The sequence below is a fragment of the Lissotriton vulgaris genome, chromosome 4_1 (assembly GCF_964263255.1).
Source record: "Lissotriton vulgaris chromosome 4_1, aLisVul1.2, whole genome shotgun sequence".
Taxonomy (NCBI): Eukaryota; Metazoa; Chordata; class Amphibia; order Caudata; family Salamandridae; genus Lissotriton; species Lissotriton vulgaris.
The window spans coordinates 2065699198-2065771286 of NC_141691.1; the positions used below are offsets into that span (position 1 = coordinate 2065699198).

The window sequence follows — 72089 nt, forward strand, 5'->3', positions numbered from 1 at the left end:
GGAGTGATGATGCAAGAAAAAGGACAGTATGTGTCACCACGTATAGCCCAGTAACCAACCAAGTTACAAAATTGGTTAATAAACATTGGCGCACTTTGACAAGTGGCGGCCTAACTTTGGAGAAAACGCTTTTTGCACACAGAAGAGGTAAGAACTTGAGAGACATGCTCGTCCACACAAGACCACCCTCTCCAAAAAGGGAACAAACAAGACTGCAGGGCATACATGGTCACTATCCGTGTGGCAACTGTAACAACTGCCACCTTACCAAAAAAAGCCTGATTCTAACCTTCTCGAATGGGACACAGTGGGAGCAACGTGTGTTTACAAATTGCAACAGCAAGAATGTTGTATACCTGATCACGTGCCCGTGCAGAAAGGAATATGTGGGAATGACCACAAGACCTGTGAAAGTGAGACTAAATGAACACAAAAGTAACATCAGGTGTAAAAAACTCACAACAAAAATGTCAGCCCACTTCATTGAACACCAACACTGTGTAAATGAGCTACAGTGGACGGTAATAGAACAACTACCCTCAGAGGTGGGCCTTCTGGAAAAAGAACAACGGTGGGTGTTCCGGTTGGGAACCGACACCACTGGGCTTAATGATTCCATTCCTTGGAACCTCTTAAGATAAACTCTATCCGGTCAATGCATTTGACAGCTGACGTGTATTTGGGGCCACATTCAAAACCATGATATTGGGGTTTTATTAGGTCATATTGCTACCATTAAGTCATGCTCACCAGTTTTCTATGCAAACAGATAAGATTAATTACTTATCAATAGGGACCGTTTCTCCTGGGGTCCCCCATGATTAACAGACTCACTTACTCTCTGGCTCCCCATATTATTCCACATATGATGAGCCCTCCCATGTAATCAACTTAAGATATGTGTCTTTTAGCCTTTACACGCGATAGATTTATTAATCACAATGCGCTATACCTAAGCACACGCGATTGATTTATTAATCACAATGCGCCATACCTAGGCACGTAAAATCCAGCCTCCTGTTCTTCCCCGGTTTTCCATCTCCGGTAAAAAGTATAGCGCTCCTGCTTCACGCATGCGCGGTCGCTCCAGGTGCCGCACATGCGCATTAGACTAGCTATTATGCGCATGCGCGTTAGGTAGTGGAAGCCGGGAGCGCAACACCGGATCCTCAGAGATTACGATCTCCGTATTTGGGCATCCCCCGGACCTCATTAATCAATTTACTATCACTAATTACTCCCAGGGAGAGTATATATAAGGGCTTTGCTGCGATCCATGCTCACTTCATCTGATCCGCGTTGAGGGAAGGCAGGCGATTAGCCATTGCAGTAACCGTGAGTTTTGGTCATAGAGAGGAGCAGTTGTTTCATCGCTTTGGTGCATTTAGTACCGTGTTTCCAACTGAACCCCATATATTAATGTTTTATAGGTCATTTCTGAGCAGAAAGGAAGGATCCCCCAATATACGCATAGGCTCATGAGGTCTTATAGTTGAGAACTTTAAGTAAGACTTATCTTTCCTATTGTTTGTTTGCTCTCTTTCCATCTGAGCAGAGAGTAATTTTGTGTTTTGTATATATGTCTGTAAGTACTGTGTTATGTCCATTTGTGTTTTATTTTTTCACAGGGTTCCATTATTTTTGGTTTGACCTTGTTGTATTCAGAGAAGCTTTTTTCTTCTCCACTGGTCTGTACATTATAGATCTATGTGTTTATCTGTGCATTTCTCTCCACAGGTTCTATCGCCAATTGGGCGCAACTGCATTCACTAACATAAAAACATAGTTAGGAATATTACACATTGTGGTAATTATTTTTAAATACACTTTTACATTCTACATGTGAGTAAGGGGAGGGTAAGTGCATAACCCTTGTCCTGAAGAAGGGGGCTTTGACCTCCGAAACATGTTGACACTCTAAACAGTGGTTTTGATACCCTAACACGTATCTATCTAACCACGCCCTGCACTTCTTTTAACAATACCAGCCGGGGATTAAATTTAAAAAAAAATTCCTCCCACGTGCCAGGTATTTTTTAACTATTCACTCTTTTTTTCACCTCACCTCACTCACACTTTGGTAAAACACACACCCCCACACATAGTTCACTTCCAAGTGCTCCTGCGTATCCGCGAGTCGCAGCACGCCGCATCCCGTAGAGGGGTGTGAAGGCCCCGATGATGAAGCATGACACCAAGGGGCCTGTTGGTGTGTGAGGGGCATTTAAACAACACTGTGTGTTCCCCATCACTTTAGGGATCACTATCACTTTGAGTGGATTCTACTTTGTTTATTCATATAACTAGGGAGACTGAATCCACTGACTCTCTCTCTCCCCCCTCCTGTTAAAATCTATCTATGGGTCCGAATAGACTCCCCATTGAGCTCTACAAGCTTCGCCCGGATAAAATAGCACCGTATCTCCGATCAATGATTTTAGAGTCATTAGACGCAGGCTCCCTTCCATCTGACCAACGACTCGCATTGATTGCCATGATCCATAAGGAGGGGAAGCCGCGAGATCGCTGTGCATCATACAGACTCATTTCGCTTTTAAACGCTGAGCTCAAGATCCTCGCAAAAGTGCTCGCACACTGCTTGATAACTGTCATTGGCGACCTGATCCATCCAGGTCAATCCGGTTTCATTCCGCACCGTATCACTGCATTGAACCTTCAGCGCCTGCATTGCGCCCTCGCGAGGGCGGCGACGCTACGTGAGCCGGCTATGTTGGCCTCTTTGGACGCCACAATGGCGTTCGATACGCGGGAGTGGCCGTATCTTTGGGCAGCCCTTGCCAAGTTTGGTTTTGGCCCCGTTTTTATCGGCTGGGTGAAGTTACTGTATGATGAACCATTGGCTCAGGTGGTTGTGAATGGTCGAGTCTCCGGCTCGTTTACCCTTGGGAGGGGCACGCTCCAGGGATGCCTGTTGTCTCCGCTTCTTTTCACACTCGCTTTGGAACCCTTAGCAGCCTGGCTGAGGTGGAAGCCATCGATGAAGGGTATACGATGGACCCCGGAATTTAAAGACCGAGTGTCACTCTATGCGAATGACATCCTGCTGTATCTTACGTCGCCTCCGAAGTCGCTGGTGGTGCTATTTGACGTGTTGAATTCTTTTGGGAAAAATTCCAGACTTGTGATTAACTGGTCCAAGTCCTGTGTATATGTTCTTTCGGTGAGTCTCCTCTCTTGCCACGTGGATGCCCCATACAGGTCGTGCAGACGGGGTTTAAATACTTGGGGGTTTATATTGCCTTAGACCCTGCGGTCCGTTATGAGCGCAACTTGCTGCCCCCGCTTCAACGCCTAAGGTCCGACGTTGAGGCATGGCACAAGCTTCCGTTGTCCCCTCTCGGACGAGCGGCTCTATTTAAGATGATGTCGCTACCCCGGTTTCTATACGCGCTACAGAATACATTCGACACTATCCCAGCGAGCTACTTCCGAGAGGTGGAAAGTCTACAGAGACAACTGATATTGGTTGGGCTCTCTCGTATTGCCCTTGCCAAATTGACACTCCCATGGTACGACGATGGAATTGCACTCCCAGATATTAGGCGTTACTACTCGGCCTCCCAGCTGGGGGCGATTAATCATGGCACATACGGTCCTGCATTGAATACCGCATTCGAAATGGACAAGTGGCTATTACCTGGTGGGGACTACAACAGGGCGCTTTACACAAAATCGGCCGGGAAGATGCTCATGGGCCCAACCAAGATAGCGGTGCAAGTATGGCATCGTGCGAACGCTGCCATGGGTTGGAAGGATAGACTGAAACGCGCGACTCCACTTTACGCATCCGAGAGACTGGGCTCCCTGTGGAAGACGAAGGCTTCGACAGGTGGGACGTGATTGGTATATGCAGGGTGAATTATGCATGGATCAAAGATAGGGTCAAGACTATTGAGGAGTTGAAGATGGAATATGATATGTGTGATAGAGCATTTTTCCGTTATGCACAGGTTCGGCACGCACTGCTCTCGGTATTTCCGTCGGGTGCTACAGTCCCGGAGGTATCCCCACTTGAAGATCGGATACTGGACGGGTACGTCCCCGACAGTACGATCTCGCTCATTTATAAAAAACTAATAAACAATAGGGTTGACCTCCTACAACGTCTGAGAGAGGCCTGGACCAGCGATGGTCTGGAGCTTGACGATGAGGACTGGCAGTCGGCGGTATCCTCGCCGAAGGAAGTCGCAATCCAGGCCCGTCTTGGGTTTGTGCAGCTGAAAATCCTTCACCGGATTTATGTTACTGGTCCTCGCTTGGGGAGCATGGGGTATTCCTTGGACGGGATGTGCAGGCGTGGGTGCGCCTCCTTGGGCACCTTCCTCCACATACTCTGGGAGTGCCCGGTGATTGTGGGTTTCTGGAATAGTGTGCATGAAGTTATAGAAAAGAGGTCACTAATGTTGCGTTGTTGCCTGAAGCTAGGAGATGCTTGTTGAATGTGTGGGAGCCGACTGACTATGATGTGGCGCAGACGCAGTGGGCGACACTTGGGAATATGATTGCCAAAAGGGACATAGCGCAGTTATGGGGATCCCAGAGGCCGCCCACTGTTCTGGCATGGAAGGAAAATATGGACTGGTGTATGTTCAGAGAGAAGACGGTACACGTAGCGCGTGGCAAGCCTCGCAAATGGGGGGAATTATGGGGCCAGTGGAACTCCTATCGAGGAGAAATATGTTCACCTCCCTGCACACATGTAGAAACTGCCTTGCCTTCCCCCTGACCCAACGTTCCAGCTATTATTTCAACTACAATGTCTCCTGATTGGAATTCCCCTTGCTTCCCTATCCTCTACTGTCGTTGATTGTATCAAAACTGTATGCTTTCCTCCCTCATAGAACGCCTCACTGTTTCAAAGATTGTATTGCCTTGATTCTTTATTGTTTATGTTTTAAACTTTAATAAAAAGAAATACAAAAAAAAACCAATGTCTGTGATAGTGATTGAATAGTGAACATTATTTGGCATACATGGAAAGTAGAGACATCGGGGGGTTATGGAGCAGTAACCTACGCCTTAAGGCAAGCAATAGAAATAGGTCACCATGCACTGGTTGGATAGCAAAAGACTTTATTCGGTACAATGGGCTGTAGCTATTGTACTCATGGTCCACAGTGCCACTCCAACAGCTGCCCTCTGCATACCACGCTACGACCTCACACTATAATAAGCAAGGCAGCAACACAATGTAAAACAAGCAAGAGACAAATCATCAACTCAATGTATTATAGACAAGAGAAAATGTGACGTAAAAAGTTGAAAATACGCATGTTTAAGAAATCAAGGTGGATGATTTTTGAAGATACATCATCTGTCATGGGGATTCTGCCCGTCACGCTCAACCCTAAAAAAGGTGTAACAGTTATTATAGACAACGGGTGGGGGGAAAAATCAAAGGAGAGCAAAATCTGTCGCATGTTAAAGAAATGCCAAGAGAAATACCAAAACACAAAATTATTTGCCAAACTCACCGTGGACACAAAGCAGCATGAAATGTGGTTATGTAAAATTTGAAAAGACTTCATCTGCTTAGCGTGGCTTCTGCCTACCAAACTCAAACTTCACAAAGCAGAACCCTCAGTGTTTAATGGGAGGAGGGAAAACCTGATGTCCAAAGGTAAATATAATAGACGTTTCAACCGCATGTTTTAGTAAACATTAACGCTTAAATACATGTTTAAAGCTCAATGCAGCATCCTTCAATGTGAAACCTCAGGACTGGACTGAGGCCAACTCTAAGGCTGCTGGAAATTATGGCCTCCGAAATATCAAGTGGCAAATGGGGCTATGGAAAAAGATCTGAAGTCTTTGTGGGCCCAACATCAAGGGGACATCTCAAACTAAACTGATATTTTGGAAGAGACTGCAAAACTTCTGCAGTGGTTCTTACTGAACTGCGATAGAGTCAGTGGCAGAACCTTCTTCTCTTCCCTATACAGACCTGACAGTGAGCAATGCGTTGCTTCTGGGTTGGGTGTGCCCATCTGTGAGAGGTGGGGATAAGTGGCCTCTGGCCGAGTTCCAGCCCCACATCAACCTAAAGGAGTGAAGGGCCAATAAATCAATCAGAGCTGGTAAAGCGCAACTACTCACCGCATGGCTATCAAGGCGATTTGGTGTGGGGGGGTGGGGGGGGGGGAATGGGCAGCTCCTGGATGTTCGCTCTGATTCGAAGAGCCAGGTCATGAGGTCGTTCAGGAACCATGGAGAGTGTTGGTGTCTGACGGAGGTGGAGGAAGGATGTCCCATGCCATGGCCGCGAGGAAGGAGAAGGAAACGTCTCCTGTTCTGGTCTTCTTGATGCGTGGCACTGTAGCAAGGGAAAGCCGAGCAACCTTTGGGGTGCGTGGAACGAGAGTCAGTGGTTCAGGTAGGTAGGCCCGGAGTTGTGGAGGCTTATGTGGGCATGGGTGAGAAGCATGAAGGAGATTCTCTTCTCAACAGGGAGACAGTGTAGTGTCCGCAGGTGATGGGTGATGTGGCAGTGACGAGGTAGGTTTGGGACTAGTCTGGTGGAGGTGTTGTGAACGTTCAAGTTTGTGGGTGAGGTTTTTGTTGATCCAGTCGTAGAGTGCATTGCTGTAGTCCTGTCTGCTGTTGGTGAGGGCATGGGTGATGGTTTCCTGTGCTAGAGAGCAATCCAGTTGAAAGTCTTTCGTAGAAGACGGCGGTGTGGGAACAGTAGGAGACGACATTCATTTGGCAGTTCATTTTGAGTTCAAAGTCCAGGATGATTCTGAGATTGCGTACGTGGTCAGTGGGGGCGGGGGGTTGTTTCCCCGAGGGCAGGAGGCCACCAGGTGTCATTCCAGGTGTATGGGTGTGGGCCCATGATGAGTACTTCAGTTTTGTCCATTGAGTTGTAGGCAGCTGTTCATCAACCTGGCGACAGCAGCCATACATTCTTGGAAGTTGTGTTTGGGGATATTGGGTTCGTTGGATAGTGAGAGGATGAGTTGGGTGTCGTCTGCATAGGATACAATGTTGAGTTTGTGGGATCTGACAAACGGTGCAAGCAGGCCATGCAGAGGTTGAACAGGGCGGGGTTGATGGAGGATCCTTGGGGAACTCCGCAGGTAGTCAGTATGGGATCCAAGAGGAATCGTGGGAGTGTGAACTGCTGCGTTCTGCAGGATAGGAACGAGCTGATCCAGTCGAGGACCTTGTTCCGAATTCCTGCGTCTTGTAGTCTGTGGGCCAGGGTGCGGTGAGATACAGTGTCAAAGGCTGCGGAGAGGTCCAAGAGGATGAGGGCCACAGTCTCTCCTCTGTCAAGGAGGGAGCGAATCTTATCTGTCACGGCAAGAAGGGTGGTTTCAGTGTTGTGGTTTTTGAAGAAACCGAATTGGGAGGAGTTGAAGATATTTTCTTCTGTGAAGGAGACAAGCTGCCCATTTACGCTTTTTGATGGCTTTCGCCGGGTTAGGGAGTAAGGAGATCGGTCTGACATTTTTGAGGTTGGTGGTGCTCTGCCAAGGGTTGTTTCAGGAGAGGGTTGATCTTGGCGTATTTCCAGTCATTGGGGAAGGAGGCAGTCTTGAAGGATATGTTGATGATTCAATGAAGCTCTGGGCGATGATGTTGGCAGCTTTGTGGTAGATGTAGTAAGGGCAAGGGTCTGTGGGAGCCCCGAGAGGGCTGACTTCATAGCCTTCAGGGTGTCATTGATGGAGAAGGCACTACAGCTGTTGATTGAAGGCTGCGTAGTGTAGGGAATGGCGAGTATAGGTTCCTTGTGTAGATGGTCCTGATCTTGTGGTGGAAAAAGGCGCCGGGTCGGCTGCAGAGGTACTGGTGGGGGGGTGGGAAGGAATATTTTGGTTGTCTCTCTGTTGGGTTGGGCCAACTCTGATGATGCCGGACAGTTCCCTGCTGTTGTGTGCGTGGGTGGAGATTCTGTCCTGGAGTGCTTTCTTCTTTGTGTATCTGAGGAACTTGTGGTGAATGTCAGTGGCTGCTTTGAAGTTGTCAAATTCTGCTGTGGTTTTGGAGTTCCTCCATATCTTTTCGAGGCGTCTGCAAGTTTGTCTCAATTCTGAGAGTTCGACGGAGAACCACCTAGCTCTCTTGGCTTGTGGGTTGATAGTTTTCTTGAGGGGTGGGGGGGTGATGATGTTGGTGCAGTCGGTGAGCTAACTGCAGGGTTCGGGCAGCGTTGGCTGGGTCATCATCTGTGTCGGTGGGAGTGGAGCTGCTGAGGGAGGCAGCGAGCTGATCATTAGGGATCGTGCTCCAATTCCTGGGTTGGATCTGGTGTGGACGTTTGCGCTGGATGTTGGTTTTGAGTGTGTGGGTTCTGGTAGGATCTGTTCGAGGCCAATGTTGAGGGGGGTGTCCAGGAGGGAGGAGGAGTTGGGGATTTGCATGTTGTTGAGGTGGGAGTGGAGTTCTCCCAGCAAGGTGTAATACGTGGAGGTGATGGCTTGCAGGATGAGGTCGGTGAACGAGTTGGAAAAAGCTGCGTGGGGTTTATAGATGAGGGTGCCTCTGGGGTGGTAGTCGGGTTGGTCTGCATGTTGAAGTGAAGGTGTTACATCAGGTCTGTGGGCATATCTGTGTGGGTGCTCCGTCGGATGTTGGATTTGTGAGCGATGGTGATGCCTCCTCCGGGGCGGTCCTTCCGAGTGATGTTGTAGCCTTTAGGGATGGCGACTGCAACACCAATTCCAGGAGTCGTTTATCTAGGTTTCTGTGAGGAAGGCGACATCGGAGGAGGTGCGGTCGAGGAGGTCCCAGATTTCCTCCATGTGTATGTGGAGGGAATGGACACTGAGGAGGATGCATTGCAGGGTTTGGGGTGTAGTGGAATTGTGGCAGTGAGTTGAGGTGGGTCCTGGGTCTCTGAAAAGGCGTGGCGACAGTGACAGCAGGTAAAAGGTCCGAGGGTGTGAATAGATGAAGAACCCTTGCAGTTGTACTTAGTTATTACTGACTTTCTAGGACGCATTTTTAAAATAAAAAGGAGGGGGTGAAAGAGTGATATGTCCATTTGAAGGACATGGGAAGTTTAGGATTAGCACTGTCGTGTCGTGGGTGTGATGGTTGGTTGACTGTACTAAGGAGCACTAGGGAGGAGAGCAGTTTGACCTGTTTGCACCAGGCCGCGTTATGGCCATTTATTGCAGTATTATACCTCTACTTGTACTTTGTACGCTTTTGTAACCTGCACACATATCACTTTTTCCTCCTGTAATGCACCGTTTGCTACCTGTTGTATTTTGTTTGCTCACAATTGTCACTTTTGATTCATGTAACTTAACGTTTGCTTTTGTAATTTGTTCACTTGTAATTTTCTCCCCATATATCATTACTGTTCCTATTGTGAAGCGCTCTGACACCTTCGGGTAAAGTCAGCGCTATATAAAATCGCATGAATAAATAAATAAATGCCTTTTGGTAGACTATAACGAACAGGCCCCGGGCCAGGGGTTAGCTTAGGCCCAACCACAGTCAGCAATAAGGGCTATTGCCCAGTTCAGGGGCCGCTCTGCCTGTTACCCTTATTTCAGGCCGCTATCATAGTAACTCGGCACGCTTCAGGGTTAATTGGAGCCAACGGGGCCAACCACAGCTTCTCCCCCAGGGAGGGGCGGCCACGGGGCTCCCGCTTTGGTCCTTGAGTCCCCGCTCTTCCTCCTGGCCTCCCGCCCGCCTCCCCGGGGAGTTACCTTGTTTTCAGCTCCAACGGGAGCCCTTGCGGGGATTCCCTTGCTGGGGAGGGCTCTTGGTCCCCTCAGAGCCCTCCGACAGCGTTGTTTACTGCTCCTTGGCCTTCGGTGACGTCTGCGGTCCCGAAACCAATCAGCAGACGGGCGCGAAGGGGCCCGGCCACAACGGCCAATCGCAAGGCAGGCCAGGTGGGCGCGTCACCCTGAGCCAATGGCTGCGCGGCAGTGGACGGGGGAGCGGCCAACGACGCGGCCGGGCACCCCGTCACGTGAGGCGAGTGTTCCTGCCTCCCGGGGCCTAGTGCGGCCTATTATGTGATGCGGAGGCCCTCTCCCAGCTCCGAGGGCTATGTTGAGTGCCTATAGGGCAGAGGAGCTGTTGCACTGGTGGGTCGGAGGTCCAGGGTCCCTGGTGTGGCCGCAGTTGGGTCAAGCATATATGGCACAAAGTATTATTGAGTAGAGGGTTAGTAGGGAGAGGGCGGGACCATGCTGGAGGAGCTGCAAAAACATGGGGAAGAGGCGAGAAATATGAAAGGAACAGATAAAAAAAAAGACAAAAAGGAACAGGAAAAGGGAAGGAAATGGGAAGCAAAAAACGAAAACTTAAAAAGGCAAGTATATGGAGGAAAGAATTAGGCACAGAAGCGCAAATGAGCAGGAGGAGGCACAGAAGCCTCGAACACCAACCTTGCAGCGATGGGGACAGGAACTTAATGGTGGAGCTGCCTGAAGGGAAGAGCAGTATTCTGACCAGAAGGTCAGAGTCTAGGTGGATTAATTCAGAAGTCAGGGCCTAGGGGGATCAAGATCGGCAATAACACATGGAGCCAGGGCAGGTTCTTTTCCACAAATGGGGATAACCTTCGCTCGGTTTGCCACTGTTAAGTACAAGCAATGTCAGCACTTCTGCAGACTGGTGTTGCAAAGGCATCTCTCACTCAGACATGCGTTCCCCCTTAGGTGGAATGTGGGACTCCTGTATGCCTTCTTGTGGACACCACTCCTGACTCACGTTCTCACGAATATTAGGACCAACTGGGTCTAAATTATCCAAGAGGACCCAAATTGGGCAAGGAAGGTAATTCCTGGGCTTGAGAATCTGTCCTCTGATGAGGCTACGTCCACTGGAAGACCTGCTATTGCAGTAGCAAGGCTGGGTTCTCAGCCCAGGCATTCGCAAAATCCATGTCCATACATGGAGAATGAGCGGCGACAGCTGAACACGTTTGATCTTACTCCAGAGGGAATTGACATCCTCTTGGCAGCCAGGCATCCCTCTACAATAACTAATCTATATATACTGTTGTTGGGACCAATGTGTCGCCTGGTGCAGCACTTGAAGCCCAAGAGTGTGGATCCTCGCTACAGATTTGTACCAAAGACCATCAGGTGGGTGATCAGATTTTTGTGGAGTTCACTGTAGTGAATAAGCGTAGCCAATAGGTCTCGCTTTTGGGACTTTATACGTTTGTAGCCATGAAGTACATTATCCTGGAAGCTGTGCCACCAGGGATTGAAGAGCTATACCATTAATACACACTGGGTCATGCTGTCTGATTCAGGAATACATGCTTGCTTCAGGAAACAATAATAAACACATTCCAAGGCTGTTTAACCCACAGATAGAAAGACAAGTGCATTGATGCAATTCAACCGCTCAAAAAATTATGTGCAACTGAAATACTAGAGTATTGAACAGCCTATGAAAAAAAACAATGAAAAACATTCCAAAGGCGGAGAAGTCATATCCCTCCTCCCCCAGGCCTCTATTCACCAGGCGCCCTTCTCCAGAGTTTTCCATTCATAACAATGCATCCACCATCCGTTTACCAGCAGGCCACGGCCCCGAACTGTGTCCCAACCCCCTGGGTACAGGAGCCCTAAACATGGCAACAACATCCAAATATCCCATTTAGCACAGAACAAATAATAAATAAACAGGGGTGGCAATGGTTGGGAGTCCTAAACAATCAAAAGGAAAAGTGGAGAATTTAGAGCAAAGAAAAAGGTGGCTTAAAATGCTGGACAATCTACAAACATTGCAAGTACCAAGAATTTAGTAAAGCAATTAATCATATAAGAACACCACATAAATACAGGGGGGTCTATGTGATCAGCCCCACAGTGGCAGGACCAGTATCTGCAGTTTTACTGCAGCCAGTACAAACCAGAATGCTGCAGGTGAGTGTTGCCTATAAAATCTGGTTTCCTGACCTACTTTTCCCAATTTCATCACAAGCAGCAAAGCCAACTACCTCCTTGGCAGTATCCACATTCCCACCGAGTGCAAGTGATGTGAGATTAAACTAAAAAGTGTGCGGGCCACTAGAGGCTTGAGCCAGATGCCTGGCTCTGGTGCTGCACGAGGGGCCCTTGAGAAAAAATAATCCAAGCTTTCATGTGGCTCCTGGTTGTCGACAACACTGTAAACTAAAGCACCACAAATTAAACACATTAATAACATTAACCTTTGATGTAAACTATGAGAGGGCACAAGATGCTCATCCAGTGGCTGAATGAGCAATGTAAAATCAGAAAACCTAGAATTTTTTCCAAGCTTCTCCGCTTGACCAATTAGTTAAGAGTGCTTGTGTCTGAAGCGTGAAGCTTGAAAATTTAGTTTGGTGTGTGTGCAAATCCTGCATTGCCAATCCCTGGTGAGTTGCCCTGCTACTGCTGAAACAGTGACAATGGCGGTACCATTGGGTGAGGTGGACTGGCCTCAATGGTCCTGTGACCTCAGTGACAGTTACTGTTGCTCTAGGGAGTGCTGCTTCGTGGGATTACCCAGAAGACTGGAGATTAACTTCAGTATGGATTGTAGTGGACAGGCCTTCAAGGTTAACCCAAACTTCCACTGCTAGGATCCACCTTCTAGTGCTAGGAGAGCAGGGCTTCTAAGGTCCAGTGAAGCCATCTAAATTCTAGCATAGAAATGTGCTCCCTCCCGAGAATGGTCTGGTCATGAAGGCTTAACCATGATTCCTCAGTTCCAAATTCAACAGCTCTGGCCGTAGTGCCACATCCTCTCTCCTACTGAACACCATATTGCCCCACAGAGAAACTTGCAGTGCTTTCAGCTACAAACCAATTGTGCCCTGCTATAAACACCTGGATGCGACTCAATTCAAATTATGCACTAGACAAGAGTAAGTAATATGCAGCCTGAAAAAAAAGTAACAACATCCTTGAAAAAGCAAACCCTCGTAGTGAATGCAAGATTACGTAACGCGTGTCAAATATAAGCAGGAACAACATGGTAAACTTGACTCTTTAACATTATTCAGAAATCAATAAGTATTTGTGCCTGATAAGTTAAGTACATGACAGCAGTATGGTTTATAAAGACCTCATTCCTGAAAACAGATCAACGGTATACATTTTATAAACTAAAGTAAGCAAAAAAGTAGACACATATTGTATTAAAAGTTTACCACTCCACACATAAACAAAGTTTAGGAGTACCTCCAGGAATGGTGCACTTCCCCACCCGGAGGAAAACAATACTTTTCAAACAACAAGAGCAGAAAACAAAAGTAGCGCTTCACTGGCAAACTCTGTAAAGTGGTGCTAATGTGTTTGGGTGTGAATTAAACCAATGTGGCCACTTTGCGATCACTCTGGCTCGTTCCATTTAATTATTTATTTACATTTCTAACTTTTTTTTTCCTTTCTATCTCGAGGCTGAACTTTGGAATTCAAAAATGTTAGAAAGACATTTCCAGCAAAAATGTTGCTTTATTTATCCATTTCATAGGGGGAAGAATGAAGGAAGATACAGGGTAAGAGTCGGTGTTTTTATTAAGTGAGGAGCGAGACAAAGAGGGAATAAGGGGGAGTGATCAAGCAGGTAAGAAGGAAAAAACAGTCAGTCCTTGTCCTTATCTGCCTACCCGTCCTCGAACGGCCAGGGAGGGCAGAGTCTTATCTACAGGCCTTAGTTATTACTGACTTTCTAGGACGCATTTTTTAAATAAAAAGGAGGGGGTGAAAGAGAGATATGTCCATTTGAAGGACATGGGAAGTTTAGGATTAGCACTGTCGTGTCGTGGGTGTGATTGTTGGTTGACTGTACTAAGGAGCACTAGGGAGGAGAGCTGTTTGCACCAGGCCGCGTTATGGCCATTTATTATAGTATTATACCTCTACTTGTGCTATGTACGCTTTTGTAACCTGCACGCATATCACTTTTTCCTCCTGTAATGTACCGATTGCTACCTCATGTATTTTGGTTGCTCACTGTTGTCACTTTTGATTTATATAACTTAACGTTTGCTTTTGTAATTTGTTCACTTGTAATTTTCTCCCCATGTATCATTACTGTTCCTATTGTGACGCGCTCTGACACCTTCGGGTAAAGTCCACGCTGTATAAAATCGCATAAAATAAATAAATGCCTTGGGGTAGACTATAACGAACAGGCCCCAGGCCAGGGGTTAGCATAGGCCCAACCACAGTCAGCAATAAGGGTTAATGCCCTGTTCAGGGGCCGCTCTGCCTGTTACCCTTATTTCAGGCTGCTATCTTGGTAACTCGGCCCGCTTCAGGGTTAATTGGGGCCAACGGGGCCAACCACAGCTTCTCCCCCGGGGAGGGGCGGCCACTGGGCTCCCGCTTTGCTCCTCGGGGGCCCCGCTCTTCCCCCTGGCCTCCCGCCCGCCTCCCCGGGGAGTTACCTTGTTCTTCAGCTCCCACGGGAGCCCTTGCGGGGTCTTTCTTCTCCTGTGGCGGTGGGTCAAGGTGTTCCCCAAGGCTCTATACTTGCACCCACATTGTTCAATCTCTACTTAGAACCACTGGGAAACCTCCTAAGCAAATCCGGGATTCACTATCATCTCTATGCAGATGACACTCAACTCTACCTCAAGGTTGCCTCCACTCATGACCTCTCCATCCTAAGCTCCACTCTCGACTCCATTCAAAACTGGATGTCATCTCATCAATTGATTCTGAATCCCTCCAAAACTGAATTCCTCCTCTTCTCCTCCTCACTCTCTCCTCCCCCGGTTCAATCATGGATGGATCAGATGAATCTACTCAACAATAAACCCATCATTGTCGAAAGCGCAAAATCCCTTGGTGTCATTCTAGACAAAAAACTCAATCTTACTCCCCACATCAATTCTATTGCAAAATCTGCTCGCTACCAACTGCGCCTTCTTTGGGGAATCCGTTGCTTCTTCCCGGAGCAGGACCTTATAACCCTGGTGCAATCGCTGGTCCTCTCCAGACTAGACTACTGCAATTCTCTTCTTACTGGCCTCCCCAAATCTCACCTGTCCCCACTTAAGTCTGTCTTCCATTCAGCAGCTCGTTTCATTTATGGGGCCAAAAGAAGCGATCACATCACACCGATGTTATCCACCCTCCGCTGGCTTCCCTTCGAGGCTAGAGCTATCTACAAGACCGCTTGTATCACCCACAAAGCCTTGCACTCCTCCTCTCCCCGCTACCTGGCGAATAAACTGAAACTCTCTGGAGGCTCTAGACCTTCACGCAATGCGGAGAATCTACTGCTTGAACCTCCCACTTTCAAGAAGGAAAGAACAATGGCCCAATCCTTTTCAGGCAACGCAGTGAGAATCTGGAACTCGTTTCCGCCTCAGCTCCGGACCACCGCCTCCTCCCAGGCCTTCAAAAGGGACCTCAAAGTTCTCCTCCTCCAGAGATACCTCCAAAAGTAATTCACGTCCTCTTGCTATTTGGAGGAAGACTTCCCACTCCTGATATTTTCTACTTTCCATGACCATGGAAGTGCCTTCCCAGTGTTTGTCCTGTGGTTGGAGTGTCTGCCTTTTTGCAGTATTCTCCATGTACTTGTGTTCGGTGCCCTTTTGTAACATGCACACACCACTTTGCCCTTGTAACACACGGTTGCTACCTCTCACATGTTTTTACCTTTGATACTTGCACAAGTGCCACCATGCCTACGTAACGCCTGTTCTTGTGCCTAGCACTTATTGCAGTATTATACCTCAAATTATACTGTTTTCTCTTATAATTACACACTTGTCCTCTTGTGCACTTTTGACTACCGCATGTATTTTTGGTTGCTCACAATTTTTACTACCTCAAGTATTTTGTTTGCTCACAATTGTCACTTTTACCTTTACTACCTCATGTATTTTTGGTTGCTCACAATTTGTACTACCTCATGTATTTTGTTTGCTCACAATTGTCACTATTACCTTATGTAAGTAACGTATGCTTTTGTAATCTGCTCTTTTGTAATGTTTCTCATTATGTTTAATTTCTGTTCCTAATGTGAAGCGCTCTGACGCCTTCGGGTAAAGTCCGCGCTATATAAAAATGCATAAATAAATAAATAAATTCCCTTGCTGGGGCGGGCTCTCTTTCCCCTCACAGCCCTCCGACAGCGTTGTTTACTGCTCCTTGACCTTCGGTGACTTCTAAGGTCCCGACACCAATCAGCAGACTGGCGCGATGGGGCCCGGCCACAGCGGCCAATCGCGAGGCAGGCCAGGTGGGCGCGTCAGCCTGAGCCAATGGCTGCGCGGCAGGGGGCGGGGGCGCGGCCAATGACGAGGCCGGGCGCCCCGTCACGTGAGGCGAGTGTTCCTGCCTCCCGGGGCCTAGTGCGGCCTGTTGTGTGACGCGGCGGCCCTCTCCCAGCTCCGAGGGCTCCCGGGCCGAGTCGATCAGCAGTGGGGGCCTCAACAGACCAACGCCGGGCCGCGGATGCTTCCAGGCGGCGCGGGGCCGCGCCAGTAGTCCCCGGGCCGCGTGGTGAAGATCAGCAGCGCTTCAGGAGCTCCCAGAGGACCGGGGCTGCAGCGGTGAGTGGGGGAGGACAGCGCTTCAAAGGGGCGGCGCTTTCAGGACACACACAGCGCTTGATGGGTCAGCGCTCGGCCAGTATAGCGCTCAGGGACACCCTGTGCCTGGAGGCACAACAATGGTCTCTGGAGCCCCAGCAGGTCTGCAAATTACAGCGCTTCTCAGGGGGGACAGCAGGAGAGCACCTGAGGGGCAATTTAGGCAGTTCAGGACCACAGCTGCGACAGGGCAGTCCAGGGGGAACAGCGCCTAGAGGTATTGGAGCGCTTCGAAGGCAGTTCAGTTCAGGACCACACAGGGGGCACAGGCTGAGCAGGGGAGCGCGAGATAGGTAGAGCACTGGTACCTGGTTGATCCCCAGTAGTCCTTCTTAGCACAGGTAGGTGTTCTTCTCGGCGCTTGATGGTTCCTGCGCCCTTGTGAAGCAGTTTCTCAAGGGGGGGATGGGGGATGAGTTGGTGGCTCGGGCCGGGACAGTAAGTGGAGGTAGGTTTATTATTAAACCTCTGTGTTTGATCCTTTGTTTTATAAACACATTGACTACTGGAGTGTGAGCAGGCATCTTACCTGTCTAGTCTGTGGTAATTATTTCCGTGTGGTGGGAGTGGGGAGCCTTGGAGCTCTAAGCCACCAGTTATCTTTTGTGCATCAGCCCAGGACAGGATCAAGTTTCTGGTATTAAGGCCAGGGGCGGACATGATCATTTTGCTGAGACCAGACGCCGTTGGGTGGGACAATGGAGGAGCTTCCTTGCTCTTCTCAGCACTTTCTTGCTTCGGGAGAATCCGAGCCACCGTGGGGGTAGGTAATAAGCAGTGTGGACAGCCCACATGGTGCCATTAAATAGCAAATTAATTGCATAGAAAAGCAGAGTCACAAGCCCAGATTTCATGGCATCCGTGCTGTCTGTGGGGCAGAGAGCCTGTCTGAATCATCGTTGTATAACCAAAAGAAATTGACCTGTCACTTGAAAGCAGCTGTGGAAGAAATGACTTTACTGGGAGAGCATTATTTGCTTAGTTTAGCGCTACTAAGTGCTACATGTATGTGCACCAGTGTTTGATGCTTGCCGGGATGCATTTATATTACTAATATGCGCTACATTAACAAGAGATGCGTGGCACTTAGCAGGTCTGTCTTTGTCTCAGTCATCCTGCAGGTAATGTTCACCTGCTTAATGTACAACTTCTAAGCACCTGTGGGGCTCAGTGCACCTCTGATCAGTCTCTGCTGTTACCTCAGAGCCCCTGCCCTCCAGTATGCCATAAAGCCCTCTGCAGCCTCTTATCCACCTTCAGCTACAGTGCTCCTTGAGTCCCTTGCAGACTTAGTGCACCTCAAGTCAAGTCAAGTCAGAGAATTTGTATAGCGCACTACATACCCGGAGGGTCTCAAGGCGCTTAGGGAGGGGAGGAGGATTACTTGTCAAATATCCACGTTTTAAGTTGCTTTCTGAATGCTAGGTGGTTCTGGGTAAGGCGAAGGTAAGTGGGGAGTGAGTTCCATGTCTTAGCAGCCAGGTGAGAGAAGGATCTGCCTTCCATGGTGGTCTTGTTGATGCGAGGAACAGTGGCGAGGGCCTGGTTGGAGGAACGTAGTTGGCGGGAGGGGGTGTAGAAGGACAGTCGTGAGTTGAGGCATTCTGGTCCTTGTCGTAGAGTGATTTGTGTGCGTGGGTTAGCAGTCGGAAAGTGATCCTCTTATTGACGGGTAGCCAGTGGAGGTCTTTCAGGTGAGCAGAGATGTGTTCGTTGCGCGGGATGTCTAATATGATCCTGGCTGATGCGTTTTGGATTCGTTGTAGTTTCTTCTGGAGTTTAGCGGTAGTACCTGCGTAGAGGGTGTTTCCATAGTCCAGTCGACTCGTGACCAGGGCATGGGTGACAGTTTTTCTGGTTTCGGTGGGGAGCCAGCGAAATGTTTTTTTGAGCATGCGAAGAATGTTGAAACAGGATGAGGATACGGCGTTGACTTGTCTGTTCATTGAAAGTGAGGCATCCAGGATGACGCCCAGGTTCCGTGCGTGGTCTGTTGGGATGGGTGCTTTTCCAAGGGCTTCTGGCCACCAGGAGTCGTCCCAAGCGGAGGGGGAGGAACCTAAGATGAGGACTTCTGTTTTATCCGAGTTCAGTTTCAGACGGCTGTGTTTCATCCATTCGGCAACTTCTTTCATTCCTTCGTGTAGGTTAGTCTTGGCGGTGCTGGGGTCATTGGTGAGAGAAAGGATTAGTTGCGTGTCATCCGCGTAAGAGATGATGTTGAGGTTGTGTTGGCGGGCGATGGCCGCGAGGGGGCTCATGTATACGTTGAAGAGGGTGGGACTGAGTGAGGATCCTTGTGGTACGCCACAGATGACTTCAGTGGCCTCGGACTTGAATGGTGGGAGGCGGACTCTCTGGGTTCTTCCGGTGAGGAACGAGGTGATCCATTCAAGTGCTGTTCCTTGTATTCCGATGTTTCTGAGGCGTTGTAAAAGGGTGCTGTGGCAGACTGTGTCGAATGCTGCAGAGAGGTCGAGGAGGATGAGGGCGACTGTGTCTCCATTGTCCAGTAGAGTTCGAATGTCGTCTGTTGCTGCGATGAGTGCTGTGTTTTGCTCAGAAGCCAGATTGTGAGGAGTCGAGGGATTTGTTGGCTTCGAGGAAGGCGGCGAGCTGGTTGTTGACAGCTTTCTCGATTACTTTGGCCGGGAATGGAAGGAGCGAAATGGGGCGGTAATTTTTGAGTTCGGTGGGGTCCGCTGTGGGTTTTTTCAGAAGGGCGGTGAGTTCAGTGTGTTTCCAGGTTTCCGGGAAGGCGGCGGAGTAGAAAGAGCAGTTGATGACGTCTCGGAGGTGCAGTGCTATGACGGAGTCTGCTTTGTTGAAGATGTGGTGTGGACATGGGTCTGTGGGGGATCCTGAGTGGATGGAGTTCATCAGGCGGATGGTGTCCTCAGTGGAGATTGGGTTCCAGTCGTTAAGGGTGTTCAAGGGGGGAGAATGTTCAGCATATGGTCGGGTGGGTTGGTCTCCGGGTTGGTTGTCGAAGCTGTTGTGGATGTCTGCAATTTTGTTGTGGAAGAATGAGGCTAGGGAGTCGCAGAGGGCTTGAGAGGGGGTGATGTCGTTGGAGTTGGCCGAGGGATTGGTAAATTCCTTGACGATGTTGAAAAGTTCCTTGCTGTTGTGGGCGTTGTTGTCAAGTCGATCCTTGAATGCTGTTTTCTTGGCCTTTCGGATTAGTTGGTGGTGTGTGCGGGTGGCGTTTTTGAAGGCGTCCTTGGTGCTGGTGGTTGGGTCTCTTTTCCAGGCCTTTTCAAGGGAGCGGCAGAGTTTCTTGGACTTCTTAAGATCATCGTTGAACCATGAGGCTTTCTTGCTGCCAAGTTTGCTTTGACGTTTTTTCAGTGGTGCTAAGGTGTCGGCGGTGTTGGATAACCATAGGGTGAAGTTGGCGGCGGCTTGGTCTGGGTTAGAAGAGTGGGCTGGGGTGTTTAGAAGGAGCGATGAGGAGATCTGGTCGATGGTGATTTTGTTCCAGTTTCTTTGCAGAGTTGGTTGGAGGTGGTTGCTGTGTTTTGGCTTGTTGTAGGTGAAGTGAACGCAGCTGTGGTCAGTCCAGAGGAGATCCGTAGTGTGGCTGAAGGAGACATGATTGCTGGAGGTGAAGATGGGGTCGAGTGTGTGACCTGCGATGTGGGTGGGGGAAGTGACCAGTTGTTTGAGTCCGAGGTTGGCGAGGTTGTCCAAGAGGGTGGTGGTGTTGCGGTCGTTGATCTTTTCAAGGTGAAAGTTTAGGTCTCCCAGAAGGATGTAGTCTTTGGAGGGGAGCGCGTGTGGAGTGATGAAGTCCGTGATGTCTTCACTGAATTTTGCGCGGGGTTCTGGTGGTCTGTAGAGGAGGGTGCCTCTGAGTGTGGTCTTGGGGTCGATGTGGATCTGGAAGTGAAGGTGTTCAGAGTTGGCGAGATTGACGTCAGAGCTGGTTGAGATGCGGATTGATTTTTTATGGACGATAGCGATTCCTCCTCCTGTGTGGCCGGTACGGTCCTTGCGTGTGATCTTATAATCTTCGGGGATGGCAATGGTGATGTCTGGGGTGGAGGAAGTGTTCATCCATGTTTCTATTAGGAAGGCGACGTCTGGGGAGATGGTGTCTAGTAGATTCCATAGGTCAATGGCGTGCCTGTGGACCGATCGGGTGTTGAGAAGGATGCATTGTAGGTGGTTGGGGTCGTGGATCTGTGGTGTGGTCGTAGCGGAGGTGTAGTCGGTGCCGATGAATTTGCAGGAGTAGCAAGAGAAAGGTCCATGGGTGTGTCCAGGCGCGGCTTGGACGCAGTTGGGGGAACGGCCGGGGTTAAGGGCTAGGAGGGTGGCGGCATCGTAGGTAATGCGGGAGGGCTGGGCAGCACGGGGACCAGGGGGTCTGGCGCTGGGCGCGGACGGGCGTAGACAGGCTTACCTTCGGCGCGGCTGGGGCGCGGTCGCTGCGCGTGAATGCTGCGCGCGGGAGCTACTGTCATATATGGAGAGTGGAGGGGGAGGGGCGAGGGCGGCTCAGCTGGGAGGCAGGTCGGGCACACGAGGACCACAACAACAAACAAAATGGAGGCGGAGGGGGGAGCAGAGCGGAGCGCTATTGGCAAACGCGCAAACAATGTTATGTACAGCAAGCACAATGAAATAATTTGAGCGCTAATGAGGCAAATCGGTAAACAAGCAGGCGAAATAAAATGCAGCTTAATGAAGTGAATCTGAGCAAAGCTCTGAGCAAACCTCTGAGCTCTCTGCTGCCTCAGTGCTCCTCTGAGCTCCCCACAGCCTGACTGCACCTCTGAACCCCCTGCGGACTCAATGCTCTTCAGAGCCTCCTTCAGCATTCAGTGCTCCTCTGAGCTCCTGCAACCTCAGTGGTCCTTTGGACTCCTGCAGCCTCATTGCTCTTCTGAGTTCCATGGAGCCTCTGTTCTCCCATGATCCTCTGCAGCCTCGGTGCTCCTCTGAGCTCCCTGCAGCCTCACTGCTCCTCTGAGCTCCCTGCTGCCTCTGTTCTCCCATGAGCCTCTGCAGCGTCAGTGTTCCTCTGAGCCCCAGCAGTGTATGTGCTTCTCTAAGCTCCCTGCAGCCACAGTGCTCCTCTGCCCCCCAGCAGCCTCAGTGCTCCTCTGAGGTCCCTGCAGCCTCAGTTTGGATGGGTGCGTTTCGGGGAAGACGCGTTTGTTGTTGGCTACAGCCCCATTGGCATTCATAGACCGGGGGCAGGTATCTCACTTATGTCCCGGATGTTTGCTGATGGGATATCAAATGTACATGCTGGGGCTATATGCTTTGGTTCTTGAGTATGCCTGCTGGGCTCCGGTGGGGGCAGTGGGTGTCCTCCCCTGATTTAATGTACCGTTGTCTGCTTTAATTGATACAATCAATAAAATAAAGTTATTTACAAAAAACAACTCACCATCAGTTGTGTTTTTAAATTGTAAGTCCATGGACATGAAATTTGGGTTCCACATATCCGCCCCATTGGAAATTAGACTATAATAAGGCAATCCAAATGTTAAACTATTGGAGCAATAGGCCTTGCAGAAATCAAAAATGAATTTAAGTGTATTTTACTATCAGTAGATTAAAAACGTAAAAGTGCATGTCCTATTTTTTTAAATGGAATACACCCCACCCCGCTCATGGGCTGGTTATCAGTAGTAAAGTGCCATGATTCCTAAAGCCAGCAAAAACGAAGTCGGAAAAAACAGGTCAGAAGGCAAAAAGTCAGGAGAAACCACGAAAGGATATTGACTCTAACAATCTGCAAAAAGCAACGTTTCTTATGGATAAGGCTAAGCATGTGCAATCTGAACAGGGAAAGCTTTGCTGCTATGGATCGCCCTTAGGGTTTTTACAGTTATTGTTGAGAAATTGATATATGCTTTTGCCTTTAAAGTTAAGAACATGATTGTAAGTATCCATTTCCATGTCAATTTTAGTATCCACAACACATAAATTCCATTGTGACTGATAAGTGTAAAGTAGCGACACAGGCCATGAGATTGCTCAGGTCAGCGGTTGTGTGATAGCAGCACATGCTCATGAGATTGCACAGGTCAGCGGTTGCGTGATAGCGGCACAGGCCATGAGATTGCTCATGTCAGCGGTTGTGTGATAGCAGCACAGGCTCATGAGATTGCACAGGTCAGCGGTTGTGTGATAGCGGCACAGGCTCATGAGATTGCACAGGTCAGCGGTAGTGTGATAGCGGCACAGGCTCATGAGATTACACAGGTCAGCTGTTGTGTGATAGCGGCACAGGCTCATGAGATTGCTCAGGTCAGCGGTTGTATGACAGCAGCAGTTTTTGTTGCAATATCTTCATACAAATAGATATAATGCAAGCCTTGCCATACAAGTCATGCTGTAATTATTTTAACACAAGGGTCATTTCATTTCATTTCACAGCCTCAGTGCTATTTAGAGTTTGTAGGGAGCCCAGAGGAGCACTGAGGCTACAGGGAGCTCAGAGGCGCTCAAAGACTGCAAGAAGCCAAGAGGATTACTGACTGACTGTTGTCTTCTCTTGTCACTTGCTACCAGAAGACACATCCCTGATTCTCTAAAGTACTTGCTTGGCAACAAGAGGATTAGTCACTGAGATAATTGTCACAAAAGAGACCGACAGAGAGAGAGAGAGAGAATCATAGCCAAAAAAACATACAGAAGGAAAAATCTACGAGAGACTGAGACTGTCTTTTAGACTTGTCGGCGGCTTTTGATATGGTCAGCCATACCATCTTGCTGGACCGTATCGCTAAGCTGGGGATCACAGGCCAGGTGCTTAAGTGGCTGGAATCCTTCCTGTCAGGACGAACTCAGAGGGTGCAGCTGGGAGACCAGCTGTCTGGGATTAGTGATGTGACATGGAGTGGGCCCCAGGGGTCGGCACTATCCCCCCTGCTCTTTAATATTTATTTACAACCGCTGGTGAAGGAGCTTATGCGTAGGAATTGCGAAATCTTCAATTACGCAGACGATACCCAGCTATTGGTTCAGCTGGAAGTCACCAAAGAGGCCCAGGAATCAATGAGGAACCTGCTCAGTTTCACTGTCAACTGAATGACTAACAATCTGTTGAAAGTGAATGCTGATAAAACTTTAGGTGCTGGTGATCAGCAACCGAGGGAATCCCTGGGGTGACCTGTATTGGCCCCCAGAGTTAGGAACTACTCCCTCTCCTTGGATGGTGGTAAAAAGCCTGGGTCTGAGGATCGATGCAGACCTCTCGATGGCCCCTCAAGTTTCAGCTGTGGTTGGCTCTTGCACAGGTGTGTTGAGGCAATTACGAAAGCTAGTCCCCATCTTATCAGCCTCCACCCTGCAATCGATCGTATCTGCCACAGTTATCTCAAGACTCGACTATGGCAATTCCTTATATCTCGGCTTGCCACAGAAGCTGTTGAGGAAGCTGCAGGTAGTACAGAACGACGCAGCCAGGCTGATCTACCCCATGCCCAGAAATTTGCACGCAACCCCCCTGCTCCAGAAGCTGCACTGGCTACCGGTGAAATTCAGAGTTCAGTTTAAGTGTCTCTGTGTGGCCCATAAGGCACTCTTTGGGAAAGCCCCAGAGTACATTAAGCAATGTCTGAAGAGATATGTTCCTGGTAGATCTCTGCACTCAGGAAAAACTTTCAATTTGATTCAACCCAGGTTCAAGCTAAAAACCAGAGGAGGTAGGGCCCTGTCTGTGCTTCTCCCGCAATTTTGGAATGAGCTCCCGGCCACTTTGAAGAATCACAGCTACTACCCTTCAGAAAAAAACTGAAAACCCACCTATTCAGAAAGGCAATGACTTCAGCTTAATTGGGGAGACAGCAGAGGGTGTGGGGTAACAGTGTGTTATGTTCTTCTGTTAAGCGCTTAGAGACCGGCGGTGATAGGCGCTATATAAAAAATTTATAACATAACATAACTGGTAGAGTAACACATACAGAGAGTGAGGCTGTATCTCAAAACTGGGCTTTTTCTTTGGCAGTGGTGCACTGGACAAACTAGTGCACTAATTAAAATCGAGAAACTATAATTCACATTTATTCTCTGTGACTCCAGAGCTTAATCTCTCTAGGACAGCCACCATTGCCTTCCTTCTTCTGTGCCTCCCCACTCAAAATTACTCTTTCTCATCCTGCTTCATCGTTTTATAGCCACGTGGCTGAACGCAGCGATTTCCTTTCATTTGTAAAGGTATAAAAATGTGTTTCTCGTTCACAGAATCAAAAGGACCTGCAGCACTTCACCACCAGAAAAGTCCTGCGCTGCATCACAAGAAGAAGAATTGTTTCTATGTGCAGAGTCCAAGCAAAGATCCACTTGAAGCCCGGCCCTGTGTACTCATTGTGCAGTTTATTCCGAGGAGAAACACTGACCTAGTGTGAGATAAAGCTTCATACAGAGCTCATCATTATTGCTACTGTGAAGATCCGACCAAGGGATAACCGGTATCTTTACATAAAGCGAAAAGGATTTGGTAAATGTTTTCTATATGTATAATAGATGTTCAGTTCAGACGAGAAATCATATTAATGTACGTCTGAGAAAAGCTTCACTCAGAGCTCACATCTGTACTTGCATCAGATGATCCATAATGAGGCTGATCCACACAAGTGTACAAAGTGTGTAATTGTTTTCATTCTAATGTAAAATCAGTTCAAACATCAGAATATTCTCAAGAGACACCATACCAGTGTAAGACGTACAAGTAAAGCTTGACTTGCTGAACTTTCTGTTGTATTATCAGAGAATGCTTTCAGGAGAGAGCTCTACCAGTGTACAGAATATCGCAAAGTTGTACTGAAGGAACTTTGCTGGTTAGCCATCAAATAGTTAAATCTGAGGATAGGTCACACCAGTGTACAAATTGTGGGAAAGCTTCACTGAACCAAAGAAGATGTTGCGACACCAGAGTCCATACTTGTGAGAAACCCTACAGTTGTACCAAATGTGGAAAAAACTTCACAGAGAGACAATTTGTTGATTCACGAGAGAGTCCATACTGGTGAGAAGCCCTATCCTTGACTAGAATGTGGAAAAAATGAATTTGTTGATTTATCATAGAGTCCATTCTGGTGAAAAAACATATAATTATACAGAATGTGTGAAATGATTTCCTCGAAAAATAAACCTTTTGGTGCATCAGAGAGTCCATACTGGTAAAAAACCTTATCATTGTACAGAATGTGAGAAAAGCTTCTGTTCAAAAACAATTCTTATGGTACATCAGAGAGTCTATACTGGTGAGAAACTTTATCATTGTATGGACTGTGGAAAAGGCTTCAGTCGGAAGATCACGCTGTTGAGACATCAGTTAACCTATACTAATGAGAAACCCTAACACTGTACAGCAGGTGGAAAAAGCTTAACCAATATGTCCATGCTGGTGAAGCCTCAAAGAATCGATCCCAGTCAGAAACCCTATCCGTGTACAGAATGTGGAAAAAACTTCAGTTAAAAACACAGCCTAGTGGTGCATCAGAGAATCCAATCTATTGAAAAATCTTTTCAGTGTACAGAATGGGGGAAAAGTTTCAGCCTTAAGTACTGTATGTTAAAGCACCAAAGATTCCACACTGCTGAGAAACCCTACCGCTGCAGAGAATGTGGAAAAACGTCAGTGAGAAACACAACCTAGTGGTGCATCAGAGAACCCATAGTGGCGAGAAACCCTTTTGTTGTACAGAGTGTGGAAAAAACTTCAGTAAGAAACAAAAGTTAGTGGAGCATCACAGAATCCATACTGGCGAGAAATCCTTCGATTGCGGAGAATGTGGAAAAAACTTCAGTGAGAAGCATTACCTAGTGGAGCATCAGAGAATCCATACTGGCGAGAAACCTTTCCACTGTGGAGAATGTGGAAATAACTTCAGACAGAAGCGCATGCTAGTGGTGCATCAGAGAATCCACACTGGCGAGAAACCTTTCCACTGCGGAGAATGTGGAAAAAACTTCAATCAGAAGCGCACCCTAGTGGTGCATCAGAGAACACATAGTGGCGAGAAACCATTTTGTTGTACAGAGTGTGGAAAAAACTTCAGTGAGAAGCACCACCTAGTGGTGCATCAGAGAATCCATACTGGTGAGAAACCTTTCCTCTGTGGAGAATGTGGAAAAAACTTCAGTCTGAATCGTAGCCTAGTGGTGCATCAGAGAACCCATAGTGGCGAGAAACCCTTTTGTTGTACAGAGTGTGGAAAAAACTTCAGTAAGAAACAAAAGTTAGTGGAGCATCACAGAATCCATACTGGCGAGAAACCCTTCCATTGCGGAGAATGTGGAAAAAACTTCAGTCAGAAGTCCAGCCTAGTGGAGCATCAGAGAATCCATACTGGCGAGAAACCCTTCCACTGCGGAGAATGTGGAAAAAACTTCAGTTACAAGCACAAACTAGTGGAGCATCAGAGAATCCATACTGGCGAGAAACCCTTCCACTGCAGAGAATGTGGAAAAAACTTCAGTCAAAAGAAGTACCTAGTGGTGCATCAGATAACCCATAGTGGTGAAAAACCCTTTTGTTGTACAGAGTGTGGAAAACACTTCAGTGGGAAACAAATACTAGTGTTGCATCAGAGAATCCATACTGGCGAGAAACCGTTCCACTGTGGAGAATGTGGAAAAAACTTCAGTCAAAAGCGGTACCTAGTGGTGCATCAGAGAATCCATAGTGGTGAGAAACCCTTTTGATGTACAGAGTGTGGAAAACACTTCAGTGAGAAACAAATGCTAGTGGTGCATCAGAGAATCCATACTGGCGGGAAACCTTTCCACTGTGGAGAATGTGGAAAAAACTTCAGTCGCAAGCACATCCTAGTGGTGCATCAGAGAACCCATAGTGGTGAGAAACCCTTTAGTTGTACAGAGTGTGGAAAAATCTTCAGTAAGAAACAAAAGTTAGTGGTGCATCAGAGAATCCATACTGGCGACAAACCCTTCCACTGCGGAGAATGTGGAAAAAACTTCAATCACAAGCACAACCTAGTGGAGCATCAGAGAATCCATACTGGCGAGTAACCCTTTTCTTGTACAGAGTGTGGGAAAAGCTTCACTTTAAAGAGAAGACAGTCGTCACATCAGAGAATTCATACTAAACCGTATTGGTGCACAGAATGTGGAAAACGCGTCTCTCATCCAAGCACACTGTTCAGACATCAGAGAATCCACACTGGTGAGAAAACCTACCTCTGCACAGAATGCGGAAAAAGCTCCAGTGAGAAGTGCAACCTAGAGGTGCATCAGAGAATCCACACTGGTGAGAAACCCTTTCCGTGTACAGATTGTGGGAAACGCTTTACTTTCAAGATGAATCTGTTGAGCCATCACAGCATTCATACTGATTAGAAACCGTATTGGTGCACAGAAGTGAAAGAAGCTTCATTTGGAAGCTGCACCTAGAGGAGCATCAGGGAGGTCACACTGGTGAGAAACCCTACCTCTACTCAGAACGTGGAAAATACCTCTGTGAGAAGTGCTGCCTGGTGGCGCATCAGAGAACCCATACTACTGAGAAACGCTTTCAGTGTAAAACTGTTTTATAAGCTTCTCTCTAAAGTGTAACCTGTTGAGACATCAGAATACTCATACTAATGACAAACTATAGCGGCAAACAGAATATGGGAAATGCTTCTATCTGAACAGCACACTGTTAAGACCTCAAATAATCCATTCAAGGGACAAACCATAAAAATGGAAAGAATGTGGGAAAAGATTCACTCGAAGCATAGGTCTGTTCCGACATAAGAGGATTCATCCTCAATAAAGGCTGATTTAGTGTAGCAAGTGTATGTACACCCTGATATATTAAATAAAATGTTAAATAAGTAATCTATGCTGCTCCCATATAATTGCCTATATTTTCGAACTTTCAACTGTGTTTTTTGTGTGTGCTTTTCCGTGATGCACAATGCTTAAAATAGAGAATTACTGCACCACAAACTGCTAATATGCTTACTGACGTACTGGTAAGGTGAGAAACATGGCCATATCTATAAATAATGGATCATTGGCTGACCCTTCGACTGCAAACATTAAGCCAGCTATAAACACTTGTAGAAAATTTTGTATATGTTCTTTTTTTTAAAAATTATTTTTATTGCCATTTCTTTTTAATGACAACCAATCATTGTATATTTTCAATATCAAAACAAACAAAACATATCACTCCAATGCACCATAAACTGCTTATATGCTTAATGACGTACAGGTAGGGTCAGAAACATGGCCACATCTATAAATAATGGATCATTGGCTGACCCTTCGACTGCAAACATTAAGCCAGCTATATACACTTGTAGAAAATTTTGTATATGTTCTTTTCTTTTTTTTAAATTATTTTTTTTGCCATTTTTTGTTAATGACAATAATTGTATATGTTCAATATCAAAATAAACAAAACATATCACTGCAGTTGACCTTCGACTCAGATGATTATCAGGCTTACTGTTGCACCCACCTCGCCGACTTCAAGTCAGTTATACAGCGATTCCCAAGACAGGATGTCCCCTCAAGCGATACCGCCTTTTATCGCTACACCTGATCTCCCTCCCATGATCCCACTGTCCTCGTCATCCTCTGTTGGGTACAGGTAACTGCCTTCCTTGGCCTCTAATCATCCCAACCCACTAAACCTCTTTGTGACCACCTCCTACACACAATACAATTGTCCCTTCACCCCCCCTCAAATTCACCAGACAACCCATCAAAGCGAACAGGGACTCCGCAAGACATTAACAACTCGCTCTCTCCCTCGGAACATTGCACCACTGCCCCAGACCATCCAGACATTACTCGAGGCACCTCTCGTACGTGGGATCTCACCACTTAACCTCTACTCTTTTACCAACACTCAGACCTGACTACGTGTTTGGAGAGAGAACTCTCCAATTCCGCCTTCTCTCGTATGTACTTCATGAACTGAAATCCCTCTGAATTGAGCATTTACCCGGATCAGTTCTCTGACTTCCTTAGGAAAGCTGCCCATGCCCGCTAGTGCATTCCCTTGCCTTGACCAGCACGCCTCGCACCCTACCTCTAAAACCTTACCCCTCCCTAATGCCCCATCCCACCCTAGAAGAATGAAGGCCAATCTTCTAACCAGTGATATTGAGGGTCTATCTACTCCTCATACTCTAATACCCTAGACAATATCAAGTCTCCTCTGGGTCAAATTCAAGGCATTGATGCCAACCCACACCGGGAACCCTCACATAATCTCAGAGTTATAAATAGTGACATCCTCAAGAGAGTGAACATCATGCAGACCCATACCTCACACACACTTGAAATGTGTACTACTCAACTGCAGATCAGTCAGTAACCATGCCTCCGATATCTTTAACCTCATCCAAAATAAAAAGCTAGATATCATCATCCTCACGAAAACATGGCTAAATCCCGCTTCCACCCCTATCATAGACATCCTAATTCCTCCTAGTTATGATATAATCCGTCTTGATAGATCTTCTTGAACTCACTGACGTCTATAACTCTACTATGTCTAGTATCATGGATTCAATAGCACCACTACAACAGAAAAATGCCTCTTCCAAAATCTCCAAACCTTGGTTCAACAACAATCCAAACTTGGAACACTGCAACTTAGGAGCAGCAGAATGAGCCTGAAATTCCATACCTTTCTCGGATCATTTAAAAGTTCTTAGATCGGTAAGGAGTTGTATGTATTCGCCGTAACAATCGACTGTACTATTTTTAAAAACTGCCTACAATTGTCTCTGATTAACTAGTGAATTAATTCTGCCCAGGCCCCGGTCCGCCACGGCGTATGCCGTTTGTTGCGGAGGGTCACATAGGCAGCATACTCACTTCCGCTTTCCCAGACGGAAGAAATAGGTAGCGCTCTAGTAGATCTGGCCCCCTTCCCTATTTAACATCGAGGGAGGCGCGAACGCGCGCAGCGGCGCGCCAAAGCCAAGCCCGTCTGCGCCCGTCCGCGCCAGAACGCTGCCAGCTGCCACACCACTATCCTCAGCATAGTCCGGTCTTCTTACTGCACCCTCACCCTTGATAATGGCTACAACAACCTCACCTCATATCAGGTATGCACGAAATGAGCTATTAGAGTTAATCTGTCCTCTTTTTACGGTATCAGAAAGACTACTAACTGATCTCCGGAAGGCACCCTGTGCTGTTAACCCAGAGCCATTAGTGAAGACCTGCATCAAGATAGATGATGCTCAGACCAATTCCACTAGCCCCTCACAGGCAAAATATACAGCCATATACTTTGATACCAGATCCATCCCAAGACACGCTCTGGAGATATGGAGTCTTCTTGACCTTGAAAAAGCAGACCTGAGCTTTATATCTGAGACATGGCTACACGAGCATGCCATTCCTGATCTTCATATAGCCTTTCCCCAGCAGTACTCTATAGCCAGATCTGATAGAACAGGGGGAAAGGAGGAGGAGTACTGGTAGCAGCTAAGGAGAGCATGAATGTTCATATTATAGAAAGCCTTGTGGTAAATGAATCTGAAATCATAGTTTTCAGAGTGAACAGCCTGGGAAAAGAAAAAACATGGAAAGGGGCTTTGCTATACCGACCCCCTGGGAATAAAGGAGACTTTGCCAACATCCTATTGGAAACTATAGCCCCTCACGTATTGACAGCGGACTATTTCTTATTATTGGGTGATTTTAACTATCACGCTGACGACCCGTCTAATACTGACACAGAAAAATTAATCTCTTCTATGAACACCCTCAATCTGACACAAAAGATTAATGGCCCTACCCATCAAGCTGGTCATACCCTTGATCTCCTATTCACCAACTCTCCTAATGTCTTGATAGCCACCCCTATTCCACTACTGTGGACCGATCACTTTCTTGTGAAATTCTCCATAAACAGCCACAGATCAGAAATCATAATAAATAAAAACCAAAAATCTTGTCGAAATATGAAAAAGATAACTTTAGCTGCCTTCGCTGAGAATTTTGCGATAGACCAAAGAGATCCAAAGGAAAATGTCAATCTTGCAGCTATGCACCTGGAGTCCGCCGTCGGTAAGGCACTGGACAAGACAGCCCCTCTACGAATGGTGCACTGTAGGGAGAAAATTTCGCCCTGGTTCACTGACCAATTAAACAAGCATTGGAAATGCAATAGGTCTCGCATTAGGAAAGTTTGAGCGACTGGTATTGTAAATGACCCTTTTTTATTTGTGTTGGTTTTAAGAATAGCAAAATTAATAGCTTTGTCAGTTACAATGTCAATAGTTTTAACTTTCGCAAATGTGACACCTATAGCATTTGTAATGCAATGTGTGTTGTATTTACGTGAGTTAGATGTATTGATATTACAAATAACAATGGCTTTTAATTTTGTAAATAATTAATACTTAAATAAAAGTTATTGTAATTTATAATGGCAATAGCTTAAATGTTTGTAAATAACTTTTGTGAAGATTAAAGTTCAGTGTATTTTATTGTGACGAAAATCCAAGAATGTTGCATTTGCACCTACACACACAGAGAGCCACACACACACATATAGATGTGGTGATGGTGGATCTGGGGGATGTGGTGGTGGTGATGGTGGTGATGGTGGTGGATGTGGTGGTGGTGGTGGTGATTGTGGATGTGGAGGTGGTGGATGTGGAGGTGGTGGATGTGGAGGTGGTGGATGTGGAGGTGGTGGTGGTGGATGTGGAGGGGGTGGATGTGGAGGGGGTGGCTGTGGAGGTGGTGATGTGGAGGTGGTGGTGGTGGTGGATGTGGTGGTGGTGGTGGTGGTGGTGGTGGTGGATGTGGTGGTGGTGGATGTGGTGGTGGTGGATGTGGTGGTGGTGGAGGTGGTGGATGTGGAGGTGGTGGATGTGGAGGTGGTGGATGTGGAGGTGGAGGTGGTGGATGTGGAGGTGGTGGATGTGGAGGTGGTGATGTGGTGGTGGTGGATGTGGTGGTGGTGGTGGTGGATGTGGTGGTGGTGGTGGATGTGGTGGTGGATGTGGTGGTGGTGGATGTGGTAGTGGTGGATGTGGTGGTGGTGTGCGTGGTGGTGGTGGATGTGGAGGTGGTGGTTGTGGTGGTGGTGGTGGTGGTGGATGTGGTGGTGGTGGATGTGGTGGTGGATGTGGAGGTGGTGGATGTGGAGGTGGTGGATGTGGAAGTGGTGGATGTGGAGGTGGTGGATGTGGAAGTGAGGAGATGGAGGGCAGGTGATGGAGCGCACTGAGGAATGCTTGTAGGTGTGTGTGTAGGCGATGAGGGTGTGAAGCAGCAGGAAAAGACAGCACCAACCCTAACGAAAACGAGTTAAAAAAATAAATAAAACAAGACGGAGGGCATTGCTGTGGGGAGGGGGGAGGAGAAATGCGACACGGCGGGCAGGGAAGGGGGCGGAGCGGGGAGAGCGACAATGAGGGTGTGAAGCAGCAGGGGACTTTGAAGTGAAGCTAAGCTTCACTTCAAAGGTGTGGGAGGAGTGCGGCTGAGGGAACAGATGGTGATTTGATGATGTGCATGCGCATTTTAGGTCAATGCGCAAGCGCATTGACCTAAAAGCCACGGGCACAGCACCAAATCGCCCAGTTGGGTAAAGTCTGTTTAAGACGCTATAGTCTCGCTCTGCTCAATGCGCTTGCGCATTGAGAGGCGAGACCTAAAAACCTCAAAACCTTAACAAGAAATGCGGAGAAAACATGGCGGAAAAATAAAGATCCAAAACGACCGTAAAACCTATCAAACCCTACACACTAAATATATGAGGGAAATAAAAACAGCAAAAAGAACACACATAGCCGAACGAATCACCAAAGCCGAGAACTCAGCTAAGGAGCTTCACCACATCTTAAAAGAATTCACTTCCTTTAAAAGTCCACAAGCAACACCAAAAACTGACGAATGGACGGAAGTCCTTTCCAAATTTCTGGATGATAAAATCATAAATATATGCAAATCCTTCGAAATGGAGAATACATCCCACCAATATCTAGAACAGGACCCATACACGAAAGAATCTGTATACACAAAAGACTCATCCCCGAGACGGGCTACTTTCGATTTGTTGGACAACGAAAAAACTATGCTACTAGGACATAAAATTAAATCAGGCTCCCCCAGTGACCAGTTAACCTCCAAACTATTTTCCACTCTTGCCCCAGCGCTAGTAGACTCTCTTTCCGACCTCTTAAACACATCCCTGAAAGAAGCGGAATTCCCAAAAATTTGGAAGGCGGCAAGAGTTAAACCCATATTTTAAAAAAATGGCGCTGATGCAAACACTTTTTTAAACTATCGCCCCATTTCCTTGTTGCCATACTCAGGGAAAGTGTTGGAGGCATTTGTAAATGAACAACAGGTAAACTACCTGGAGAAGAATAACTTACTCGATCCCTCACAGTCAGGTTTCCGGGCTGCCCACAGCACGGAAACAGCTCTGATCGAAGTTGCCGACAACATTAGACTTGCTCTTGACAAACGTCAATCCTCTATTCTTGTGCTTTTGGATCTGTCGGCTGCCTTTGACACCATATCCAACCAGTTCTTGATTAGAAGACTGTGGGAGTGTGGTGTCAAAGGGCAGGTTTTCAAATGGTTTGTCAGTTATTTGACTAACCGAGCAACTACATTGCAAGTAGATCATACTCTGGCCAGTACGCGGCCCGTTACAAGAGATGTGCCCTAGGGCTGTATTCTGAGCCCTTCGCTTTTTAACGTTTATCTGGCCCCCCTGGCCAAAGTTATCAGGGCATACGGGTTTGACGTGTTATCATACGCGGATGATACGCAAATATTGGTCACACTAGGCCCTGACGCAAACGACACGCGACGACCCTGTGCAATTTATTTTTATTTCTCCATATATCAAGCAAATCCCAACCATTCGCCCATTGATTCAATGCTTCCGCATGTTTCCTACTTTCTGCTGCATGTCGTGGGGGATGATACCGGTCAAGTGAGATATCCAGCACTGCATTGCAGTCTCCTTCTATTATCCAGTCATGGTCTGACCATTCAGCTAGTACCCTGCTAAGTGTAGTGAGGAACGACATCTGGTTCGTGTTTGGTGCATACACACTGCCAAGTACAATAGGGGAACCATCCAACGTCCCCCTCACCATTACATATCTGCCCTCTGTGTCCACTCTTTTCTCTATCATTTTAAAGGGAACATAGTTTCCGATCCACACTGCTGCTCCTCTCGAGAATGCGGAATAAGTAGTGGCAAATAATTGGCCTTTCCATTTCTTTTGTAGTTTAGCACTTTCTGCACCATTAGGATGGGTCTCTTGGAGGTACGCTATAGTCACCTGTCTCCTGTGTAATTGCGTTAGGATTCTATGTCTCTTGTGTATTGAACCCATACCCCTTACATTCCAGGTGCATAACTTATATGTGTTAGGAGTCTCCATGGCAGGGTGTGTCCATTCCATAGCTCAAACTCAGGACAAGTGTCACGTATTGTATGTAAGTAGAATTCACAAGTGCCCTCATTGTAAAAAACTCTCTAACCTTAAGGTCTCCATCTGCGAAGATCCGGGGACCAAACATCAACGCCCAACGTGGGCAACAAATAAACAAATTTGTGTCTGCGATTGGGCGCCCTTACTCACCAAGTGGCCGCTGTTACGTACAGCAATTTACCCTGGTTCTAAAACATATCCTGCTCCTACTTGCCCACCTCCACCCTTGCACTTCCACATCATACATTACCAACTGGTGTCGATAGTAGTCACAATTAGAATTCGTTCGCCATCTGTGCAGTGATTGTCGGGAACAATTGCACGCTAGTGACAGAGCTTGACAGTTCCGTGTGCTAGTTCGAATTGCCTCCCGTATTCCATTTCGTCTCTGGCATCATGCGCTGTCAGCGCATCAGTCATAAGCAAGGTCACTGTCGAGTTCGATCTTGTCCTGTCCTGCGTCTTCCGACCTTTCGCATTAGGTTTCTCCATGCTGCTGTCCCATGCAGTGGGTCCCGCCTCTCCCCGTCGAGCTGATCCCTCCTCTCTGTCCTCCTCCATTGGATCCTGTGTGTGTTGCGGTGTAAGTGCCACTTCTATCCACTCCGAGGCCTCTTCGGGGGAGTAAAAAAAGTAAGTTTTGTTACCGTGCATACTTTTTAGGCGGGCTGGAAAAAGAAGTGCGTACTTCAGATTAAGATCACGTAGCTTGCGTTTTACACCCAAGAAAGTCGATCCGGCCTTCTGGACTGCAGGCGTGAAATCTGGATAAATAGATATTGTTTTATTTTCAAATTTCAAAGGAGCTTTTTCCCGGGCTGCTCTGAGTACCGAGTCTATATGTTTATAATGCAGCAAGCGTGCAATCAGGGGTCGCGGCGGGGCCCCCAGTTTCGGCGGTTTCGGAGGCATTCTGTGTGCCCTCTCCACACTGTATAGGGAAGTAAGGTCCGTAGGGCCCACCATTGTCTTCAGCCAATCTTATACAAACTGTGTGGGGTTTCTACCCTCGCTGCGTTCCGGTACCCCCAATATGCACACATTGTTTCGGCGCGAGCGCCCTTCTGCCTCGTCCACCCTGTCTCTCAAAGTCTTAAGCTGCTGTGCTATGTTCTCAAGTTTCGTTGAGTGTTCTGTTTGTTGCGGAATCAGATTGTCCAATTCAAGTTTGTGTTCCTGCACTTTCTCCGCTATCTTGTTTTGGTCGGCTTTCAGAAACGCCATGCCCGTTGCCATTGCATCCATCCGTGATTCCAGCGCTTCCCTGGAGGCCCGTATTTCCAACTTAGCCTCCTGTGTGTCTTTGCCCGTCGGTGGTATGATGTCGTTGTTAGAAGAGGTCAGCAGGTCCTCAGAGCCAGTAGACTGTTGTTCGGCGTCCGCCACAGGTTCCTGTTGCTTGAGCCTGTGTCTGCCCATGATTGCGTGCGGGATGTGTGTTATGGGCCAATGTTTCGAGGAAATGCTTTGTTCCCACTGTGGTGGCTCCCGTGGTAGACTGTCACTGCGCTATATCACTCACTTCTCACAGGACAATCCGGTATCCCCCGTGTCTGGTCAGGGGGAGAAGCGTGAGGGGGGGATCTCCCCTATGTTGCTCGCAGCGCCGTCACAGCTCACACTTTATATTGGTAACCTCTGCCAATACGCTGGTGTTCAGTCTCCAACTGTGCTAAGCGCAGGTTGTATGGCATATGCAACCGCTCCGCGCCGGCAGGCAACCGTCCGGGCGTCAGGCCGCCACCCAGGGACAAGTTCGCAGGGTGTACTAGTCCCATATGCCTCACGCACTTTATGGGGAGTAGCAGCGTAGCTTTCCTCTAGTGTACCAACAGGGCAACGGTGTAGCCTCTTGTCCGTAGTAAAAGCGTTCTCGCTTGTGCGCCTCACCTTTTGCCATGCAATCGCTCCCGGGCTTGGGGGGCATTCAATGGAGCATATGTGTGGTGCGAGTCGGCGCCGATCACAGCAAAATGGAGCCCGATTTGAGCTGCTCCAATGTCCGGGTATTCACTCCTTCCCAGCCCAGCGTTCCGGATGCAGACCGGTTCCCTCCACAACAATTCTCCCCTCCGACACTCCACTCGGTGACTCTTCCCCAAATGTCTCTCTAGCCGGGCCGGTATCGCATATCTTCGCACAGCGGCTCCGCCAAAGATGGGGTTCTCCACGGCGGCGTCCCCGGGGTCAGGTATACTCCGTCTCCGCTCAGCAGCTCGCACCGTAGATCTTTGAGGAGCAGATGTCTACTTCCCTCGTCTGCGTGGGTCGCGGTGTGCACAGCTCTGAAAGTCGGGTCTATGGCTTGGGTCGTGCGTCGATCGCACCCTGGTCCGCTCCTCCCCCAACTCCAGGTCGCGGTCTCCGACAGTCCACAAGGCCGCACAGTTCCCGGCGGTGTTCTTCTCTTCCAGGAACAGGGATCGCCCCAGAGCCACCGCCGCCGACCCCCAGGAGACTACAAGCAAACGGGCGAAGGTGGGTGTCGATTCGGAGCAGGGCTCCCAGGATAATCAGCAAGTGTTCAGGGCATAGGACGGAGCTGGTTTAGATCACGTCCGCCATGCTTTGCCCGAGCCATGCCCCCCTTAGGCCCTGTGCTTTTAAGCACATTCACACTATTGTGTGAATTTGTGCAAACACAAGTATGGAGGCAGCACATGGACAGAGGCAATTTAGAAAATCATGCGAGGTAAGGAGTTTAAAATTGTTTTAATCGCAGCTGAGACTTTTTGTCAATGTTTGCTTATGTCTGTGCACTTGTCGACTTGTGTGTGTGCCTGTTTTTCTTTGAGAGAAAAGAGAGAGAATCAGGACACTCAGCAGATTTTAGAGGGAGAGAGAGTGTGTGTGTGTGTGTGTGTGTGGGTGTGTGTGTGTGTGCATGCGTGTCGGTGTGTGCGCCCACGCTCGTGTGTGTTTGTACACGCTTGAGAGTATATAGTATTGTGCCAAACAACAACAAATACCAGTATGGCATTAAGAAGCAGCAAATATTACAAAACGAGGGACTGTTCACATATTCTTTTTGGGTTTCATTTTGCATAATGAGTTAACCTGTTTCGTTTACATAAACACATTTCTCATGTGTTTTTTATAGTTGCTGCAACTGATATAGAAGTCATTATGTATCAACATATGTTGCCCTAAGCCCCGCCCCTAGCCCCACCCACTTGTATCCCAGCAATACTTCCAATCTGGGTGTTGGGTAATCCACACCAGGGTATGTGCACCAGTATGGCTACCCAACATCCAGCCAAGGTACGCAGTCAGACTGGGATTGCATTCTGTTCAGACTGTCCTCCCGTTCTCACCATCTCCTGGTCTACTTCCTGGTATACATCAACTGAATTTTAGCACGGGGCTACTCACGTCAGGGTGGGGACAGCAGCAGGGTGACTCCGCATCTATGGATCGCTTTCAGACGGTGATGGACTTGCAGGCAATGGAAAAATAAAGGGCAGGCAAGTTGTGCGTATGATTTACTCTAGGGTCCCACTAGCCAAGAGCACTGGCCCTGTGTGACACACTGGCTTATGGGCTACATGTGCTAGATCCACCAGTCAGCCTGGTCGGTTGCGTTAGTCTGTCATGCCAAAATAGGTGCTGTGACTGCAAGAGTGTCAGTAAATATTGGTTTAGAGCACCAATGCTGACTATACCCAGAACAAATTTGCAGTCATATTCAGAAGGTGCAGGTAAATTTGCTCATATGTTACTCCGTGTCCTCAGATCCACAGCATTGACTAATCTTTCCTGGCGCCTTGATGCCCTTCGGCCAATTAGCGCCTTATAAGACCTATTTCATTCATTCATTCATTCATTCATTCATTCATTCATTCATTCATTCACCTTTCCGGCACTCTGGTAAACAGGGGGTAAAAGCATAAAATGGCTACAATGTATTGAGAATACTCGGCATGGCCATTATTCAGGAAAATTCTAATTTGGAAGGAGCAGGTTAAACCTCCACCACTGGTGCAATACACGGTTGTAAGGGTAAACCCCCAATGTTTGGGTATAAGCAAATATGGGGGTAAAAGAAGGGCTCAGTCTTCAGGCTGAGGTGCGTTGACGCACTAGGTATGAATGTGTGCAGTACGACTTCTGAGCAAAATAAGTACAATCTTGCAAAGCACCATGCGCCTGCGTGTGTGCAGTGTGAGTTCTGAACAAACTGGGGCAACCTTGCGTAGAACCTATAAAATTGTGTGTACGGTTGTGGACTACTACTCTGGTGTGGACACCAGCATGGCGGCAGACCACTGGTTACAAGACACCCCCCCGTGCCCCGCCCAATGACCCTCTCAAGGGGGTCCATATTTCTCTTGGTGCAGCACACGGTCATCAGTGAACCCCAAGTGTGGTCTTGCCAAGCAAGTGGGGGTATCCAAGAGCTTAGTTGACCACCATATGCAACTCCACACAATGGTACACAGTGAACAAGGGAGTATACCGCGTAGAAGCCTGGTCAAGAGGAGAGCAGTAGTTTTTCTTTCTATGGTAATATCTCTGGCCGACACTGTTCTCCCATACAACGGAAGTCAGCTGGTAGAGAGAATGGTATTGTGCCACATCAATTAATAACTGTTACAATTAAACCAATGGGCTTGGAGGAGAAATCCACCATGATTACCAGCTAAGCCTTATACCAGGTACCGGGCGGTAAAGGGTAAAAACATGACGCGGCAACACCTAACAAGAAGGCTCCTAGTGTCGCACAGGGCTCCCATAAGGATTTCTGCCTGAAAAGCGGTGGGACACTCAACGCACCAGTGATCAGTTGCTACAACCCCAGGGAGGCCATTGAATGTGCCCATGAGGGTAAATAAAGCTGTGGCTAAAACAGAGAATAGCAGTTCCCAAGTTAAGGGGAGGCCAGCGAACTTGCCTACCGAAGGGTAAATAAGCCATGCGCAACAACACCAAGCATGAGGGCTTGGCTCAACTCTAATCCAAAATCATATATAATCTGAAGGGCTCAGTGAATTAGGCATGGTCTCTTTAGTGCTACACCGCAAGATTTCCCCGATAAGGCCGGGAACCACCTGCTGAAGTAGATGTGAATTGTCCAGCCAGAAGGGCCAAAGGTAAATGGGGATTGTCCCGGACTAACTAAGCCATTGACATTTCTCACAGGAGGGTTAACAGAGCCATGGGGGTCCACTTGTCGAGACTGGGCATGGATCGGTTTCTGTTGCAAGTGTGTGATGCCCTTGAAACATCAGGGTGTATGTAAGAATGCATGCCTTGTTGGGTGGCCCTGTGTATGACAGGTTTTTTGTAAAAAACAAGGGGGACCCAAAGGGTAGCTGGGGACCAGGGGTATATACTATTTTCACAAAACAAAGGTCCAGAGCAAATTGACAAATGCAAATAAATGTAGTATAGGACACAATGGTAACCATACAATAATCCTGTCCAGCCGGACCGGGGATTTATTTTGATAAGGTAATGAAATTAAATACAAGTAGGTGGTTGAAAGTAAGGCACACTCCTGTGCCTTACTTGTGAGAGGGAGAGTAATAGAAGAAGTGAAAAAAGGGGGGTAAAGTATACAGGCAAAAGGAAAGAGCAACCTGGACACTTTTTATATCAATGTAGATAGTGTTCTCCAGCATAGACTATACATAATGATACATATTAGTTACATATATGTCTATTTACACAAGTCGACGGCGTTTCGATCCATTGCTCAATTTAAAAGGGTCATCATCAGGACTAAAACATAAAGTAATTTTTGCCTGGTTAGATTCAATGATCAGATGTGGGACACTCAACGCACCATTGGTGGAACATTTCACGGAAAAGAATCACACGGAGGATGACATTCGATGGACAATACTCAAGGTTGTTAAATTACCACCCAGATGCGGCAACCTAGCACAGCTCCTGAATCGCGAAGAACTTAAAAGTATCATTCAGTTTGACACAATACGGACTGGCCTTAACAGAAATGAGGACTGGACTAAACTACTATAAACTGTTCTGCCAAACCAAAATAACTTGAATACAGGGCACTCAAACGGACAAGTGGTATTTTAACCAAACACTACATACAATGCGGGGGACCCAAGGGCAATTTTAACGACCAGCTCTGAGTACACGCCCAACAGACATATATCACAGAAAAGTATCAGAGGGTCAAGAGTTCATCAGGCAACTATTCAGGACAGAGAGGGTGAAGGTGAAATGCTACACGCAGCCACATGACTAAAAAGATTAATGTAGTGAAAAGGCCAGGTCAAGTTGGTGTCTGGTCTCTGGCACCCATCAGTCACCGCTCGGAACCGCCCTTCATCATTTGGGGCTCCGAGGAGCGACACTGTACATGATCTTATTCTCTAACAGAAAGAAATTGGCCTTCCTGTTAGTCAGTATATGTTGGTGTTAGAGTGTTGGTGATGTGGCAAATGGGGTAAAAAACCGTGCAGTGCAAGGGAAAACCAAGTGAGTGGATAAAGAGAATAAAATTGGTTTAGGGAGCAAAAGAGAAATTTAATAGGGTATAACTCCCAGCACCAATGTTAAAAAATAGCCAAGACAGGGAAAATGTATAACTGTCTAGTAGTGGAACGTGATCTTTTAACTAAAGCCTCATGCCTATAATTGCTCCTTGTGATCACTTGCAAAAGATTTTTCATGCCTTTTATTTTAGTTGCTACTGTAAAAAATCGAGTGTTTGACCACAACCCTGTACGCTAATGATAACTGTTGTCTGTAATTTCTGATGTTTGTAATGTTTTAAAATAAGTCACTTTGGGGTTCACTTTGTACTAACTCATGCCGGGCTCATTCCCTCCCGACTCGAGCACTTTACCACTCCAAGATGGCCGCCATCTTCTGCTCGCATCCCGCGGTCACATGACAACCACCTGACACCAGTGCGTTAAGTTTGCGACGCCCTGACCCCCGTTTGTACAGAACGGCGCGAGTATCCGGACTGCCTCCAGCCACCTCGCCGTCCCTGCTGACTAATTGCAGCTAAGCGGTAAGCTTGTGAACCCCTCGAGGTTCCCGTGCTCTAATCTCAGCTAGCCAGTCATTTAACAACCCCACTCGTTTTTTTCATAGCGGATCTTCCTACCGTAAGAGCGCCTGCACAGAGGGATAATCGTATATGAATTTTTAACTACTTGGCTCGATTACGAGCGCCAAACACCGGTAAGCAACAATACCTTTGGCCACGGTCAGCCCCCAGCTAACCTATTTCTCGGCTGAAAGCCCTTTCACTCTCTCTCCCCCCAGCGTTACCGGCTGCTCCATCCTGGAATAACGAGCATTCAAGCACCGCATGTCACCTATATAATTAGTACCCTCGCAACCGAGGTAAGCTTACATTACTGCCAACTGTTGTAATCCCTCACGCATGCTAGTCACATCCCGCCCTCTTGCATGTCATTTGAAGACTTTTAGTTGCCATTCTACGATATCGTCATCTGAGGTAAGCTCACAATGCCGTGATTGCTATAATTCCTTATGCATGTTAGTCACTACTCGTCCTCGCGCACGGTATCAGAAAACTCCTAGATGCCATTATCTAACATCGTCATCCTCACCGGAAATACACTCTGACACCACTGAGCCTTGAGGTGTTTCACAATAGGCACAAGCGATATGCCTGCCCATTCACAATGCGCAATGGTCCCTCACACCCACAACTTGAGTTCACCCTCGTACTCCGTGGTTGCCTCGTTCCTATGGCACTATTCCACCAGGTGCACTGCGCATCCGAAAAATGTAAAATGTAAAACTGCTGACAGTCCTTGCAAGACCCTGTTTTTTATTTCCTGTCTCCTACTTTCTCAACAGGCATATTGAATCTAACCAGGCAAAAATTACTTTATGTTTTAGTCCTGATGATGATCCTTTTAAATTGAGCAATGGATCGAAACGCCGTCGACTTGTGTAAATAGACATACATGTAACTAACATGTATCATTATGTTTAGTCTATGCTGGAGAACACTATCTACATTGATATAAAAAGTCTCCAGGTTGCTCTTTTCTTTTGCCTGTATACATTACCCCCCTTTTTTCACTTCTTCTATTACTCTCCCTCCCACAAGTACGGCACAGGAGTGTGCCCTACTTTCAACCACCTACTTGTATTTAATTTCATTACCTTATCAAAATAAATCCCCAGTCCGGCTGGACAGGAATATTGTATGGTTACCATTGTGTCCTATTCTACATTTATTTGCATTTGTCAATTTGCTCTGGACCCTTGCCCTGTGTATGACAGGTGCCACACTCAGAGCTGTGGCAGACTTACAGGGTGATACAGAGGCTTAATGATACATAGGGGCACACTCTTCAAGTCCAAGAGAAGGGTGCAAATGCCAAATAGCCCCAGGAAGTCCTTAAGGCAGGACCCTGGAGGAATGACAGAGCTCAGTTAGTCCTTCGGGTGGTTGTAAACCTAAGCAACAAGGGGCTTGCCTTGATACGCTCCGCCCCCTCAAGGAGCGTGAGTAAATGGGTGGACTGGTGGTTCATACAATGTAAAGGGTAATGCCCAAAATGGTTAACACCAACTGGTCATACCAAGGTGCATCTTTCTTATGCAAAATAAACCTGCAGCAATGTTTTCTCCAACAACCAATGTGTCCTGTGTGTTCTTTACTATGGTATTGCTGTGTTTGCAGGTTGGGTGTGTCGCCAATATTGGCCCTATGAGGCTGCCTGCGGCCTACGCAGGGGGCTCCATTAAGAGGGCGGCCACCTTAGTGCCACATGATGGCACAAACACAGCAGGGCTAGTGTTTGGACCTCCCGGAGGTCCGAGCACTACTCTGTCATTTCCGGCATGCCAATGGGCGGGGGTCAGATATATCTACCTCCTCCGCTAAGCTGGCGATCCTTTCTGCGCCAAGGATCACGTCGTCTCCCTCCCTACCGCTTACCCGGCATGTTGGCTGGAACTTGTTCTTTTGTGTTGCAGGCGGAGTTATAAAGCAATCCAGAGGCTTAATGGTACATAGTCGTACCCTCTCGAGGACCAGAAGAAGGGTGCAAATGCCACATAGCCACAGGAAGTCCATACGGCAGGACCTTGGAGGAACAATGGCGCCCCGTTAGTCCTTTGGGCGGTTGTAAATCTGAGCAACTGGGGGCTTGTCTTGGTACGCTCCGCCCCCTCAAGGGGCATGAGTAAATGGGTGGACTAGTGGTCCAAAGGCTGTAAGGGGTAATCCCCCAAAAGGGTTAGCACCGATTGGTTATGAAATGGTGCAATTGGGCTCATCAAGTGGGCAGGCAGCATAGGGGCTGCTGGCCCTGGGATCGCTCGTAAGTTGACCTACCATGTTGGCATATTTCTTATGCAAAATAGACCTGCAGCAATGTTTCCCCCAACAACCAATGTGTCTTGTGTGTTCTTTATTATGGTATTGCTGTGTTTGGGGGTAGAGTGTGTTTCCTATATTAGCACTAAGATTTGTGGTCCATATTCTTTGTCTGAATCTGTCACCATCCGCGATATGTAATGCCTGGGAGTGTGTGTGTACTAATATTTTACATGTTTTCGAAAGTGCGTCTGGGAGAGCGGTGGGGCGAGGAGTTTTTAGGATTAGTTATTTGAGATCAGTGCCAGGATGCATAACACACAAGATGATGGACCGAATTTTGCACAATAACAAAACATTCACCCCCAGTCACAGATCTGGGTTTAATCCATTGTTATTTTGCTCACCAAGCCACCCCAGTTGAGACATGGCCATATGCAAATCAGTCTTGACATTGTGCCTCATGGGAACAGTCCAGACCGAACTGCCAAGCCATGTCTTCCCTGGACCGGAATCAAGCATCCTAGGACCGGTTTCTGGCTATCAGCCGTCTTCAGCCCGGATAGCTTGACTCCAGTGGCGTAGTGAGTATGGGACCCACGTCTGGGCATACCCTTCACAGATAGGGTGAACAACAAAACACACAAGATGATGGACAGAATGTTGCACAATGGCAAAACATTCACCCCCAGTCGCAGATCTGGGTTTAATCCATCAGTATTTTGCTCACCAAGCCACCCCAGTTCAGACATGACCATATGCAAATCAGTCTTGACCTTGTGCCTCATGGGAACAGTCCAGACAGAAACTGCCAAGCCATGTCTCCCCTGGACCGGAATCAAGCATCCTAGGACCGGTTTCTGGCTCTCATCCGTTTTCAGCCAGGATAGCTTGACTCCAGTGGCGTAGTGAGCAGGGGACCCATGACTGGGCATAGCCTTCCCACATAGGAGGAACAGCAAAACACACAAGATGATGGACGGAATGTTGCACAATGGCAAAACATTCACCCCCAGTCACAGATCTGGGTTTAATCCATCGTTATTTTGCTCACCAAGCCACCCCAGTTCAGACATGGCCATATGCAAATCAGTCTTGACCCTGTGCCTCATGGGAACAGTCCAGCCTGAACTGCCAAGCTATGTCTTCCCTGGACCGGAATCAAGCACCTAGGACTGGTTTCTGGCTATCAGCCGGCTTCAGCCAGGATATCTTGACTCCAGTAGCGTAGTGAGCATGGGACCCACGTCTGGGCATACTCTTCCCACAAAGGGTGAACAGCAAAACACACAAGATGATGGACGGAATGTTGCACAATGGCAAAACATTCACCCCCAGTCACAGATCTGGGTTTAATCCATCGTTATTTTGCTCACCAAGCCACCCCAGTTCAGACATGGCCATATGCAAATCAGTCTTGACCCTGTGCCTCATGGGAACAGTCCAGCCTGAACTGCCAAGCTATGTCTTCCCTGGACCGGAATCAAGCACCTAGGACTGGTTTCTGGCTATCAGCCGGCTTCAGCCAGGATATCTTGACTCCAGTAGCGTAGTGAGCATGGGACCCACGTCTGGGCATACTCTTCCCACAAAGGGTGAACAGCAAAACACACAAGATGATGGACGGAATGTTGCACAATGGCAAAACATTCATCCCCAGTTAAAGATCTGGGTTTAATCCATTGTTATTTTGCTCACCAAGCCACCCCAGTTCAGACATGGCCATATGCAAATCAGTCTTTACCCTGTGCCTCAAGGGAACAGTCCAGCCCGAACTGCCAAGCTATGTCTTCTCTGGACCGGAATCAAGCAACCTAGGACCGGTTTTTGGCTATCAGCCATCTTCAGCCATGATAGCTTGACTCCAGTGGCGTAGTGAGCACGGGATCCACATCTGGGCATACCCTTCATTCATAGGGTGAACAGCAAAACACACAAGATGATGGACGGAATGTTGCACAATGGCAAAACATTCACCCCCAGTCGCAGATCTGGGTTTAATCCATCAGTATTTTGCTCACCAAGCCACCCCAGTTCAGACATGACCATATGCAAATCAGTCTTGACCTTGTGCCTCATGGGAACAGTCCAGACAGAAACTGCCAAGCCATGTCTCCCCTGGACCGGAATCAAGCATCCTAGTACCGGTTTCTGGCTCTCATCCGTTTTCAGCCAGGATAGCTTGACTCCAGTGGCGTAGTGAGCAGGGGACCCATGACTGGGCATAGCCTTCCCACATAGGAGGAACAGCAAAACACACAAGATGATGGACAGAATGTTGCACAATGGAAAAACATTCACCCCCAGTCACAGATCTGGGTTTAATCCATCGTTATTTTGCTCACCAAGCCACCCCAGTTCAGACATGGCCATATGCAAATCAGTCTTGACCCTGTGCCTCATGGGAACAGTCCAGCCTGAACTGCCAAGCTATGTCTTCCCTGGACCGGAATCAAGCACCTAGGACTGGTTTCTGGCTATCAGCCGGCTTCAGCCAGGATATCTTGACTCCAGTGGCGTAGTGAGCATGGGACCCACGTCTGGGCATACTCTTCCCACATAGGGTAAACAGCAAAACACACAAGATGATGGACGGAATGTTGCACAATGGCAAAACATTCATCCCCAGTTAAAGATCTGGGTTTAATCCATTGTTATTTTGCTCACCAAGCCACCCCAGTTCAGACATGGCCATATGCAAATCAGTCTTTACCCTGTGCCTCAAGGGAACAGTCCAGCCCGAACTGCCAAGCTATGTCTTCCCTGGACCGGAATCAAGCAACCTAGGACCGGTTTTTGGCTATCAGCCATCTTCAGCCAGGATAGCTTGACTCCAGTGGCGTAGTGAGCACGGGATCCACATCTGGGCATACCCTTCATTCATAGGGTGAACAGCAAAACACACAAGATGATGGACGGAATGTTGCACAATGGCAAAACATTCACCCCCAGTCGCAGATCTAGGTTTAATCCATCAGTATTTTGCTCACCAAGCCACCCCAGTTCAGACATGACCATATGCAAATCAGTCTTGACCTTGTGCCTCATGGGAACAGTCCAGACAGAAACTGCCAAGCCATGTCTCCCCTGGACTGGAATCAAGCATCCTAGGACTGGTTTCTGGCTCTCATCCGTTTTCAGCCAGGATAGCTTGACTCCAGTGGCGTAGTGAGCAGGGGACCCATGACTGGGCATAGCCTTCCCACATAGGAGGAACAGCAAAACACACAAGATGATGGACGGAATGTTGCACAATGGCAAAACATTCACCCCCAGTCACAGATCTGGGTTTAATCTATCGTTATTTTGCTCACCAAGCCACCCCAGTTCAGACATGGCCATATGCAAATCAGTCTTTACCCTGTGTCTCAAGGGAACAGTCTAGCCCGAACTGCCAAGCTATGTCTTCCCTGGACCGGAATCAAGCAACCTAGGACCGGTTTTTGGCTATCAGCCATCTTCAGCCAGGATAGCTTGACTCCAGTGGCGTAGTGAGCACGGGATCCACATCTGGGCATACCCTTCATTCATAGGGTGAACAGCAAAACACACAAGATGATGGAAGGAATGTTGCACAATGGCAAAACATTCACCCCCAGTCACAGATCTGGGTGTAATCCATTGTTATTTTGCTCATTAAGCCACCCCAGTTCAGACATGGATATATGCAAATCAGCAAATCAGTCTTGACCCTGTGCCTCATGGGAACAGTCCAACCCGAACTGCCAAACCATGTCTTCCCTGGACCGGAATCAAGCAACCTAGGACCGGTTTCTGGCTATCAGCCGGCTTCAGCCAGGATAGCTTGACTCCAGGATGCATGGCACATAACGGTAGGTAAAGGAGCAGGTGCACTGCTGGGAGATTGAATACATATCTTCCACTTCAATCAACACTGCGAAAGCCGTGCCAAGAGATAGTAAAATTAAATGTGTAAAACAACTGTGGGTGTGGGGGTAGTACTCAGTCCTATGCAGAGAAGAGATGCTATGAAGGAAGTCCTAGGGCTGTGGGATTTCCACTGCACCACATTATTCACGACGAATGGTCCAATACACAATAGTTCGGACTGTCCTTTTCTCTCTTTTTTTATGTCCTCATTCTACAAAACATGCTCGTAGTTCAAGAATGTAGAGCGGGTCGGTCCGAAAAACTGCAGCCCAGTATGGAAAGAAAATGAAACCTGGTCTGTTCTCATTGAAGGATGGGAGTATTAGACCCCCGGGCACTTTTTTCAGCAGGGATTGTCGGTAATGACCAAGGCTCCTCCTCTTCTATGGGCCATTCACACCTAGCCTAGGCTAGTTTCCCAATGTTTCGGCCAAATGAGCAGATTCTTAATCATTGGACCACTAAGTATAATAAATATATTACTGGAAAACCAAGTGTGTCCAAAGAGAGGAGTAAGTGAGAAAAGGAAAAAGACAGAGAACATATGACCGTGAAAGATGACTCTAGTTGTGTTAAACCCAGAGTGAAGGAGATAATTTAATCCAAACTAAGTGGAGGCAAAGAGTGTGAACCAGCTATCCCATAAATCCCAGAATTTTGTTTTTTTTAACCCTTTTGCTTGCTTGATCGAGAGATGAAAAGCGTTGTACTGAGCTTATCCATTCTGATTTAGTGGGTGAAATGGGTAAGATCCATTTAATACAGATCTCCATTCGTGCCAGAAGAATCAAGACAAAAAGTAATAACTTCTGGTTTCTTGAGAAAGCCAGATTTTCTATCTCACTTGCAATTACCCCAAAGATAACTGTAGATGCTGTTAGCTCAACCTTTCTACCCAGAATTTAGAGATGATGTTCGATTTTTTTTTGTCCCCAATCTGGATCATTTGCCAGTACCATGCTGCTACTTCCTTTCATGTTGGTCTTGTACAGATTGCTTTTACCAAGTCCCCGTTCCCTACTAGTTCGTTGCCCATTGATTTTGTCCAGCTGAGGATTTGCAGGTACTTGAATCTTGATACCGAGTTATTGGTAAAAGCAGAAAGGCACTGCCATGGGATTATCTCATTTTCTACTATTAGTTCTCCCCATCTTACTATTCTGACTCTGCATAGAGGGAGAGCCATGGCGTCTTGCAGGCATGCCGGGGTACCCAGGTAAACCCAGATCGGCATTTCTTGATTATAAAAAGGTAAAGTGGAGAAGTGTGGCTCAATGCTTAGAGCGGCAGACCTTGATGCAGAACGCTGGCCAAGGACCAGGGTTCGATTCCCGCCTCGACGGGTTTCGGGCTTAAATTCCTCTGACCGGATATTCTCGCCTCAGTGCCGATTCTAAGCATGGGTCCCACGCTGCAACTCTGGGCAATAGCTTGCTTAGTCTCCACAAAGGCCCCCTGATACACAAGGGATGCCTGGTTTCACCATGGGATGCCCAGGAGTGGACACCCCACAAGGAAAAGCCAGGAGGGGTTCCCTTGTGGTAGGAGTACAAGCGCCGGGATGCCTCCGGGTCACTGTTCGCGCTATACAAATACGCCACATTTACATTCACATTTACATTACCTAGTAGTGCCCTCACTTGAACCCAGACTCTAATGGCAGCTCTAAAGATCTTCAGCCTGACCTTTTTAAAGAATTTGGGGTGACCACATTTTAAAAGAAAGTAGTCAGCTTGTGTGTTATGTGCCTTTGTTAGGGCTTTAAAGAGAGGTAGGTAAGCTTGGCTATCATTTAAGAGCTGGCGTGAGTTTTTAAGATGGAAAGCACAATATTAAAGGTATGGATCAGGAGTGGCTATACCACCATTAAGTTTTTTTCTCCTGAGAAATTCTGGAATTTTTCCTACCCCATATACATAAGGAGAATAGCCCTTGTGCTTTCTTAAGCGTGAGTTTGGAAAACTCCAAGGGGATTATGTCAAATAAAAAGGTGAACCTAGGTTAGATCAACCTATGATAGAAAGAGGGAGAAGCTCCCATGCCTGTAACTTTTGTCGTGCGCTGATCATAGTTTTATCGTAATTTAGTTGGGCTATCTTATCTATGTTCTTAGTGATTTGTACCCCGAGATATCTTATTTGTTGTTTTTCAAGCTCGCGTTTATAAGGGGAATTCCATAACATCAGCTCAGTTTTCTGCTGATTTTCAGAATATACGGATATCTTCCCAAAATTCTCCAACTGATCCCAAATCTCTGGAAGCGCTTGTTCTAGGTCCCCTGTCAGGATCATAAGCCTCAATGTAAAAATTGAAAAGAAGGGGCAAAAGGGGGCAGCCTAGTCGGGTCCCTCGAGAAATTTTAAGTTGTTTTGTTAGGTTTTCGTTAACAAGAATCCTAGCAGAGTGTTTTTTATAGAGAGCCTTTACTGGCGCTACGAATGTTTGTCCCAAATTGAAGCAATGAATTACTTCTATTAAGAAGGGCCAACTGACCCTATTAAAAGCTTTGGCAGCGTCGAATGTTAAGACTGCCAGTGGGATCTTATATAAATTTGCTAGGTCTATCGCTCCAATAAGGATTTATTCTTTCAGTTGCCTCCCCATCATAAAGCCCCTTTGATCAGAATGTATTATAGAGCCTGCAACTTTGTCTAATCTTTTAGTGAGAATTTGGGTATAGATTTTGTGATCACTATTTAAGAGCGAAATGGGTCTATATGATTCGCAACTTTGTGGGTTTTTATTTACTTCAAAAGTATTGTAATTGTGGCCTCGTTCCAAGATGCCAGTACCACCTGCGCCCCTAAGTACACTGAGTTAAAAAGTTGAAGTAAGAATGGTGCTAGTTCATCTTTCAAGATGATGTATACTTCTGGGCCTGTAGCTTTCCCTTTTTTACCACTTTAATGACATTCTGTACTTCTTCTAAGGAGATATGGTCTCTCAGGTTATTCCTGTCAGCAACTGATAGGGTGGGAAGTTGGTAGTCTCGAAAAAAGGTTTCCATCATATCTTCAGATGAAGTTAAATCTTCTGAGTAGATCAGAGAAGAAATTAGCTAAGGCTTCTTCGATCTCCGAGTCCTCTTCAATAATCCTCCCTGTGTTTGAGCATTTCAGGCTTTTCCCAGCATTATTGACGTGGTCAGATTTTGTTTTACACGCCAGGAATTTTCTGCAACCCTCTCCATACTCAAGGTGGGCAAGTCTACTTGCCTCCCATTTTTTTTGTTTAATGCCTCTAGATGGTCGATTGACTAATTTTTAGCTAGGGATAATTGCTGTATATTAATTGGATCAGTTGGTGTTTGTTCTACTGTTAAAGATGTTTGAGCGATTTGTGCTTCCATTATTTTAATAACTTCCTTTGCTTTCTTATTATGTGTAATAGAGAGGGAAGTTAGTAGACCTCTTAAGAAAACTTTGTATGAATCCCACACAGTAGAACGGGCTGCAGAGTTTACATTAAATAAGAGGAACTCTTTTGTAGCTGTTTTTAACTTATCAATAATTGAAGACTCGAGAAGTATTACACGACTCAAAGTCCATCTTTGTGGGGTGGAGCGATGTATTAAAGTGATCTCTAAGGAAACGGTGTCCTTTTCTCTTTTGTATAAATACCGTTTTGTAGGGGGCTAATGGTAAAGAACAGACTACTCAATCTGTCCTCACAAAGCTGTCCACAGCGGGTGCCTCTCTGCACTCCAGGAACCCATGTGCCCGCTCCCTCCTCACCTCAGTGGCTCGGGACCAAGCAGACGCAGTCCAAGTGCAATACATAGGGGGCTGGGTTTGGGTGTAAAGAGTGGGGCAGGGAATGGATGGCGACCGGAAGAAAGGCAGAAATGATAGAAGAGGGGCTTTAGCACATTCAGCACATGGGGTAAAGCGCACCTCTCTGTGTGCCATCTACAGTTTAGGAGGTGCTAAGAACAGGTTATTTGAACAACAATGTATACATCCATGAACTGCGTTTTATTTTCTTTTGTGTTTGCTGTGAGGATTGTTTCACCTGTATTTTCCCGTGGTTTAATAAACCAAATAGTTTGTCTTAAAGCGGCATAGCACGGACCGTCTGAGATGAAATCAACATCAGCCCTGGCAAAGGTACCCAAACCATCCCCACCCTGTAAGGGGCTATGGCTTGAATGGAGTCATGAGGGCATGGACTAGTCAAGCAGGGTCTATCCTGCTCTGAAAGCAGTCCCCTGGCCACCAGTCCAATGACCAGTGGGGTCATGACCACATTTTGAAAATCAAAACCAGGATATGCACTAAGACATTAAAGTGGGACTACAACTGTGTAGCAACTAGGAGGTACAGAATGACTTATATGACAGCACTAACATACAAAACAGGCAAAACGTGCAAAATCACATGCAACTTTGATGCAAAGTATCATCGGTGCCACTTGCATTGTGTCCTCATGAGGCTTGCTTCGCAGCTCTGCACCGGCACACACAGATTCCAGAGTAAACTAGATGGACTTACTGAAGGAGTAGCTAAGACCCTGTTTACGTCAACTGGACATAAAATATGACCTCTTCGCACCAGCGCAACTACGGATTACGAAAGATGGCATATCCAAAGATGTCTTAACCCAGAGGATCTCCGTCAATCTTCTTCCTCGAAATATGGAATTCAATGCGCTTTTACCTGCGCTTCAATCTCCACCTTCTTCCCTGATATCCAAGAAATCTTCAGATGAATCTCTTCACTACTCACATCCATCTCAAAGCAGAAGAACTGATCCAGATCGACATATGCACTCTTTTGGAGATCGAGCTCAAGACCTGCAGGCAATAACTGCTCATATGCAGGAAAGATAAAAAAATATGGATTATATTATAAGATTTTATATTATTCTATATGCTACACTATATTATGTTCCTTTTCTTAAATCTTTTCCCCCCTCCACTATCTCCTTACATATGCACATGATAGAGTAAAACTATTGCAGAGTGTTACAATATGAATGTTGTACATTTTTACGTACAATATGAATTAAGAATTAGCATACATAAGCTAATTTGTAAAATAGCATAGACCCTCCTCATTACTTTATAAAACTTCATCGGCGTATAAAGGTCGTCTTCCAGCTCCAATTCTCTCCGCTCCCGATATTTTTCTTCTTTTTCTATTTACCAATTTTTAATTACACTATCCATCTACTATATTATTTTGATGTTTTAATATTTATCTCATTAATTATGATAACATTTAATTATATTACTATACAACTTTTGCATTATTTAATTTAATTGTCATATTATGTATACATGATTATATCCAATATTTACTACCATTATTACACCATGTAAGATTTCACATGTACTATTTTATATATTCCTGTTTCTATTTTCCCTCTCCTTCTATTCCTCCCTCCTCTCTTTAATCATATTCTAATATCTTTTATGTCTTTTCTTATTTGTATAATGTTTTGTATACCTCAACATTTTAATACGTATTTACTCTTACAATTATAAGCTCACCTATTACTATTATATGATGACTCTATTATATCCTTTTTATCTACTTTATTGCTGGATGGGCTGGATGGGGCTCCTCCGGCGCATGAAGATCCACAGAAAGCCATTTTATCCTCCTAAATACTGTGTTGCTTTTACGTATTATACTTGTCCTTTTTCCATTATTCTTTTTTCTTTTTCTTTTCCCTTTTTCTCTCTGTTAATTTTGTCTCAGTATTTTTAGTGTCTTATATTTCCTCTTTCTCACTTATCCTACTATTTATTAACAAATACTTGATACTTACTTTCCATCCTTATTCAGAATTCATTTTCTATCTTACTTCCTTGTTTACTCCTCTGTCTTTCTCAAAATTCTGTTTTTTACCTCCTAACACACAAATGGCATCTAACATTCCTTCTACCTCTCACGCATTACATATTATTTCATGGACTGTTCATGGCCTTACATATTTCATTAAACTGTAAAAGTTTTGTCCTACCTGCAAATGAAAAAAACTGATATTGCCGTTCTACAGGAATCTCATTTAAATGCTTTAGAAGCTTCTAAATTACGGCGAGACTGGGTAGGAAAAGTTATACACTGTGGTCTAACGACATAACTTCTTCCTAATGAGGCCCAAACACAGAAATGCGGAGCAGACATTCTACTTCATTAATCCCTACCTGTTACAATCATTAAAACCTTGATTGATCCAGAAGACAGATATATTTTTGCAATGCCTAAAATAGGAGACAAGATCCTTTGCGTGGGTTCCGTATATGCTCCAGCAGGAGCCAAACGCTCCTTTTTTCTCAGTTTGAATCGACTATTGATAGAAATAGGCGCATCCAGATATATCATTGGTGGTGACTGGAATCTGGCCTGTGATTCTATAGCTGACTGAACAGGCCCTCTTGACAAATGTTTGAATGGTGCGCAGGTTTAAAAGAATATCCAGGAATTTGCTTTGAAGTATTAAAAAGTTCTTTAATAGGTATATTTCATAAAAGATTCATAAACAACACGCAGTTCAGCCAACGCGTTTCGTTCTCAGAAAGGACGTCATCAGGGCTGAAAGTGAATAAAAACAAGGGTAAACATAAATATACACAAATAAAGAGAAAGATATATATATTCTCGATAATAACATAAATTTAAGACATGAACAAGAAATATGGCACATACCACGGTTTCACGTTTAGAACCCTCATATACGCATTAGTTGGACCGGTGGCGGTATATCTTGATTCTCCGCCATTAAAATATGCGTTATTGCATTATCATTGGGTTCAATTGTGTTGTATGCAAGCCTCAAGCCTGAGGCAACCACTTGAGAGCGCAGTAGTGTCCAGTGATTGATCTTGAGTCTCACTTACGCATAAAGTGGTCAAAATGCTAAATTTAAAAACATTCTCACATCCATAAAAATAATTTTAATTAGGTTGAGGATGGGAGAGGTTATTAAAAATTTCTGTTGGGTATATAGTCGGAGCGTGTAACTGGATCCACTATACCCTATGTTTGGTTAGGTCGACATGTTTCTGCCCCACTGTGCCCAGCCGGGTCTTTGGGGCATTCATCAGGACAAGAAAGGTTGTACCCACACAATTTGTGCAGCTACAAAAGTGGACTGTCTTGTTGCCACTATATTTTCAAATGAGGTTATGTTGCTCCTCTTTGGCTTTAAAAGTATACTTCATCGGGGATTAACCGGAAATTATTCCAGAGACACTATCGGTGTTGTGCCTCCTTGTGCTGGCTCTGCATAGAAACTAAAAGGAAGAACAGAGAACAAAGATTCATCTCAATCTTAAATACCGTGCAACAGGGATTAAACTCTAAAGAAGACTGGATGAGAATAATCAGTTAAGACCAGCCTCACTATACTTGGGAGACAGAGTGATATACAGTCTCAGTCAGATAGAGAAGGGGATAAAGCCGACTTATGAATATAACATTAGTTGAAATAAGAATACGCAAGATTGGACATAAGTATCAGAGAGCGATGTTAAGCGTTGTCCCCGTTATAATTAACAGGCTGCTTTTAGTATGAAATTTAACCTCTTAAACATTCTTGCATTTAGGTGTAGCGCAACCGGGTTAACAAAGTTTCACATTTAAAATAGCCGGTAATTAACATGCTGCACTCAATAACAACGTTAACCTTTAAAACATCTTTGTTTTAAAGTGTAGCGAGATCGGATCAATAAAGTTCCACATACAAAATATCGCCCTTTTAAGAGTCTTTTGAGCGGTATTGCCCTTCAAGAACGACCCTAGGGGCATCGCCCCTTTAACAAATAATTGTCCCATGAGCCTTAGCGGATATATAGGAAGTTACATGGAAGGGAATGAGATTTGCACCGTGTGTGAAAGGAGGGACGACCGTGGTAGCCGTAGGATGTAACAGGAGCCATATAGGTAAGGAGGAAATGATTATTTAAAAATAGGGGTCAGACTAAGCGACTGGGAGGAGAAGGAATCCGTAAGGGAAGTACATTAACCCCTCAAGATACTAGGAAGGCCAATTTTGGCTACTAGGAGAAGCTCCCATAGTAAAAAGGTCGGGATCACTTTTAACCGCATGCGCGCTAGCGGTTTTCCCGCTGTGTGCTGCGACTTTGAAAATCCAGCGTTACGTGACAAGGTCAGCTCGGCAAACGCGCAGCGCAGGTAACGCTCATGACGAGCTGACCTTGTCACGGGCATTGAAGGGGTTAAAACAGTTATGGAGCATAAAGAAGGACTGTAGGCACCACCGCGATCAAAAAGGGTTTCAACTTTTGACCGCAGATTATGGGTAAAGGGATGCGATGGATTCATCCCCCAATGAATTACAATTATTTTATTTCCGTCCACTATGGGTGTGTCTACGCATGATAGGAGGTTAGCGCCATTTGTCTTAATTTATAGAACATCACGGGGATAATTCTAACAAACTGGGTAACAGGAGAGAGCCGGGCTATTTAGGTGTTACACAGGGGGCTTCTGGATAATGTAGTTCCCGGATATTATGTGCGTTGTTAAAAGATCCCAGGCTTTAGAACTATCGAACTTAATATGGGGGGCTGTTTTCATATTTGTTTGAACAGCCCTGTAAATTCGATCGCAACGATACAACAAATACAACCAGAAGAGAATACGCCACACAAGTTTACAGACCGCCACAAAAAATATTCCCAACCAGAGCATGCATACAATTAAAAGATAATGGAGGTAAGCATGGAGAGAAGGCAAAGATGAGATATAATAATGAGATATGTGAAAGCAAAAAATACTTACCTAAAATGTATGTTATCTATAGATATTCTAAATGCGGAATAAAAAAATTGCATCAAGGGTCTGGCAGAAGGTATAAACGCGACAGACAAGAGATTGAAGCTGTACAAGAAATCTAAGTAACACAATAGGAATGTCACCATCACCTATGCAACAGGTGAGAATTCATACAGTTCAGGCTGACGGCTATATGAAGGGTCAGTCAGCAGATCTAATATGCCCCTATATGCTAAAAAGGGCACCTATTATTTTCATCACAGAAAGCGTATTAAAGCTTTCATATGTCCCTACATGGTATAAACAAGGGCCCCTACGTTATTTCCGCAGAAAGTGCATTCCAATTGAAATGTGATTTGAGTTGATATTGCAGAAATAAGAGATGATCTACTAAAATTTAAGGTAAATACATAATTTATAAATACAAGAGATAGTCACCTAAAGAAGGTGGGATGAGCAGGAGAAAGATTAACTAATCCCCAAGACATTAAAAATAAAAAGTGGTCATATTAATCTCTTCAGGATTATAGACACTAGGGACCACAAGAAATTAGTGTATGAAAGTGAGGTTTGGGATATGTATGATGAAGAGAATTTGAAACTTTTCAAATAGTGTATATAGATAAGGCTAATGCATTAAACATGACAAACAGTAAACTCTGTTTATTATAAAAAAGATTTTGTTAACTATTGAATCCTATGGATATATTAGTTTGAAACAGTTTTTATATTTATGTACATTATTGTTTACTCCGATGCACTGATTGTTTCATATCTCTTGCTAGATAAAATATATGAGGAAGGAAATATATTAAATTTTGTCCTGATGAAGGTGGAAGAAAAAATCTTATCCCACTGAAACGCGTCAACGCTTTGGTTTTTGTTAAATCTGGAGCAGGACATTGAGTCTCATAATCGTATTTCAGATTTGAACCATGTTTGTAGCATGAAAACAGATTGACAACAGTGAGGGCTGATATATAGGTCCCCAGTCTTTGGCTTCCTTTCATATAATGTTTTTTTAACTTCACATTGTTGGTACACTGTGTGCTTTTAAGAATTTTATCCATTCTTCATGTGTATGAATTTGTTATGTATTTTGTAATGCACTATTTTATTGAATGATCAGATATAGAACATATGTTTTTAACTATTTTGAACCAAATAAATTTGATCAGATATACATTTTTAATTGCTTTTGATCTGTTCCAAATCCATAAATGAGTGTTGTGTATGAGGTTTAAATATAGTGATCTAGTCCATAGGGAAACTTATTTTAACTAAATTGTTACTGGTGCTCTGTCCCTATTAGGACTCTAAAGAGCCCCTCTCCTTGTTGTCTATATATACGATACCAAAGTAAGGTATAGTGTGCACCAAGTCTAGTGGATCTCCAAAGGTATAGCAGAGGCTAAAGTAGATAATACCTTACTCCCTTTTGTGGTAGTGTGGTCTAGCAGTCCGGGTCATCAAGAGAGTAGTGTTAAGCATTTGTTGTACACACTCAGACAATAAATGATGTCACACACTCCAAGACTGAATGCAGACCAATTGTTTGTATAAACATTGTTATATCGTTTTTATTTCTAGAACCAAGGTATACTTAGTAGTAGGTAAGTGATAATTCTCATACAATGATACTGTCAGCAATACAATGAATACTGAATTTGTAGGAACATTCATATAACTTTTTCAATGCAGAAATAGATTAGTAAACTCTTCGAAAATGCTTGTGATCAGTTTAGATTACGTTCAGATTACTTATATAGTTTTGTATAAAACACACTCCTAAAACAGTTTGCCCAACACAGGATATTTGTAAGCAGGTTAACTCTTGTCTAAGCAATAGGTTACTTGTTGTGCAATACAAGACAGTTCAACATTTAGAAGAATTTTCAGAGAAAACCCACCATTCAGCCCCAGGCAAAAACCGAAGTATTAAGCTATAGATGAGTGGCGTGGCTCCAACGCCAACTAAGATGACCGCCTAGAGTGGGTCCTCCGCCGTACCTGGACAAGCCTCTCTTTTTTCCATGAGCTTCCCAGCATTTTTCTCGGCGCCGGACATCTGCATCTCGCGTCGGAATGCGTGGAGCACTCGGTGAGCCCTTTTTTTGAAGACGAGTGTTTGTCTGTGCTCATTCAGCTGCTGCGGTCCGTTTCCCTCATACTAGGGACAACCGCCGCCATTTTAGACGCCTCAGACTTTACCCTCGATATGCTGCCGCCTGCTGCTGCTAATTGCTCCTGTACTCCTGACTTTACTGTTTTGGTCAGGAATCATCAAAAATTATAGCAATTGCCTTGGAGGAGCGGGCCATTTCCTCATTGACGCTCCATTTACCCTCAAGTGGAACTCACAATGACTACCTCACATCTCCGCCATTTTAGAGGTATTTCAGCTTTTCCCTCATAATTAATGTGTCTTCACAGGATTGTTTTCTTGCTGTATGGACAATTGTTATGATGCTCGACTTAAATGCTGATGTTTACTATTACCTTCATTGATGGTCTCTTTGAAAGTTTTCCCCTTTGTCATTTACTACAGTGGCTTTGACGTTTTTCCCCATATTTCTCCGGGACTGCACCTATGTATATTTTTCAATTTGATATTGCTGTGACTATGCTTTCTATTCGCAAATATTGACTTTCTCCTGGTGATATGTCTTTCTCTTACCGGATGTCAACTCAGGCTTGCACCTTTACGGTGTTTCCAGCCTTGTAAATTTTACGCATGTATTTATTCCCTCACACAATTTCTGGGACTCCCCCTTATGGTTCAGCCTCCATTCTACCTTCCAATAATTTAGCCTGCTCTACACCGAATTGGAAGTACTTTATCTCCTATGGTCAAGTTGCGCACACCAACATTTATTTTTGTGCCCTCTACAAGTGATCAAGGGACTTCCTCTTCAACTTTGCACGCTTCCACCACTGGGATAACAATGGCTGGGACAGAACCTCACCGTTCTTCCACTAGGCAAGCCACGTCCAATAAATCTTCTCCTTCTACTACTTCAACTAAACGTCTGAAGCATGATCCTCCTTCTCTTGATAAACCCTCATCTCCTATTTGTATGGAGTTAATTTTAAAGGAAATACGTGCATTATGTCCTTTTATTGAGGAAACTAATGAGGACATACAACTTTTGAAAGAAAAATGGTCGGCGATGGATACCCGGATTACTTCTGTTGAACAACAGGTTTCAGAGATTCAATCCAACTCCCAGCGCATCTTCTCTTTAGAAAAATCAGTTCTCTCTCTTCAGCAACGTACTGAGGACTTAGAAAATAGAAATTGAAGGAATAACCTTCGTATTTATGGCTTGCCGGAATCCCTAGAAGGTGATGACCCGGTGACTTTTTTCACTTCCTTCCTGCCAAAGCTTTTGGACATGTCACCTACTACTTCTCTCAGTATCCAAAGAGCCCACAGACTTGGTCCTCGCTCAGCTGCTTCAACAAAACCACGCGGAGTCATCATTCTCTTCTTGAAATTTACAGATCTGCTCTCAGTCCTCTGCGCAGCTAGATCCAAAAGACAAGTTTCCTGGCTAGGCCAACGTGTATTCCTCTCTCAAGATGTCTCAAGTGCCACTGCATCAGGGAGGAAAGAATGTCTGTCTCTTCGCCCCTCTTTATGTTCTCTTGGGGCTCGATATGGTTTGTTTCATCCATGCATATTCAAGGTCACTCACCAAAACCGGACATGGACTTTTCAGGATCCTGGTGAACTCAAAAATGCCATCCTTCTTTAATCCAATAGTGGCATGGATACCTCCTCTTCTCCCAGTGGCTAAATAGATCATCAATAATATTTTTGGGTTTTTTTTTTGTCTCTTTACAGCATTCCTGTTGTTATCTCTTCACAGTATTCCTGTTGTCATTTCGTATTCAATTTATCTTATATATTTTGGTATTTGTTGTTATTTGTATTAGTTTGTTACATACCTTATAATGTACTCCTTAGGTTCCCTCTTTGATCTCATCACTCTTCATTCCCTTCCATAGATTCATGCTATTTGTTCCCTCCTTCTTGTGGCTTCCTTCCTGTTGTTTTTGATGTCCTGTAGCGGTTGGATTCCTACTCTTTGAACGGTCCATCTCGTTAAGTGTCGACATTACCCCACCTCCCTCTTGTATCTCCCTCTCAGGTATGTTTTTTGCAGTCGTCCTTTGGGATATGTACTGTCTCTTCTTTTTTCTCCCTTTTTGATTTCTGCAAGTTCTTCTCCTTTTTCTTTCTTTCAACTTTCCCCTTTATTCGAAGTTTTTTGCTGTTTTTCTTTTCTCTTCTCACTTGTTCTTTTTTCGGCTTTATGATGTTTACATGCACTTTTTGATGTTATTACACTTATCTCGTTTATAAATTTAGAGTTGTTTCTTGTAATGTAAAAGATGTTATTAACCCCATTAAACGGCAGAGAGTACTTTCTCACTTATCTTCTTATACCCCGATATCGTCCTTCTACAAGAGAATCACCTTACTGATCTTGAATCTCTTAAATTAAAAAGGAACTGGGTTGGTACAGTCTTATTTTCTCCCTCTAACAACAAAAAAAATGGAGTTTCAATTTTAATTCATGAAAAATTGAAGTGTAAAGTTCTATTGCAAGAAAAAGATGCTGATGGTAGATTAATTTTGGCTAAGCTACTAATTAATTCAATTCCTTTAACTGTTTTTAATATCTATGGTCCTACTCAACCTGATTGTTCTTTTTGGCCCTTAATTACGGGCAAATGTCTTCAACACAAAGATGACTTATTCCTTTTAGGAGGAGATTGCATTCAGATTATGGATCCATTTCTTGATCGTGAATCCTCTGTTCGCTTTATCCCCCACAAACCTCAGAAACAATGTTTGGATACCACCTTACAAGCACGTCTTTCTGACTCTTGGAGACTCACACACCCAGACACTTTAGATTACTCCTTTTTCTCTCCTCCTCAAGCTTCTTTCTCTCGCCTAGACTATATCTTTCTTTTTCCATCCTTATCTCAAAACTTACTGTCTTCTTCTATCGAACCCATTATTATTTCGGATCAGGCCCCCATTGTAACGGATCTTGACTTACTTCCCCCTCATCCCAAATCTTCTTGTTGGCGATTTAATTGTGCACTTCTTACTGACCCTAACTTCTCTTCTTTTTTTTGTTCTTTCACTAATGAATTTTTTCAATTTAACTCTGATCCTAAAACTCCTTCTCATATCCTCTGGGATTCCTTTAAAGCTACTGCGAGAGGATTTATTATCGATTTTGTCTCTAGGAAAAAGAAGCAATTTCTTCAAAAACGTAAATTTTCCCTAGCACATATTAAAAAATTGGAGCATCAATTCTATACATCTTCTGATAAATGTATGTCACCAGAGCTTTTGCGAGCCAAAATTGCTTTCAACAAACTCACCATTGATAATGCATCTTCAATTCTTCTTCGCAGTAGTGCGCGTTATTATGGTGGTCCTAACAATTCTGGAACGCTCTTAGCTAACTATCGTAAGTCTCATAAAGAACGGACTTCCATTGAATCCATCTATTCTTCTGACAATACTCTTCAGCATACAGACAAAGACATACTTGACCAATTCAAATTGTTTTACCGACAATTGTATACTCCACAATCTCCCCCAACTCCCTCTCTTATTCAATCTTATTTTGAAAAGCTACCCAAACCCTCTACCTCTCATCTCAATTTTCCAGACCTTGAACTTGATCTCTCATTGCATGAACTCTTTATAGTTTTGTCGTCTCTCACAAAACACCTGGCCCTGATGGTTTTCCGGTTGAATTTTACTTACATTTCTCTGACCTTTTATTGCCAAAACTTCTGTCACTTTTTCAATCATTTTATTCTTCTGGGAAAGCAGATGGTTCCTTTCAGGAGCCCACCATTTGTCTTATCCCAAAAGATGGTTGTGATCCCAAATTTTGTAAAAATTATCGTCCGTTTTCATTAGTTAATGTTGATTATAAACTCTTTGCTAAATTAATTGCTTTACGTTTGGACCCATTTATACCTCATCTTATTGGTAAACAGCAATGTGGTTTTGTTAAAGGGAGTCTCACCTCCGATAACTCTCGACTCTTTTTAAATGTCTTGAATAAGGCCTCATCTCTCTCCAGCCCTGTGGGTGCTATTTCTGTAGATGCGGAAAAGGCCTTTGATAGAGTAGATTGGTCCTTTTTGTTTGCTTCCCTAAGATTGCACGGCTTTGGCCCAAAATGTATTTCCCTCATTCATTTGTTATATTCTTCATCCAAAGCTTTGGTTCTCGTGAATGGTCAACTTTCCTCATCCTTCACCCTTCAAAGGGGAGTACGTCAAGGCTGCCCTCTTTCCCCACTTCTTTTTGTCTTGGCTCTTGAACAATTTCTATCCTCCATCCGTAATAACACTTCCATTTCTGGTTTCCCCTATGGTGATAACCAATTAAAACTTTCTGCATATGCAGACAATATCCTTTTGTTTATTTCAGACCCAGAATTATCTATCCCCCCTTTATTGTCTGAATTTGAAGCATTTTCCCTTGTCTCAGGATATAAGATCAACTCTGATAAGACAGAAATTCTCCCTCTGACCAAATTTTGTCTTCCTCATATTTTTTTCCCAACTGGATTTACCTGGAACAGAACAAAGATAAAATATCTTGGTATTTGATTCTCAAATTCTATTTCCTAATCCATTAAATTAAATATGTCCGCTGTTCTTTCTCGAATTGATCAATTGTTTTCCTCCTGGAATCCCCTCTTTCTCTCCTGGTGGGGTCGTTTTGACTTAAAATGATGATTGACCCTATTCTTATTTATATATTTTCCATGTTAACTGAGCATGTACCTGCCCTTTATTTCAAATGTATTGATTCTTCTCTATCAAAATTTCTTTGGAAAAATAAAAAATCTACAATTTCTCTTCATGCTCTTCGTAAAGCTAAATCAAATGGTGGTGTTAATTTTCCAGACTTCCGTCTATATCACAAATCATTTCTCTGCGTCAGGCATCACGATGGCTCTCGTCAGAACTTCCCCCTTTTCTCCTCTTTGGCTCCACATTGAACAAACTTTATTACTACCCTTTTCCTCTCGGGAAGTATTACGCTTTTCCACCAAATCTCCTTATGCTTCCCTCTTTGGCTCCACATTGAACAAACTTTATTACTACCCTTTTTCTCTCGGGAAGTATTACGCTTTTCCACCAAATCTCCTTATACTTCTCTTCCTTTTGTTTAAACATATTTCTTCTCTTCTAAAGCCTTTGATCTTTCCGTTGACCATTTTGTGTGATTCTTTTCTACATTCACCCATTTGGTATAATTCACTTATTCTTTTAAATAACAGGCCTATTTGTTGGACATCCTGGAGATTAAAAGGTATCATATGGGTCAATCATCTCTTTGATGGTGTGTCGGCTCGCTCTTTTCCCCAATTTCAACTTCAATTCAGCTGTCCTCACTCTTTTCTACAGAAATACACTATTCTTATGGAAATAATTCTTGATCGTTATTATTCTCTTCCTTCCTTGACTTCACGAACCCCCTCATCTCATCTCCTTGTGGTACTTTCTACCCTTCCTAAAGCTTCTCCTATTTATAGATTATTTTCCTCTCCTAACCTTGATCGTGTCAACACCAAATTGGAGCTTTCTTGGGAAAAAGATCTGGATTGTACCTGGTCCATTGCTCTCTGGGATAAACTCTGGTCCAAAATTTTGAGAGTTTCTCGATCTGCCTCTCTTACTCAATCTTTAATTTTTTTATATCATAGACTTTACCTTTCTCTTCTTTCTCTATCTCGCTTCACCTCCTCTTCTGACTCTAAATGCTGGACTTGTGGCACTTCCGATACTGATCTTCCACATCTCTTCTTTTTTCTGTCCTCCTGTATCTGCTTTCTGGAAACAAGTCTGGTCTTACATTTCTCACATTTTCACACTCTCCATTCCATACTCAATCGACCTTCTGTTTCTAGACAGTCTTTCGGATTCTTTAGATCTCCTTCCACACTCACATGGTCTTTTTGATCTCATGCTTACACTTGCATTTCAACACATAGCTTCTAACTGGAAGTCCCTTACGAATGTTTCCATACGATGTTGGTGGAATTCTTTATGTCATTTTCATAGACTTGATTTGGCATTTGCCTCTTCCTCTAAACCATCTTGCAATGTAGAACTTTATTGGCTACCTCTTACCACATACCTAGACCAATTAGCTCAAAAGAAACCTACTCCTGTCACTTCAAAAAATGTTAAACCTCCGTGAGGGATTTTACTCTCTCCTTCTTGTTTTATTTAATATTGTTTACAGTTTTTCTATATTGCAATGTTTTCATACATTGTATACTTTGTATTATTGCCTGTACCATTTATTTCTTTGCCATTATTTTCTATAGCATTATTATGTTATAGCATTATTTCTCATCCCTTTCCCTCCCCCTTTTCCTTTCCCTATAAAAATCCCATAAAATGCTTTTATTTCTTAGTTATGACATTAGCACTGTTTTGACATCAGAAATGACTTGTTACACATTTTATCTCCTTTTGCTGATGTCATATTGCTGTTTCTTATCATTACTCTTCAATAAAGCTTTCAAACATAAAAAAGCTATAGATGAGTAAAACGATTTTGGAATTGGAGTTTTCAGGGTAATCCAAACGGTTTGACATCAAAATCAGTCCTCACTGTGCCAAGTTTGTGCTGGATAGTGGACCTTCTCTCAATTACATTCCAGTGGCTGAATATCAAAGGACGAAGACACCACCCCAGCTGAGCAAGGCCCATGTGTGAGTATACACGTGGATGTCCAAGAAGCCACTTCCCTAACTTGGGAAGTTTCCAACGAACTTGACCTATCAAAATCACACCATCCCAGCCTGCATTCATGTCATCGAGGGGCCTGAAGCTGACTGCCTCTTGAGTCTACCTACGGCGGAACGACTAAAACTCCTGGACATACATTTCGTGGTGGCTCAGGACAGCTCACCCGCTGTTGCGCCTGAAAAGATCTGTGATGCAATTCAAGAAAACGCTTCTCTGCAAGAGGTCAAACGTCAAATACAAACTGACGGCAGGAGACCCATAGAAGACAAGGGACGAGGGGGCCAGATTGACACCCAAGAGATGTCTGCGCTCAAGCACATTCACGACAAATTGTCAATCGCCGCCAAAGGTCTAGTTCCACGAGACAGTCGAATAGAAATTCCTACACAACTGCGGCAAAGAGGCATCAATTTGGCCCATGAAGGTCACCGATGCATCGTAGCTACAAAAAGGGCACTGAGAAAACGGGTCTGGTTTCCGACGCTGGATCCAATAGTTGAGCTAACCCTGAAGGACTGCCCACAATGCCAATTAGTGAGCCACCCAGACCCTCCTGCATCACTGCAAATGTCTCCATTGCCGGATGGCGTTTGGCAACAAGTTGCGGTTGACTTCGTTGGTATGTTCAAATTCGGACAATACATCCTAGTCGCTATGGATGAGTATTCTCGATTCCCGTTTGCGAAACGCATCATGTCCACCGAGGCATCCAGCATCATATCAGTTCTTGATGAGGTCTTCGCCGCATGGGGCATTCCCCACGTGGTAAAATCTGATAATGGACCTCCATTTAACAGTCAGGACTTTGCTGAGTTTGCTCGACACATGAATTTCGAACATCGCAAATTCACGCCACTCTGGTCACAGGCAAACAGAATGGTGGACGGAATCGTGGAACAATTCATGGCCACAGTCCAAAAAACTATGCAACAAGCGTAGCTCACCCGACAACATTCACAAACAGTGCTCAACGAAGTGTTACAAGCTTATCGAAACACGCCTCACTCCACCACGGGCAAGTGTCCGGCAACCCTAATGCTGGGCAGGCCAGTGCGTATTCGATCGCCCATGATGAACTCACCCGAGGGTACTATGTATCCTGACTCATGAAGAGATTGCCACCGTGAATGGAACAAAGAAAGGAAAGATGAAGAGGTATGCAGATGACCGTAGGAAAGCCACCCCTGTCTCGCTCCCGGAAGGGGACTGGGTGCTGGTGCGGCAAGACCAACAGAGCAAGACTGATTGCAGAAAGACTGACTCCAGCTACCGTGAGACTCCGTTGAGGGTCACCAAGCAGAAAGGAACTATGATCACTGCCGAAACAAATGGTAGGATAGTCACCAGGAACGTGACGCACTTCAGGAAGTGCAATCCCGGTGTCAGAGAACTATTGGCTGAACCAGTCTCTGAGGATATAAGAGCTGAGGCGCCATCCGGTAGTGGTCAATCGTCACTGCTGGTCCCTGATGGACAAGAACCCGATAACCCCGACATTCAGTTGCGTCCCAGACGGATCATTAGAAAACCGTCACGCCTCATTGAAGAACTGTAAGTGAGATGTCCAGTGACGTGAAAAGAAGAGGAGCTGATGTACTGTTGTGGGTTTGTTTTTTCTTTACAGAGGGGGAAGATGTAACGATGTGAAATGTATGGGGCACTAGGACCTGACAGGGGACAGGATAGAGGCGGGCGGAAAGGGAGGAGTCGGGGAACAAGTGAGGCAGTTAGCCGATGAATGTGAGAAGGAACAGACGTGCAATAAACAAGGTCCGACAGTTTTCCCTGTGTCTGAGTATCTGTGGCCGCCAAGACACTACAGGCGGGTACCCATGGTACCCCCTACATATCCATGCACAAGGTGGCAGGCACCACGTGGTGCCTGTCACATTGTGCAGGGCAATGCAAAACATGGCCATTTAAATTAAATTTAAATTTAAATCAGGATGTCGCCTGTGATGGGGTGGTGCTCTAGAGACTGCAAATAGAAAGGGATACGCCTCCTTTTCACTGTAAATCTGAGCCTCCATGAGTACGGGTTGTGAAGAGAGCCTGGGTTCCGAAAACAGCTGTCAGTGACTTGCTAGATTACTAATTGGGCTGCACGTGTAGTGATAAGACTCTCGCCTCAGTGGGGGTCGGGAAGTAATGTTTGTTGAGGGGTAGTTTTAAAGTTCCACCAGCACGTGGATGGTATGAGAGTAAAGCCAGGGTGCCAATATTGAGGGTGAATGATGTCTAATATATTGCTTCACCTATGTGGATGGGACTACATGAGAATTGACAAAGATGTATGTCCCTATGGGGACAGACAGATATGATTGCAGAGTGGTTGTGTGTAATGACTTGGTTTTTCGTATATTTTGGTACCTTCATCAGTCACCAGGCCATTACTTACCAGAGCCCTTCTCAGGACTCATAAAACACCACACTTCAGAATACTTACCTGAGAAAGGAATAATACTGAAAGCTAGAAATACTGAAAGTTTGTATTCATAGTTGGGAGGATATGTAGAGCAACACAACGCACCTCAGTACGAACAACCCCTTCCGGCGACCAACATGCCACTACACGAACAACGCACCACTATGCGAACAACGCCTTCTGGCGAACAACATGCCACTGCACGAACAACACACCATTGTGTGAACAACGGCTTCCGGCGAACAACATGCCACTGCATAAACAACACACCACTGTGCGACAACGCCTTCCGGCGAACAACGTGCCACTGCACGAACAACGCACATTAGTGTGAACAACACCTTCCGGCGAACAAACCCATACCTCCTCGACTATGCTGGGGTGAAACACTTAGAATTTAGACTTCCCTGCAGGGAGCCGATTTCCCTCTCGTATCAACAACAACCCATTTGAGGGGAACTGATCCATCCCTCCGTGAGCACTTGGTAAAAAAGAGGCCCGACCTTCCCTCACAAGGAACATAAACAAATTATATGCTCTGGGGTTTCTTTATTACACAATGATAGAATGACAAAAGAAAGAAATAACTAATATGTCACAATAGACCTTCATCATAATAAGACCTAAGCAATAATGTAAGTAAATATGGGAAAGCACGTAACTGGCTGTGGAGCTGCAAAGAAAGAGGATGTGGTATTATCTTATGGACCTTTTATAGGGGATTTTCTATGGTTGTCAGGTGATAACCAGTGTTTTCATGGGTATTGTAGTCTTTATTTTCTTTTTCTGTAATCTGATTGGCTGCTGAGTTTTCCTTAGTAAAGAAATGAGAAGCATAATCGGAGCCTCGGGTCCTGACATAGAATTGTCTGCCACTTATCAATTTTCTCGCTTTCTCATCAATGGCAGCTTCCCTTTAAAACCGAAGGTACCTACACACAGACTAATTCAACAAAATGTTATGTCTGTGTATCTTTATCTAGTTAAGTGTGGAATATAGCTTGCGTCTTTATTTCATGCCCACACTCTTAATTAAAAACAACCAACCATGTTTAGACTGTTTTAATGTGAGCTGATGACATGCTTCATTGCCACCCATTAACTTACTTGCAAAAAACACAGTTGATGGACAGAATGTAGAACAATGTAGAACAATGTCATACATTCAACCCCAGTACAAGGATCTCGGCCTAAATCCATCGTGTTTTAGGCCTAGATCCTTGTACTGGGGTGAATGTATGACATTGTTTTACATTCTGTCCATCACCTGTATTTTTTGCAATTTTCACCCATTAACTTACTAGCAATTGTATAAGGGCGTTAGGACCAGTGATCACCCACATATGCACCGGACCTGTATTTCACAAGGAGATAAAAAGGTGGTCACACAACAGAAAAATTTAATATATACGTGAAATTAATCCAGAGGGGAGTCACCAATACCCCCGACAAAGTCAAAGATCAACAGAATATTTACCATAATACCCCGAGTGAACGCCTTCCAGTAGACCGTAGGGAGCGAGTGCCAGGGCAATGAAGTAGCTGCCTGAAGGGAATTAACATATACCTTTTTTTTATTTTTCCTTCTTCACGTGTATCAGCAAGAACCGGTTTGTCATTCAGGACGCCTTACAGCCCTTCGGGCTTGCAGGCGGTACATCAAGAGAGCTTCTCCAAAGTCCTCAACATCCACCAAGCATTCAAAAATCATTTTGTGCAAACCCCAACTGGGATATACTTCTTGTCAACACTCATGTCTTTCCATTCCACACAGTGGTGGGCAAACTATTGAACGATATTTATTGTCGGCACCCAGGTTTTCTTGTGCATGCTCGGCGGCTAAATACACAAGATGATGGACGAAATGTTGCACAATGGCAAAACATTCACCCCCAGTGACAGATCTAAGTTTAATCCATCGTTTTTTTGCTCACCAAGCCACCCCAGCTCAGACATGACTATATGCAAATCAGTCTTGACCCTGTGCCTCATGGGAACAGTCCAGACCGAACTGCCAAGCCATGGCTCCCCTGGACCGGAATCAAGTATCCTAGGACCAGTTTCTGGTTATCAGCCATCTAGAGCCAGGATAGCTTGACTCCAGTGGCTTAGTGAGCACGGGACCCACGTCTGGGCATACCCTTCCTACATAGTATGAACAGCAAAACACACAAGATGATGGACAGAATGTTGCACAATGGCAAAATATTCAGCCCCAGTCACAGATCTGGGTTTAATCCATCGTTATTTTGCTCACCAAGCCACCCCAGTTCAGACATGACCTTATGCAAATCAGTCTTGACCTTGTGCCTCATGGGAACAGTCCAGACCGAACTGCCAAGCCATGTCTCAACTGGACCGGATTCAAGCATCCTAGGGCCGGTTTCTGGCTATCAGCCGTCTTCAGCCAGGATAGCTTGACTCCAGTGGCTTAGTGAGCACGGGACCCACGTCTAGGCATATCTTTCCCACATAGGGTGAACAGCAAAACACACAAGATGATGGACAGAATGTTGCACAAAGGCAAAACATTCACCCCCAATCACAGATCTGGGTTTAATCCATCGTTATTTTGCTCACCAAAACACCCCAGTTCAGACATGACCATATGCAAATCTCTAGGTGAGAGGTTCTACTTGTTATTCGCTCTTCCTGAACCGGAGAGGACCGGTTCTTGTCAGAGGCACTCTATGCCGCCGTAATAACAAAGCCCTGATCAACCGGGATTTTTTGCAAGACAAGTGATACTTGTTTATCGTTTCAGATTGCCAGATTGTGGTGCCGGGGTGCGAGTGATGCCTTCCTCCCCCCCCTGTCACCCCCTTTGTGTGTGGGTCCCTCCCATCCCCTTCCCCAAACCCCTCCCCCAAGCCTGGAGCCAGACAGTACAGTGGAAGGTGATGTCTTGTGGCTGATGGCTGACGGGAGCTGATGAGCTATGGCTGACCGGATCGGATGGGGTCCTTCCTTGTCGAGGGGAAACAGATGAAGATGGATGTCGGAGGGCTGTCACCTACACAGATGGACTGCTTCTTTCCAAGAGAAGAAGGGATCAGCAGAGTGTGCTACGATTGTAACTGTCCCATTCAAGTGAGGCTGACTTTGAAAGCATGAGAGCTGTGTGTCTTTCACTCAGGAGAACTGCTTGTGTAAATAGTGAAGATGCAGGGAACTGTGAACTGTTTTTTCGACATGGAGTTCAACCTGGCAAGAGACAGCTGTGTTTTTGTTTTCCTTTTGCCGCAGAAAAGAACTTTTTTTAACAGAGACACTTTGCTGCAATTTGAGTAGATATTTTCTGAGCTACAGTTGGCTGCCTTGGCAGTAGAATTTACAGTTTAATCATTAGAGGTTAAAATAACTCAAGCATCCAGATATTTCTGAATTATTTTTAGATATTTCACCTGAGTTATTATTTTAGGTAATGCAGTCTTTGCCTGCTTAAGTTAAAAAAAACTGTCATGGTCTGCTTTGAATTCAATGTTTTTGTGTAGCCACTTCAGCACAAGAGTTGCTGATTCAGAGTACTCTTTTTAACAGTTGTGTTTTTGATTCTAAGATCCAGTTTTTCCCTTGTAGGTATTCTTTCAAATATGGCCTGCAGTCTTGTGTCTTTCACTCTGAAAATTTAGTTTCAATTGTTTTTTCTTTCAACTGAGACATGCAGTTAGATTGTATTCAGTTGCTGGTTATTCTGCATTGATACCACTTTTGCAGTTAACAGATACGGTGCCCCAATGATAGTTTTGTCTTTCAGTCATGATATTCAGTTGCTAGTTCCTTTGCAATAATACTAATTTTGCAGTTAAAAGATGCAGTGCTTCATTCATAGCTGTGCCTTTAGTTCAGTGATTTTATTTTTGATATATGTGAATGGTGATGTTCAAGGGTCATGGGGTGCAATGTAGTGAATGAGCCACTTTAGTGGTCTGATGCCCTGTGATGACCCTCAATCACCACCATTGTGTACTGACTTTAGTGTGCTAT

The 72089-nt window shown here is 45.5% G+C and overlaps 1 pseudogene across 1 annotated transcript; it reads left to right on the plus strand.

The window, feature by feature from the left end:
* Nucleotides 1-16279: 16279 nt before the first annotated feature.
* LOC147724996 (uncharacterized) lies at nt 16280-29358 on the plus strand (annotated as a pseudogene). The gene is made up of 2 exons (XR_015309944.1): nt 16280-16492; nt 24737-29358. The product of XR_015309944.1 is annotated as an uncharacterized LOC147724996 (transcript).
* The last annotated feature ends 42731 nt before the right edge of the window (nt 29359-72089 follow it).